Source organism: Polyodon spathula, chromosome 10, assembly GCF_017654505.1.
Source record: "Polyodon spathula isolate WHYD16114869_AA chromosome 10, ASM1765450v1, whole genome shotgun sequence".
NCBI lineage: Eukaryota > Metazoa > Chordata > Actinopteri > Acipenseriformes > Polyodontidae > Polyodon > Polyodon spathula.
The window spans coordinates 11,690,920-11,763,008 of NC_054543.1; the positions used below are offsets into that span (position 1 = coordinate 11,690,920).

The 72,089-nt window shown below is 36.7% G+C and overlaps 3 protein-coding genes across 6 annotated transcripts; 1 reads left to right on the forward strand and 2 right to left on the reverse strand.

Moving 5' to 3' along the window:
- Positions 1–15,954: 15,954 nt before the first annotated feature.
- On the reverse strand, positions 15,955–20,668 carry rps24 (ribosomal protein S24). Of its 3 annotated transcripts, XM_041261088.1 has the most exons (7): positions 20,623–20,668; positions 19,716–19,781; positions 19,303–19,512; positions 18,949–19,059; positions 18,562–18,564; positions 17,830–17,849; positions 15,955–16,037 (listed from the first exon to the last, which is right to left on the reverse strand). In XM_041261088.1, the coding sequence occupies exons 1-6, from the start codon at positions 20,623–20,625 to the stop codon at positions 17,844–17,846; spliced, it is 399 nt and encodes a 132-aa protein (XP_041117022.1). In that variant the 5' UTR covers positions 20,626–20,668; the 3' UTR covers positions 15,955–16,037; positions 17,830–17,843. The 3 variants fall into 3 exon arrangements, with proteins under 3 accessions (XP_041117022.1, XP_041117023.1, XP_041117024.1); XM_041261089.1 differs by lacking the exon at positions 18,562–18,564; XM_041261090.1 differs by lacking the exons at positions 17,830–17,849; positions 18,562–18,564.
- Positions 20,669–21,756: 1,088 nt separating this feature from the next.
- Positions 21,757–40,379, forward strand: polr3a (polymerase (RNA) III (DNA directed) polypeptide A). Of its 2 annotated transcripts, XM_041261448.1 has the most exons (31): positions 21,757–21,947; positions 22,265–22,400; positions 22,575–22,712; positions 22,836–23,007; positions 23,406–23,560; positions 25,010–25,249; positions 25,564–25,726; positions 26,128–26,264; positions 26,381–26,484; positions 26,604–26,745; positions 26,996–27,136; positions 27,259–27,328; positions 27,731–27,858; positions 28,207–28,345; positions 28,461–28,625; positions 28,953–29,125; positions 29,361–29,472; positions 29,581–29,699; positions 30,943–31,080; positions 31,169–31,339; positions 31,539–31,669; positions 32,587–32,632; positions 32,753–32,835; positions 33,277–33,447; positions 33,819–33,912; positions 34,531–34,623; positions 35,361–35,525; positions 36,371–36,535; positions 36,642–36,773; positions 38,760–38,892; positions 39,263–40,379. In XM_041261448.1, exons 1-31 carry the CDS (start codon positions 21,904–21,906, stop codon positions 39,409–39,411), a joined length of 4,149 nt encoding a protein of 1,382 aa, XP_041117382.1. In that variant the 5' UTR covers positions 21,757–21,903; the 3' UTR covers positions 39,412–40,379. The 2 variants fall into 2 exon arrangements, with proteins under 2 accessions (XP_041117382.1, XP_041117381.1); XM_041261447.1 differs by lacking the exon at positions 32,587–32,632 and having other exon boundaries at positions 31,539–31,652.
- A 5,042-nt stretch (positions 40,380–45,421) lies between these two features.
- On the reverse strand, positions 45,422–58,761 carry LOC121322205 (pyroglutamylated RF-amide peptide receptor-like). The gene is made up of 6 exons (XM_041261808.1): positions 58,125–58,761; positions 51,761–51,919; positions 50,511–50,572; positions 49,696–49,931; positions 49,027–49,124; positions 45,422–46,048 (listed from the first exon to the last, which is right to left on the reverse strand). The coding sequence occupies exons 1-6, from the start codon at positions 58,480–58,482 to the stop codon at positions 45,699–45,701; spliced, it is 1,263 nt and encodes a 420-aa protein (XP_041117742.1). The 5' UTR covers positions 58,483–58,761; the 3' UTR covers positions 45,422–45,698.
- Between the last annotated feature and the right edge of the window lie 13,328 nt (positions 58,762–72,089).

Sequence of the window (72,089 nt, forward strand, 5' to 3'; positions counted from 1 at the left end):
TGTATACATTGATGCAGGCTATGCACAAGACTTGAAACTGGAGTTCATCTTATTAACTTGAACCATGAATTTGGAGTTATGTGGAAGGAATAATGAATGCATGGCAAGTCTCATGTCTGTATTTGCTGTATGAGCAAAGCAAGTTAAAAGACTAGGGCACCTACATACTGTATATCAAATGAGAAAATAAATAGAATTCAAGCAAAGACTGTTTTCATTAAATCTTACACAAGTGTTCTCAGAATGTATTACTGCTGAAACCATGCAAGACGTGCACAAATTTAAAATTCAAGGAAGTGAGCCAGCCAGATAAATCTAATCGCATATCAAGTCCTCAGAGGCACTGAGTAAATGTATTTTACATAGCTGCACCTACCAACCAGTAAATATAAACAGGAATGACAACAGTGATTACAAAGGTATCACCAGATTCATTATTTTGACATGTTCTATAGTTGGGCATCATCAGAAGAAAAAGAAACAGCGCACACAGTTTCTAAGGTAAAGGTAAATTGTGTGTGAAAACCGGTTGCTACATTTCCTTTGAATTTGAATGCCTTTCTGAAGTATCATTTGGGCTATGTCCCTGAATGTATATTAACCTCCATATGAGTGTTATATGTTTTACAATACATTTTACAGACAAAGTTAAAATTATTTAACAAGTATATCGTACAAACTATTTTAGCACAACCCGTTTTAAGATTACAGATCCTAACGCAGGCCAGACAAAAAAACAAACAAACAAACAAAAAAAGACCCTAGGTCTTAATATGAGGCAAATGCAAAGTTCTGACAAATAATTTAGTTCCTGCCCCATTCAAGAAATCTTTATCAATGTTATTTGTGCTTTCTGAGTTAGACAATGCATGTTTGGTTGCTGCTTGTTCAAATTACAGATGTTTCACCAAAAATACCTCCTCCAAATATAACTTAACCTTTTTTTCTTATCATGGCAGTAGTTACACAATAACACATCCAGGCTAGGGGATGGCTAGGGGAGCTAACCAACATTTCTTTGGCTCTCTGAGTCAGTGTAGTATCTATACTGTAATGCAAGTGTCCAATACCCTCTAATATTATTATTCAACATAGGAATAAAAGAAGCCAATATATTTGTATTTGTAATATATATATATATATAACATTATATATATATTATATATATATATATATATATATATAATATATATATATATATATATATATCGTTATCATCGTTAAAACCCCAATTTTTTTGGGTAAAACAAAGGGTATGTGCATCCATTCTTTTTTTCAAATATTTGACAGATGACCAAATAAAGCACTTTATATCATTCTTAATGTGAACTTAAAGCATTGTTATATATTCTAGAAACAGCTGGTCTTGTTTACTGCATGCTGGAATTGGAAGCAGAAATTAATTCAGATGAATTTTTAACATGCTGGAATTGGAAGCAGAAATTAATTCAGATGAATTTTTAATAGTCAAAGGGTTAGAAAAATGAGTAGACATATGCTTGAATCCACTGCATTGGCGTTTTGGGCAATGATCCAAAGGTCACAAAATGTATTTAAATCAGCATGAGGTAAAGATAATCACTCCATGCCACTTGTTCTGTAAGAGCAAGTTATAACAAAGCTAGGCCAAAAATAAAAATCATTTAAAAAACAGAATTCTCTTTCTGAACTACATAAACATGTTTTTTTTTTTTTCTAATGTTTACTACCTACCTTTAAACAGAAAAAAAACAATCCCTTCATTTAAGTATTCCTGACGACTTCATGTTACTGTCTTTGCCCCAGGAGTTTGCCAAGCATGAACCATCTGTTATTTTTGTTTCAGAAATACTGACTCCCTGCTGCTGAAGCACTGATAGTGCCCAGGTGATGGCAACTGCCGCAGTTCAAAGCCACCCGCCAGCCCTCCTTATCTACAGCTCCCTGGTCCTGCATATTAAAATATGGTTGCTATGCAGCTGAGCTTCAGTGCTTAATATATGACTTGCCCAATGAGCTTATTGCCTCCAAATTACTGCAAATGAAAGTAAGTGAGGAAAGGAGAGAGAGACTCCTGGGAGATAATCTTGATGCTGCTGAGAAGAGCCTCATTTTCTCTCACCATCTGTTACCAGCCCCACTGCTGAAAGCTTCATTTATGTCAAACCTCCCACCACCTTCACCAAAAGAAAGTCTCAAAAGGCAAGCAACAGTTTGCGTTTTTTTTTTATTATTATTATTATTATTATTATTATTATTATTATTATTACTCAGGTTTATAGTGTTTTTTTTTTCTTCTTCACTTCAAAACTGTCTATTCCAAAGGACTACTTGGCCTAGGCAGTGATCAACATCATTGGTTTAAGGAGTTTTCAGAGGCAGGGTGGCCAGCCATACAAAACAAAATTTCTTGCTCTTTAACATCAGTGGTCATACATATTATTGATACTGCAAGTTGGACCAGAGTTTCCAGTAGGCTTTTAGTCTCATTAGCCTTGCTGATAAGGGAATGGGTGACAGTGCTAACGGGTGCATAGCTCCATATATATATATATATATATATATATATATATATATATATATATATATGTTCATTTATTTATAATTTAGGGGTGGGGGTTGGGGTGTTGAGTGGTGCTGATTGGGGAGTACTAAGCAAATGTACCTTGGGGTTCATTGCTTTTTTTAATTTGCCTCTAGTTTTAAAGCGGTTTACATATTATTATACAGTAATGAAATAGATGAATGATTCCCATGGCTACTGTTTATTTAGCTATATGTATGTGTATTCCTATTACAAGGATAATTAAAAGCAGCAGTGTCTCACACTAAAAACATTTTTTTAGCTTATCCTTCAATTGACAGTCCAGTTAGCTTCCATATTCAAGCTGTAGCTTCTTGCTGTATACATTCCTACCAAGGAAATGGCCCTCTAATTGCCTGAGTTCAAAAGAATCTACACAAATTCAATATACGATAAAAAAAAAAAAAAAATCTAACTTTTTAAAATGATGTCATCTGCTAAAAGGTGTTTTGCAATCTTGAAAGCACTTGCCTGCCATTTTTTTTTTAAATTTTTTTTTTTTTTATGGTCTCTTGACAATGAAACCCATGTAATTCAGCTAGTGCAATGATAGTCAGCGTGAGGCATTGTATGGCTAGAATCTCTAGCATGGTGGTTTGCACATCATTTAGTTCATTCAAATACCTGGTACACTGCTTCCCTGTGAATATTTTCCAACATTACAAAGTAGCATACTATACATATTTTAAATTAATATAATTGGAAAATATAAAACAACACTTAAATTGTGGTTTGTTTGTAAAGTTTTTAAGTTCAAATGTTCAGGTTTTAAAAAAGCACTTTTGTTCATCTAAGACAAAAATAAACTGTACACATTTGAACAGTGGTACAATCAAATTGATGCTGGCTTTTCAAAATTGTGAAAGATTCATATATATATATATATATATATATATATATATATATATATATATATATATATATATATATAGACACACACACACACACACACACACACACACACACACACAGTCGACACAGTCTATATATATATATATATATATATATATATATATATATATATATATATATATATATATATATATATAAAATTGGGGGCACGTGTTATAAAGAAAAACATTGGGCACATGCTGCCAATGTTATGCTGCAAGCTGTTTTTCCTTTAAAGTGAGCAGATTTTTAAATTTGTGGGAAGGTGTCGGAGTTGTGCTTCGATAGATAAAAGGACACTTTGCTGTGACCCTGAAGTCCCTGGTGTGAAAAGCCTGCTGCCGTAGACATGTGTCTGAACCACACAGTGTCTTTTCTATGTCAGAGATACCATATGTAATATTTAACCAGACGGTAGGGTCAGAACCCCTGAGTTGCTAATTGCTGGTCTGTACCTCGAGTCAAGTCAATGGCAGATTAAGGAATTACAAATCATTTTACTGGTACATCTCTACTGTGAACCTTTTGTGAACACTTGCAAACTAAGTAACAGAGCTACAGTATTTTAGAAACTGATACTGCAAGAACACATTTTAACAAAATCTATCAAGCTCCCAATTGAAATGCAATGATTTAATCTGGTCTAATTGGTTGAATACTATCTTATTGTTTGACTCAAGTTCTGTACACTGGATGTTGAATAGCTACCGGCGCCTGGACATCTAGCACAGTGAAGCCTGCTGTAACACGGTGAGGAGAAAGTCCCTGATGATTTTGTCTTCTTAACCCTTTGCCACCCCAAAACCAATTCAGCGCTGTCTTTAGAATCCCCACCAAAGGTCAGCAACTTTATAACTCACTGCGCACCACGAGGTGAGCCATTCAGGGACCCTTGGCTCAGGTTCTCTATCTGTGCTTAGTTGCTTCTTTTTAGAATTCAGTAAAAGTTTTGAAACTTATCTTCTGTCTCAGTGCACTACAAAAATAAAACCAGCTAAGTTTCAGAGATGCTTCCCCCTCAGGTCCCTGAGAGTTAGGGTTTGTCAGTAAGAAAGAAAGTCATTACATCCACTGAGTACATAAAACTAAGATAATTCTTTACTTCAGAAACAAACTGGCAGTGAGTTCAGCAGTAGTATGCTTAAGCAGATGGTGCCTGAAGCAATTCTTGCTTTCCATGCTGCCTGATAAGCCTCGGAAGGCCGGAACTTTTTCAATGAGGTTCTTCTACTACTTTCAGTATAATTAGGTTCTGCTTTTTCTTTTCCAAAATAATAACATGCAAGTAGTAACAAGGATGAGGGGTCTACTTTTTAAATTCACAGTCGTTTAAAATTTGTTGCTCATTAAACATTTTGATAAGACATTTTGAAAGTGCCATGACTGTCACTCAAGGCTCAAAACGTAACAAGTTATTAATATTTGAGAGCTGTGTTCTTCACATAAAACATTTTATTTCCCATTTAATTAGTAGCACATCACAGTTCAACCCTAACAAAGGTCGAGATGTTATAAAGTCTCTAGGGCAAGCTTTTTAAATTATGCTCTTCGATAAAATTATACTGTTGTCTTGAGGGTTCCAAAGATAAAAACATCCATGAGCAAAAAATCTTTTGAGTTTGGAGCCCCATTGTTTTGGAACTACTTAGGTTTGCATCAGTGTTAACTTCTTGAAGGAAACTAGCATCTATCGATATTGTGTGGACTGCTCCAATTGTGAACAACGATTTGTGGTTAATGGTATAAAAGTGTGATGTTTATTTTTTGTTTTGAAACTGCTGTGTATGAATGATTTGTGGCCTTGTAAATAAGATTTTGATCTCATAGAGCTTTTCTGGTTACATAAAGGAAACTATATCTGAACTAAAATAGCAAAATTGTCCCTCTTGTCGATAACTATTTTACACTGACAATATTCAGTTTTGTTTTTCACTGCACAGTCAGACAGATGAAGATGTTAGACAAAGTAGGTCAAGCATAAATGTGTTATTGGGACTGAAGGTTGCTTGTTGTCAGTGAAGTACACAACATTTTTTTCAAGCAGCATGTCTCCAGGCAATAAGATACTCATTAAAGGGATTACATGAAATTGAAACCAATACTACGGAAGACATTATTAATTAATCTAAATAAAAGCACAATTGAATCAGGCATGTCAGCCAAAACAACTGAGCATACATTTTAAAGACTAATTTTTACGGGATTACACAGACACCTTTATACAACGATTACCTCAGTTTTTTGTTGAAGCCACATTAATGTTATATTGTTGTTACTAGACTATTTGTAACTCACAGTTATAGCAATGTCCACAGCTAAATTGCATTGAGAATAAACTAGATATACTCAAGAACATCTAAGACGCCACACAACATGTGAATGCACTGTGCTGTTTGTTTCAGATGATACATTAAATAAAAAATGCATCTGAAAAAATGACAGGCCCCACTCGTCAAAGAAGAGAATGGGCATTGGTCCTGGTACCCTGGCTCTTAATATCCCTATGAAGCTTTATTCTACACAGTTTCATTTACATGCTTTAAGGGATAAGAAATATGCTGTGAGCTGAAACCGGGGGATGTAAATATCCAATTCACACTCAGTCACTGGGGCAGTTTCCCTGGAAAAAGTAAAAATAAGTCTCATCTTTTTCATATCTATTTTAGTAGTAGCTTTCTTTTAGCCAGAGAAATTCCCATTCCAAATGCCAATAACCTAATTAATGTTAAAATACATGAGGGTATATTTCCATTTTTCTGTCTGAGTTGCAATGTGCCCTTGTGAGACTACTGATATCGTAGAGCTTTCTTAAAGTGGGTTTCTGCAAAGTTTTTAGTTTGTGTTGAAGCATCACAAATGCAGCCTGCCTCATTTGGCCAGCAACATTTTTTATACAAAAAGAAAAACTACAGGAAAGAAAATGTGATATTCTGGATATAAACATGGGTTTCAGCGATGTGACATTCATATTGAGGTAAAAAAAAAAAAAAAAAAAAAAAAAGGGGTACAATAAATTAAGTCATATTCTAAATTTAAAAGGAAAAAAAAAACAGATTAACACAGGTATTTACTTGTAAAATTAATTGTTTAGCATGATACAAATGGTTATCTCTGATAGACACGACCAGTTGCTGTTTTTGCTGTCTATTGGAAGAATTAATTGCAAAGACAAACCCTTAGTCCCTCTCCACTGTAGCACCACTGGAGCACTTCAAGTTTAATAGCTTTGGTACTTCTTTTGTGTGAACTGTACTCAAAGAATAGACTCAATTGCTGTCAGAGCAAAAAACCTTAAGCTTGCCACTAAATCTTTGTGGAAAAGTGTAAGAGTAAGTAATTCTGGACCGATCATACACCAGAAATCCCCTGGGCTATCATTAGGTTGAAAAATACAGACTTGTGCTTCCTAATAATAAATGTCTCAAATAAAAAGGGTACCACACAATTTAAAACTAGAGCTTCTGGCAAACATTAGCAACCAAAATTATGTATTATGGTGTGTTACAAAAGATTTTCTATGCCTGAGAAAACATTTGATTCTGACACACATATTTTATGGATATTTGCATACTATTGTGTGTCAGAGACAAGTGTGTAAATTCCAGTAATGAACTGCACTGGTGTATTCTGGTCAGACCTACTGGGGTGTTGGTTCAGGAGTCTTAGCACTGGTTGCTGGTTGACGAGTCGGTTAAGGTCTATTAAAATCCCTTTACAGTAAAGTTCTGAAGCCCACTGTAGAATCCGCTCTGTCTACAGTATATACAACTACAGTTCTATGTCTATAGGCATTTGAATCAATTTAATTATCTGCAGAATTTTAGCAGTGTATAGGATAGTCAGCTTTGAAATAACATTTATAAGAAGTGACTGTACACCTCACTTACATGTGTGTCACCCAAATGACCCAAATGAATTTAGCAGTTATACTGATTTGCACAATGATAAAGCCAGGTGGTTAAAAAATCTTTGGATTAGATGGTTGTGAATTTAGTTGCTCAATAATGTTGGCCTACAAGACTAAACTAAGTACTCTGGGGAAGGCTGGCTACGTGATGTGGTAATGGGGAAGCTGTACAGAAAATAATCCCCATAAAGATCTAAGTAAGCTGATCAGTCTCAAAGCTCTTGTTGCACCTCTTAGCAGAACAGGAATGAAGGATGTTTCAGCTAACATGATCGAAATTACAGTGATCAAAAGTATGTCAATATATATATGACTGTCAGGGTAAAGGCCCTGAAAAACTGAAAAGATGTGAGAATGTGGCCAAGTTCAATTACTAAACTGATTAACCTGCCACCTGTACATAAGGGAAATGGCTAGTTCAACCTGGGCACTCAAGGTGAGCAGATGCATGTGCCATCTCCTTCGAGCCATGCCATACTGGCTGTTTGCTTGGGTGTGTGTTGCAACTGACCCAGACTCCTGTTACAGAAATTTTAATTGGTTGTTTTGTGCAAATTATTTTGATCCTGCATGTCTCCCTAATCACCTCCTGAGTAAAAGTTGAGAAATGCATGATGTGTGAATATAAATGCAAAAATATGTGTAAAAATATTTTGCTGTGACACAGACAGCAAGGTAAGGTACAAGTAATGCCTTTCTTGTAAACACTGGAGGGGTTCGGTGACACTTTAAAGCAGCTCACTTTTTAACTTAGTGTCTGGGGCTAAACTTTCACATTTTCACTAAAATTCACATTTAATCATTATGAATGCTGAGCAGTAAGCCATAATGCTCTGCATAAATGGGCTGTAGCTTAAGTAGTTAAAAGACTGCATTTTGCAGTCTTTACAAATGAAAATATGAAAATAGGTTTTATAAAACAGCAGGGAGACCTGATCAATATTAACGATGTACTTGTAAACAAGTTGGTGCCAAGAAGTAATGTATTGTTGTCAAGCACATCACTCCTTTATTAATTAGCTCCAACCTGGAACATAAATAGAAATAAAGGAGACAGGTCTTACCCAGAGACGAGCAGATGCATGTGCCATTTACTTTCAACACCTTGTTGAAAGGAAGGCAAGCATTTCTGAATAGCAGCAGGATGATTATTTGAAGCACTTACTTAAGGTAGCCTGAGAGAAAAAAGGAGACAATATCATTAGCATAATGTAACCTGAGAAGAATATAATAACTTAAGAAATGGTCTAACCAGCAAAATCATGAAAATAGCATTTACCTTTACACACAATTAAACAATTAACACTAGGGATATTAACTTTCTTACTCTGGCTTTTCATCTTAACTGAACCAGTTTACAGTAGGGGTGATGAGACGTTCAACTGTACTGAGAAGAAGGGAGAGTAGGCTATTTAGGGTCTGCAATACGCTTTCTAATCTGCCTAAGGATGAAATTATAGCTCGATACCGGCTATTTCATTAGCCTATGTACAACTGTTTCTATTCGTTGTATTTATTATTGAACCAAGTAATATAGGAAAAGTAATACATATAAACCAACATATGCAGCAAGTAGAAGAAGAAGAAGAAGAAGAAGAAGAAGAAGAAGAAGAAGAAGAAGAAGAAGAAGACGAAGAAGAAGAAGAAGAAGACCACGACGACATGGGTCATTGCCTCTCCAAATGACCTACCTATTGTTCAATTTAGGTAGCTCATTCAAGGGCAGGAGCTATTTTTCAGTTTAGTTTGTTAATCTGAGTTTACTGTTTCAATGAAATCATACTTCTGCTACTGCCATTGCACTGTTGCCTGGTTGCATTTGAAAAAGGTTATAAAGGCTCAAAATATGCAAATACATATTACAAAGGAATAAACAATAGCACAAGAATGTACTGAACTCATAAAACTGAAACCTATACAAAGCCTCTCTAAAAGCCATGGTCCTGGTTGCAATTAGTGTTAAAGGACAAGTAAGAATTTCCTATTTCTGCATTAAATGCTATTACATTTCCCATTTGAAGATACAATGTTGTAACAATGGTGAAACTAATAGGCTAGACAGCCTGCCATTGCATGCAGCATTTCAATATCATCTTTGTTTTGTTTTTAACAAATACTTTGTAAATACACAATTTCTGGATAACTTCAAAGCTTTTGAATTGTATATCAACCTCAGCAACTGAAGATGAAGTCTTGAACAGCATCACGCCGCACGCACACACAAACAACCAAACAATCAATCTGTCAAAAACATCTATAATCTATAATCAAAACAGTCACACAAGGGAAGGCATCCTCATTATATTCTTCTTTCCTTCGCTTCTGACTTTTTTCAAGTAATAAAATACACTAAATCCAAATTCAAGACAAGGAGCCTGGCTGTTGTGACAAGTTAAATGACTGCGGGCTACGTTAGGCTGCCAGTCTGCAGGCAGCACACGTAGCTTCTGTGTGCTGCTCTTTATTCTTGTAGCATCATCTAGCCTACCACATTCTCTTTAGAGGTTAAATTGAAACGGATTGTGTTGTTCAATATTTTATTGACAGCAGCTATAATGACACCAAGGATAATTATTTTACCAGATTTTTTTTTTTGTAGGTACGTCTACTCCTGTAGAGAATTAGTTTTGCATAAATTACACTGTAGAATATTTAATCAGTGCCCCCACAGGGAACCTGTGTGGCTGATTGCTAAGAAGAGCAGTGAGACAGAGAAACTGAGCCTCCAAGTGAACATTAGTATAACTACAGCATAAACTAGATACTCTATCTTCTGGATTCAGCTCTTAGACATATTACAGTAGCGCTATCATTTGTTAGAGAAATTGAGCAATGCCTTTTTGTTTTGTGTATTTTTTGTTTAAGTGTTACCTTATGTGGTTTATTAGAGCTCACTAAGGTGCAAAAAGGAAGACAGTGTTTGACAGATGGGAAAATAATGCTGTCAAAGTCAGGTACAGCAGCAACACTGAGCACCTTCCCTGAGATAGTAAGAATGGTCAGCTGTGTGATGGTTTTGCAATATGAGCAACACCTGTTCTGTTGGTACAACAACCTTATTTAGTCTGAGATGTAGCATTTTATTCTCAAGGTCATCAGTTGATTTTCTAGAAAGCAGTTATTGGGGGCAGTGGATATTTAGAGTAGTACAGTACTATGACACTGTTTTCTTCTGGACTTCTGGAAAATTTTAATCTGCTTATAATTTAAGCAGCAAAGGGATCACCATGGTCTGCAGAAAACCTCACAAAGATGACATGACCATGGTGTTAGGTGCTGCATGTCGATACCAACACAAACAAAACAAGGATCATACTAAGATCATGCAAGACCAAGAATTACGCAAGTATGAAACTTGAATTCGTTATTTTTTAAATCTCTAAGTTTAAATCTTGCAAATTCCTTGAGGGATCATGTTGCCCCTGTACCGGTAATGGAAATTAATAAAGAATTATACTGTGGAAAATAGCTGTGCACCAACTGTATCAAAGTGTGTGGTCAAATTTGAAGTTATTCATTTGGCACTGTGGTGGCAGCATCTTAGTAAAATTACTGACATGAAAAGGGTTCAAAATATGCAAATACATATTTTTTATCAACATAAAGCTGGAGAAGGATACAAGATGATTTCCAAAAATTTGAATAGCCCAAATTCAACTATTGATTCTATTATCAAGAAGTACAAGACTCACGGTACTGTCACAACGCTCCCTCGGCCTGGAAGAAAGAAGGTTCTTTCACCAAGAACAAGTAGAAGAATTGTGAGGAAGGTTAATAACAATCTGAGATTGATTGCCAAAGACATTCAAAGTGAATTGTTTGCAAGTGTCACTGGGGTTTCCATTTCAATCATAGGTCGAGTATTGCATGGTGAAGGTCAAAACGGTCACAGGCCAAGGAAAAAGCCACAAGGACAATTGCTTAAAATTTGTAAAACAGCATTTGAATGATGGACATGAATTCTGGTCAAAGGTTTTGTGGAGTGATGAAACAAAAACCGAGCTATTTGGTTATGCAGATAGTCGTTACGTTTGGAGAAAGTCTGGCGAGGTGTACAAAGAAAAAACACCATACCTGCTGTCAAGTATGGGGCTGTTTTTCCTCTAATGGCACAGGAAATTAGTTCCAATACATGGTAAAAAGGATTCCATAGCACACCAAAAGATATTGGTCAATCATCTGCTACAAACTCTCCGCTACAAAACTTGTTTTAAAGTAGGGCTGCAACAAAGGGTACATTTTGACCTTTGAAGGCCTGGAATACATGAAGGTTCAAACCTTCAATGGTACTAATTTGCATAATTTATTGGTGATGTCACCATAGGTACTTGTTTATATTTGATTGAAAATCCTACTTTACAGGATATCCATATAAATGGAATTAAATATTCACATGGTTTAAAAATATGTTATATAGAACAGTAATCATGTTTTTATAAATTTAAATAAAAATACAATTACATTTATTTACACGTAATTGAGCATGACTGTGATCTATACAGTAAGCTTGCATTGCAGCAACACCAATTGTAGCGGACAAAGCTTTATTTAACAATCACCGTTCCAAGCAGGTTGTGTGTCACATTTTACTTATAGTAAAAATATTAATAATACTAATAATAATATGACCTTATGCTTTTCACCACACCAAACCAGGACTGACTGTTGCGTTGTTCAAGCCAACCTGTGGTGGCAAAAGTGTGATAAAGTGGGGAGGAATCTCCTTTAACACAAGAATGCCTTTGGTGCAGATTGAGGTCAAGCTTACGGCTCAGCAATACATTGACAGCCCTTGAGGCAACAGTTTTCCTGTTCCTGAAAGCCAATCTGGAAGAATTGACTTTCCAGGACAATTCAAGACCACATAGTGCTAGGATTACAATTGCACAACTTCAGGAAAACAATGTCAAGGTCTTGCCGTGGCCAGCTTTCTCTCCTGACCTGAGTCCAACAGAACATGTGTGGGACCAGATCACCAGTGCCATCCACAAGATACAACCGCGACCAGCCAACCTTCGACAGCTGGCTGCAGCTGCACAGGAAGAGTGGCGGAACATCCCACAGAAGTCTATCCAGAGGCTGATCAGGTCTACGCGTCAACGCTGCCAGTATTGTGTTAATGCTCAGGGAGGTCATACCTGATACTAACTTTGTAATGTTTTCATTTTGCCAGTCACATTTCATACTGAAAACTTTTTTTTTGATCTGTATTTTTGTCCACATTTTCTGTGATCTTGTTCAATACCTGTTTAAAGTATTTGATTAAATCCATTAGGCCCGAGTCTTTTGTGCATCAGTAGATTAGCCCTGTGAATACCAATACCAGAACAGCTCATAGCATCTAGTTTATCTAGACTAGAGCCACCTGGGAATCTGCTTTCCTTTATAACCTGGAGCTATTAGAAGACTGCCCTCTATAACTGCTCCCAGCCAAAAAACATTGACTTAAAGGTGCTTTTTTTCAGGACAGAAGATGTCTATTTCTAATTTAAAATAAATGTATTATGCATTTATAATATTTAAATATGGTTAGCCTATGCCACTGTTAATGAAGAAAATATTATTGGGTATATTTACCTACAAGAGTGACCATCAAGACAGTTACTGAATTATCAGAATCAAATACAACTTAATTTAGTCTGTGCTCACATTGGGTTCATTCCAAACGGACTAGTTCAGCTCCTTTCCTCTTTATACTCTACAGCTCAGTCAGCAACCTATACAAAAATGACCATGCTGGCCCTTGGCTTTAGGATTTGTTTTTCTCCATTTGAGGTATACAATAATTTTTTTTTTTTTTTAAACAAATTCGTTTTTTTTTACCCATTCACATCCTGCATTCTTATTTAGCAAAGTTTTACTGTAAAGAGCTACCCAAAGAAAAAACAAATTTCTCCTGTGGTTCTTTTTGAGCTCCTTCGTGGTTTGGTTTGATTTGATTCACCTCAAATAATTCACTCAGTTATTCAAATAATGTGACAATACACAATGCAGGACTTCAAGCATTGTTTTAATGTTGGCTGCTGTCAACCTGCACTAATTAGTACATTCTGAGCACATTCAGTCCTTATGTTCCTCTTTTAGGTCATCAAGTCACTGCATCCCTAGGAAAAGGAGTTTCACATGTAGGCTCTAAGAACATGCAGTAGTGACTTGATGGGACCTGTATGACCTATCAAACAGCCAGGTATTTTATTTTATTTTTTCCCTAATGGTACATTGCTTTTTTCCCCAAATTAAATTCAACTGTAATCTATAATACATTCATTAGAAAACTGCATGGCTGAAATTTATTGATCTAAATGTTTTTTAATCACCAAATGGCATGTTCTCTGGTATTTTGCATATTTAGACAAAAATAAACTACAAAAGGCTTAACTGTTAGATGTTTGATTTTTATACAGGTCTCAAATTTGAAATACCGTAACTGTTTAGATCAATTGAGTAGACAACTTCATACAGGGCCTTTTTCTTTTTGAACACAAAATACTGAAAGTACATGACTTAACCTTTAAACACTTGAGTTCGTCATTGCAACATCAGTGAACACAATACAGTACTTTTACTTTCTGAAGAAATCAAATGCTTCTTGACATTGTATCAATCATATCGAACACCCACTTTGCCTGACTTGTACCCTATTCACACAAATTACATTTGATCAACACATGGTTATGAATGACAACCGTGACCAACACAACAAACCTGCATTATTCAGGTACTGCAGTGTGAATCGGATACGAGTTACAGCAAGTCAGAAAAACACAATCTTGTGCTGCAGGATTCAGTTTTCTGTAACCAAGTTCAGTACCCCACATACTTGTAAAATTGTGCCAAGAAAGCACATTGTAACAGGGAAGAAAATTAAAAGTCCTGTATTGCTAAGGAATACTGAAGGCAGAAGTTTGACAGTCCAGGTGTTTGCAAGAACCACCTCAGGTTTGTATAAAACAAGTGGTACTCTAGAAGCGGAAGTAGGTATTAGGAGCATTCCAAAATTAACATTGAAAACAATAAGCCCTGATTATGTAGTAGTCCAAGTGACAACTGTGTGAAGTTCTAGAGGACTTCTCAGAATGGGAGAACTTTTCACTGTGAAGGACAATGTACTACAGTCAATATTAAATTTAATTAATTTCCTTAGCTTTGTCCAAACATGTACACATTACTTGGTATTCTTTCTCTGCTGCTAATAACTAATACACTTATTTGACAAAGTACACTAATGTGGACCACCTCTGACAAGCAACCAGATTGTATGATGTGACCTCTCAAACTCAAAACCATTATTTTTGTTATACCCAGTGGCTGAACAAACAATTTTGGCACAGGTACCATTTCAATTCCTCTGTAAGTTCGTTCTGAGGATAAATTGTACCAGTACTATGAAGTAAACTTGCTGATATGATTGTTTAGTTTAGATCCTGAGGTTTGAGCACTTGCAAAAGCAGGAAGGAGGCTGCAGATAACACCCAGTGGGACTAATTAGTGCTTACTGTAAAAAGCATGAAAATGTATTCCTTTCATTTGTTAAAAACGAATACTGGAAGATGGCTTTCTACATTAGATTTGTATACTTGAGTGTTTAAAGCTAAAACTTGTACTGTTTCTAGTTTTAAGTAGTTCCCTAATCCCTACTGTAGCACCAATTTAACAGGACAGCTCCTTGAATACATTTCTTTGCATGAGTGAAAACCAATAGGAAGACATCCTTTCCATAATATGGCTACACTGATATACCACCAGTGTGCAGTTAAATCCTTTGCAGTGCTTGACAGGTCTGCTAATACTTAATGAAGACAGCTATTGGTACATATTTTCTGGCTGTACGTAGACATCTAACCTGCCGAGTGTCATTTTGTACGATGCTTAACAGGCACATGGACTAGATGCATCACTCTTAAATCCTGTCCACATACATTAATGTTTTACCACACAACCACCTTCCCCAGGAAGCAGACAAACTGTACAATACTGCAGTTCCCTGAATTTTAGTCACCTCTTTTCACAGGCAGTGGAGTATCACAACAGATGCTGGAAAGATCTATAAACCCACAATGAATATGAAATGCTAGCTTCAGTTATAAAATGTGTACCTATAGACACCTAGTGGCTACACATAAGGAGGACAACCTAACAACTTTAAAATGTTACCAGTTTTTTAAACGGTGCAATAACCAAGGGTTGTATATTCATATTTACCTCATAACACTATCATCAAACTGAATCAAATGTCTGTCCCTGTTCATTTCCCGAGTCACTGGTCTGGAGTTTTTTTAATAAAAAAAACACTTGAGACAGAGACAGGAAACATATACATGTAGTCAGTTGGCCACTTTGCAATGATACTGTCAAAAACAACATTATAAGTGATGCACAAGAGGATTTCTGGGTGTGCAACCACCCCGCTGTGTCCTAATCTGGTATGAACATTGAAGTAAAATGAATTTTAACTGGACATCGATAACTAAATTTCATCATCACTCACACATTCAGCAGTGTTGAGAGAACCTTGCATGATCTCTGAGTAACGAGGCGGGTAGTGTCCCCACCCAAATACACACCCAAAAAAGTATAACAGTATACAGACAAGTATTTTCCAATTGTTTTTTTTCAGTTTATTCGATAAACAAAAACATCTTCAGAGATAAGGCATTCCCAGAATATCCGGTCTCACTGCAAAATAAAAAAAAATAATTATAAAATTAGTCTCCTCAGTCATTGACTCCATTATATTTTTTAAATACATTCATGAGCTTCAATACAAATTGTGAAATAATGATTTCATTGAAACTTAACAGGCTCAGAATCTACCTAAGCTGAAACACTACGCAATAACATTGACATGTTTCTTTAAGTATTAACACAGTAAGATTGTCAATACTACGTCAGTCCCGAAGCACATTTCAAACATGAAAACTAAAATCCAAGCAACTTCAGCCAATTACATTAAACAGGAGGCAAGAGAATGTGGGTAGTATTTTAAAATATTAAAAGCAGATTTCATAGTTTAGTTAAGATTGACAGTTTTCTGCAATACAATCTTAGTCAAAGTGGGAGTTAATATAACATGTACATTAAAGCTTTATCAATTTATCATGCAGGTAATTCAATATAGTACAGTACATGAAATCAAACAATTAACATATACAGTACAATGCTAAAGAACAGTTGTGCATCACCTAGTGCTGAGACAAACACGTGATTTTCATGTTCGGACATTCGCTCAATTTACATATTTGTTTTTCAAAAACTAATAAAAGCCATTATATTGCTTTGAACGCAGGTAGAGAGTACGCAGCAGATGCAGGGGGTGTGGCCAAGGATGCCAAATAGCAGTTCAAGTTAAGTGTTTTGTTTATTTCCCAAATAAACAGTACATAAAGTTGACAATGCATTTAATTTATTTTTTCATTCCTTGCCATTTCTTCATAGTAAACAGTGGCCATCGACAGGTTTTCATGAAGTAATAACAGGAGGTTTACTTGTGCCTTTTTGTAGCTGAACAAGCAAACAAACCGAAATGTAACTTTAAACTCTCACAATAAAACAAACACAATAAAACAAATGTGGAAATGGTGTTGTAAAGTAAAGGGGAAAAAAACCTCACCGTTTTGTTCTCATTTATTACATTCCATATAACAAAGTCACAACAAAATATAACAGTCTACGTAAAAATCACTGCACAACATTTTTAGGAAGTTGGTTATTGTTTGAGAGAGGCATTTCAGAATGACATGCTTGATTTTTTTCTGGCTCGTTCTAAAGCAGCACAAAGCATTTTTGTCCCAGATGGCTTTCCATAGAGAACTATGTGTCCATGCACAATCTGGTTTGTTTACTTTTTGCTGTCTAAATCTTTTGAATAGAGGCTCAAGAGCTGCTGTGTGTGTGTGTGTGTGTGTGTATATATATATATATATATATATATATATATATATATATATATATACACACACACACACACACAGTACATTACATCTCACATGGAGCTCTTTCATTTGCCATTCTTTGAAACCGTTACACAAATTCTGGAGACAGTAAATAAGTGAAAAGTATTTTTTGTCATTTGTAGTGAGTACGAACATCACATTTTTGTATCCGAATACACGTCAAAAATAGTTTGAACATTTGTTCCAGCACTAGAATCAGTACACAGGCCATAAAAGGTGAAAGTTAACGTTAAGTTTCTGGCCACCAAACTAAAATGTCAAATTGAGTAATTATGGAGTTAAAGGTTTAATTTTTTTTTTTTTTTAAATTGGCATAGATTGTAGAAAACCAGCTTCCACATTTTCCCCCCTAACATAACTTTGCTAAGTAAATCGTAACAGAAATAAAAGCGTAGTAAAGAACATAAGTCGGTAGGTGGATCATGCAAAGCATTAAGCAGTTGGTATGTAAAACGGCTTGGATTTCAAAATACAGGTGAACTTATAAATGGCACACCATGCTAATTTTTCAATACCTGTTTAAGAAACTTCACTTCTGAAAATCCATGAAAAGCAAAAACAAAAAAGCAAAATAAATATTGATGTGTGAAAACAAAATGGGGCCTAAGTACTATTTGGAGGGTCTTCGTGCTAGGGTCACATCTTAAAGACTATGTTTTTATCTGTCATATTAAAAGTACACAAAGCAGTAGAATCAACACCTCATACCCAATGTACACAGGTAAGTTGGTAAATAAGGAAGGCACCCGCCATTCATCAAACTAGTTGTTATATAGGAAAATAGGGGAAATTTAAATACTTAAAGGCACCAGATTACAAAAGCATTAGGTAAGTGGTCCTAATATTACAACCCTCAGGCCACATGGGGTCCTTCCTTGCTTATTGGTTGCAAATCCCTCCAGTTTGCCAGAGCACCAGCATATCTAACCAGCTTGCAAATCAGAAGCACTACACTGAAGGTAGTTTCAGTGGCATTTGTAAAAGGTAAGTAAGAAACAAATTTCTTACTGGTGATTACAATATCATCTTGTGGCCACGGCAATTCTGCAATTGCCAATTTGACCCAGCAAATATTTTTAATGAGGACCACTTGCAGTAGAGACTAATTCAGACTAGTAAAGTGTAACAGGAAGTTAGAAATTGCCAAGTAAGCACAAACTATTACCATCATTAGGGGGTTATTAAATCCACACCCTAGGCTATGTGCCCAAAGAGCTACAGGACTCCTACATGGAAATTACATTTACCTTCTATGGTCCAGAAGAAAATGGAAAAAGAAAAAAATAGGAAAGATGAAAGCTGATTAAAGCAATTGCAGAATTATGGAAAAATAAGTGAATGAAGAAAGACACCCTTACAATACAAATGTACTTTACTCTAGCACTGCCCATCTGACCTAAACTGACTTCCCCAGGGAATGTGGAGAAAGCCAAAGAGCATTGAATTTAGGAGGAAAACAAGCATTATCAAACTCACATATTAAAAAAGTAACTTTTTAATTCGCCAATTATAAATTTAGCAGTATATTGCAAAAGCAAAACCTTACATCAACCTTAACACTGCCTTTTCCAGAAGTGTTAAAACTGGGTATAAGTAGTCATGACAAGCTAAACCGTTAAAAATAATCACATTACCTTTTTCCCAGCACCAACATTGGCCTTAGCTGTACCCCGAACTTTCTTCATTCTGTTCTTTCGTTCCTTGCGCTGCTTTCTTGAACTCTTCTTCTTCTCATACAGACCATGCTGTTAAAGAAAGGAAAAGGTCAATAAATGCAAAAACACAAACAGAATCTGCAGACCTGAATACATATCTATTTCTACTTACTAACATTTGCCAGTTACAGCCAACTTACTTTACTACCAAAGAACATATTCTGGCAATATAACTACAGTCAATTACCAAAAGCATAACTGCAACATATAGGGAACAGATTAGTGCAAGTATTTCTGCAGCACACAAAACACAGTAAAAGAAAAATAACTTACTCTAGCCAGTCTGTGTTTGGGTTCATTCTTCTTTGCATAGTCTAAGGAATCGTAAACCATAGCAAAGCCTGTTGTCTTGCCACCACCAAACTGAGTTCTGAAGCCAAACACAAAAACTACATCTGGGGTGGTTTTGTACATTTTCGCCAGCTTCTCCCTGATTTCTGTCTTGGGAACAGTTGCCTTACCGGGATGCAGAACATCGACAACCTGGGTAAAACAAATATAAAAAACATTATTTACTTACCATATGTTCAAATTCAAAATATTACACCCAACAAAACCAACTGCCTTCCATTGGCACCTAACTCAACGTTTTTTTCCCAATAGTTGCGACTCCATTTCCCTAGTTCTCAGTTTAAAGCCTACAGTTTAACAGACAAAATACTCAAAGTTTAAAGAGGGAAACTTACCATTTGCTTTCTCTGAAGCAAACGGTTTGTCATAAACTTCCTGGTTCTGACAGTTACTGTGTCGTTCTGAAAAGCAAAATAAACATTATTCAAACAAAATAGAAATGCTTTTAATGTATGTTTTTTTGTGTTTGTTTGTTTTGCAATCCATCAATTGCATAACACTCTGACCAGGTAACTGCCATGGCATTGCGATCTTGATGTGGTCATGTTAGGGATAAAGTTACAATGAGGGTTAATGATTTTGTACTAGTCGAATTAACAATCCAGAAATACGTTTACATTACTAATTGGTCAGGCACACCTAAACGAATAGGTTTTTGTAACAGCCATAAGGAAAACAATATTGACTTTTTACATTTAAATTACTTAATATACAAACTGATGCACATAGTTTGCTGAAAATGACCCTAAGCAAAATATAATATGCAAGCAGAAGACACTTTTCTGACTTTACACATGCCATTTTAAAATACCGGTATTGTTGGTTAATGGCAATTGGACCTTACATATGATACAAAACTAACAACACACCTTACAGTGCAGTTGTGTCTCCCATTTTCAGAGCTTAGTGGCAAAACCAACATTTACGCTGATGTATTAAAGTTTTTGTAAGGGCGTGACCACAACATACACCGACATGTAAAACAGACTTAAGGAACACTTTCTCCACCTTCTTGCGATTAATACAACTAACCCCAAATGTTACATGAGACATAGGCCAAAGGCTTCGATTAGGGGACTCGGGAATAAATACGTGTTTTATGTATTACATATATGCAATTTTATTAAATACACTGGTATCCAGTTAAATAATAATGTGTATAAAATAAAAATACTATAATTTGTGCACGATGTTGTAGATAAACGATGGATTTTCATCAGATTTCAATGGTGCTTAACTCACCATCCTGACAGTAGCCTCCCCTTAGCGATTTAGAAAAGAAAGAAGGACCCTAAAGCGGTCCAACCATATGCCTGTACGAAGACCGAGTGGGTAGTCTAAACAAATTGCCTGATTGAAATTGACTTGGAAAATGCTGTAACAAACAATCAACACATTATTATTATTATTATTATTATTATTATTATTATTATTATTATTATTATTATTATTGCCTGCATTTGTGTAGTCCTTAGTGTAATTTTAAATGCTAGATTTTCATTAAATTTACAAAATACATTTCATAATAGAGGCACAACGTATTGCTTGATGTTGACTGCTTAATTATTTTCTTCGTTGGTATGCAATGTTTGGAGTAATAAGCACGTATCGTTTGCAAATATATACAAACAAGGTCCGTCTTGTAAAGATGTAATACTTTACAAGGCAAACATAGCACTAACTTTGTATTTTTGTTAGTTCTGACTACAATAAAACTAAAAGTAGGGATACCATTATATGGCCGTGAAATGTTTTTTTGAACTGATACTATTTACGAGTTGTCTATATGTTCTATGTCACTCTGTAAACCTAACTAGCAAAATCGTTCTATTACATCAAGCAGTAGGGTGTGATACATATATTTCCAGGCTTTGCATCGTCCAGGGACCAAGCAGTCAATAACTTCTAAAGATAACATTTTAAAGGCAAACTTTTTTAAAGTTCAGAGATCCAGTGATGTTTACCAAAAACACCTGACTTTGTTTATTTGTATGTTAAAACATCAAAATGCACATGCCATATTGAAAAAGTTAAAATACTATAATTAGATTATAGAACCATAATATCACCTTACTGTTTTTTGGACAATTGCTGAGATGCTACATCGTCGTACTTTGAGTATGTCATAATTATGAAAAGAAACCAATATCAGCAATACAAGTAAATAGATTTGATAATTATAATGCACCGCGTCTAACAATCAAGAGAAATCTTGTACTGGACACACACAGCGCTGTTCATTTTATTCCAGTTACCACCAGATGGCAGCGTTCAAAATTAGAACGTTTATTTCGGTACCACTTTGCGTGCGGATGCCTCTTGTTCTACACGTATCCCTTTCGAAGGTTAAAGGTTAAAAGCTCAGCCACTGCAGTTGCTTGCAACATGGAGATATGCAGTGGGGGTTCTGCATGTGGTTCATAGTAATGCAAGAACAGCAATAGAAACGAATGAACGAATAATAAAAATAGTGGTGGCCTGTATGTTTTTTTGAAAAACAGCGAGCTTGACAGAACACTAATCATGGTGAAGGAACAATTTCGAGAAACGGATGTGGCTAAGAAAATGTAATGTCATTAACTTCTTATGAAGTGTATGTATATATATATATATATATATATATATATATATATATATATATATATATATATATATATATATATATATATCATGTACATGTACATGTCAAGGGTTAAGATGAGCTAGAATAGGCTTGAAACGGAAACATTGTACATATATCAATAACAAACGTGTAGGATTATTTGTTCCATGAGTAGAAACTCGTCAAGGTAGTCTAGCAAATTAATACAATTGTATTTTCATTCAGGATGTAATGTCTTACATTTCGGTTTGGTTGAAGTTTTTGTTTTTCTCTGGTATTTAGAAGCCACATCTGTTTTGGAATGAAATCTGCTGAACAGATGCGGCAGCAGGCGCACCTCCAGGTTGTCAGTAAGAACCTGTACAGTCAGGACAGCAGCCACACTCCTTTGCCCTATGGCGTGCTGGATCATCGCATGGTAAGGGACGACTTGCTAAATGTGCAGTAGTGTGCTTTGTTTACTTTGTAGCAACTTAATGTATGTACTGCTGGTCCTGTGTGTTGATTGCACAAGCAACAAGCAACCAGTAGCTTTGTCTTCTATTTTTAAAATGCCCAGGACACATACAGATTTTGTGTTATGTTATTGTAGGGTACAAGTGAAAAGGATCGTCCATGTGAGACTTGTGGAAAGAATCTTTCAGACTGCCTCGGTCACTATGGATACATTGATCTAGAGCTTCCTTGTTTCCACATTGGATACTTTAAAGCTATTATAGGTGTCTTGCAGGTAAGATAAATTTGGGGGGTGGTTACTTTTGTAGTTAAACAGTTTTTAAAATTAAGTTTATAGAACAACCTTTTAAACAACCTAATAATAAAGGTATAACAAGTGTTTGTTTCTTTTTTTTAGATGATTTGCAAAACATGCTCCCACATAATGCTTTCTAAGGATGAAAGAAAACAGTTCTGGGATTTTTTGAAGAAACCAGGGCTGACTTATCTACAAAAACGGGGTTTAAAAAAGAAAATATCGGACAAATGCAGGAAAAAAAACATCTGTTTTAATTGTGGAGCTTTTAATGGTAAGCATATAACCAAATTAATATACATAGTTTTGTTTGTGGCTTTACTGGTACAGTGTCTGTAAACCCTCATGTGGGCTGCACATTTTATAACAGCGGCAGTCTTCAAATTCCACGAGAAGGCGTCTGGCAGGGTTGTCAAGTTTATACAATTCAATTGCAATAGTACAAATACAACAGCACAGTTAATTTAGGTTAGTAGGATGCTCTGTGTTACAGCAGCAACCAGTGACCTAGTGCTGTATTCACTCGCTTTGTGCTTGGAAAATCAATAAAAGTTAGATGTTCTGATTTTTATCATCTGTTTCATTGCGTGTGTCATTTTGAATTGCACTCTCCCCTGTTGAAGTGTCTTCACCCATTTAAATGCATTACTGAAATGTAATTATTGTTTTTAGGTCCAGTTAAAAAGTGTGGCTTGTTGAAGATAATCCATGAAAAGTATAAGACGACTAAAAAAGTGGTTGATACGGTTGTGACTGATTTTCTTCAGTCATTTGATATAGCAATAGAGCACAACAAAGAAGTGGAATCATTGCTGGGGAGAGCTCAGGTAGGCCGAGCAATAAAACACATCATTTGAAATGGGGTTTTAGAAGGTAAAATTCACTAAGGCAGCATTTAGACCTGTGACCCAAAGATGAGCTTGCTGTCTACATGTATTGAACTCCAAACAACATGTTATTAAAGCTCAGGACTTACACAACATATTACGTTATTTCAGTTCGCTGCTTTATCCACTCTTCATACTCTTCTTAAAGAGGATTGCAGAGTTACATTGCTTAAAGGTGGCCTACAGGGTCGTTGAGGTCGGCCCACCACGCACCAGCGACCCTTGTAGTCTGACTGGGCGCCTGCGGGCTTGCCTGTAAGCTGCCCGGAGCTGCGTTGTCCTCCGACGCTGTAGCTCCTGGATGGCTGCATGGTGAATCCGCGGTGTGTAAAGAAGCGGTCGGCTGACTGCACATGCTTCGGAGGACAGCGTGCGTTCGTCTGCACCACTCCTGAGTCAGTGCAGGGGTGGTAGCAGTGAGCTTAGCCTAAATAATAACTGGGCATTTCAAATTGGGAATAAATAACAAAAAATAATTGGTCACAAGGTTACTTACAGACTGCGTTTTGGGTTTAACACAAACTTATTACTACTGGTAATTATTTCAACCTGTAAAGAACTTCTTTTCAAATAGAATTTCATTTTGAATGGTAGGTCTTTAGAAAATGTCTCCTATGCTTCTGTGGCAAAGTGGCTTGCTGTGCACAAGTAACGACAAACAAGTGGTTTCAATGTCCAACAGTGTTTTATTTGGAGTGGAGGTTTTGTGATTCCAGGTCTTTTGTGACCGCAAATAATACTCAGGCAATACACAGCAAGACAAGACACACACACGATCACAAGTCCACAGTGAGTGCCTACGTGCAAGTGGTGAATGTACAATGAATCCATGAACAATGGATCAGTATTGTCTGGGTTGGTGCTGGCCTTAAGTGACAGCTCTGGATCGTGTTGGCCATCTAATAAATAACAAACCATACAATTAGACATGACAAAACAAACACTAATGCTCACGGTTATATTTTGCTCGTCCTTTAGCGTTCTGTTAACATTAAGCAAACGAACGGATCACCTAGCCACGTCCCTTATTTGTACCTTCAGTCACGCCCCCTTGGTTAGCAAGTGCAACCGTTTCTCCTCATGGTTGCGACATCACTTTCCCTCTCGAATGATGACTTAATGTACCGCAGCTGCGCCCCCTTTCTAGATGGCCGACTTCTACCTAACCCTGGGAATGAATTGTCAGGCCACCCAGTCCAGGCAAACTCTGTTTACTTTATACTGCAGCCTTGCAGGTCGGGAGTGGGATTTATCACCAATAATCTCTGTCGCACTTCACATACAGATTATTTTAATTTCTTTACCTTTTTAAGTTTATATTGGTATTGTGGTTTGTCTATACTGTTTTGACTTGTCAAGACCCCAAAACAAATGTATTTTTGTTTCCAGGAAAATCTTAATCCATTGGTGGTACTGAACATGTTTAGAAGGATCCCCTCTGAAGATGTTCCTTTGCTTTTGATGAACTTGGAGTCAGGGAAGCCTGCAGATCTAATTCTGACACGATTGCTGGTCCCACCTTTGTGCATCAGGCCATCCGTGGTCAGTGATCTGAAGTCCGGAACCAATGAGGATGATCTAACTATGAAACTGACTGAAATCATCTTTCTCAATGATGTCATCAAAAAGGTTTGAGAAAAGAACAAAACATAAAGCTTCTACACGAATATAAGCACATGCACTTATGTGCAGTGAATTGAAGCACAAGACCGATAAAACCAAAAGCATATAAAACAATAATGCATAAAAATGGCATAAGCAAATGTGCTTATATTCAGGATAATACAATAAGTCTATGTTATGAAATGGGAATGCTTTTTTGAACTTGCAGTCATTGCTGATTTTTGCAGATCATCCAAGAATCTAGGTTCCGAAGTCCTATTCTGAAACCGTGCATTAGTATTAATTTGTGGAACTTAATTGCATTTTCTATCCCTAAACAGCACCGAATGTCTGGAGCAAAAACCCAAATGATAATGGAGGATTGGGATTTTCTGCAGTTGCAATGTGCGCTCTATGTCAACAGTGAGCTATCAGGAATCCCACTCAATATGGCTCCCAAGAAATGGACCAGAGGCTTTGTGCAGAGGCTCAAGGGAAAACAAGGTCAGTGAATTTGAATTGTTTATCCATGAAGATGGTCTGTTCTTGGTGTTCGACTCACTAACATTTCATTAGTTCACTTTCTTGGCATGTGCTGCAGGGAACAAACAAAATATTGAATTGAGTGCTGCTTTCAAAGAACCTTCTTAAGAAACTATTCGGCATTAATTTTAAGGGCCCTGTCCTTATGCCAAGAGGAGAGTGTAAACAAGCAGCTTCTATAATGTCATTTGGCTTCTACTGTAACTTGGCAAGATTTCAACAGCACAGTGACTCTTCAGGTCAAGATAGGGAGTTTGGTGTATCTCCCCCCCCCCCCCACACACACACACATATTCTGTCCCCTTACCACCAATACATAACTGTAACAATTTGCTTACAATGTATTTATGTTCCAATATCAGGACGGTTCAGAGGAAACCTGTCTGGAAAAAGAGTTGATTTCTCTGGCAGAACAGTTATTTCTCCAGATCCAAATCTGCGAATCGATGAAGTTGCTGTGCCTGTTCATGTGGCCAAAATACTGACCTATCCTGAAAAGGTGACCACTTTTTCACTTTCATTTAAGTTGTGTGTGTGTGTGTTTTAACTTACTGAATGGAGAGAGTGAGAGTGTGGTGGTGTTTCTTTAATAAGTGGCTTCCGCATTTCTAACAGGTGAACAAAGCAAACATAGACTTTATGCGAAAACTTGTTCGAAGTGGACCTGAGGTCCATCCTGGAGCAAACTTTATCGAGCAGCGACATACGAACATGAAAAGGTAAATAGACAGGGAGAGTGACATAATGTCTCTCGGTTTTGCCTGTTCTGTCAGAAAAATAGAGACTACTATTGTGAAAGACTTTTGCTAAACATTAATACAGATTTTGTATTTTTCAGATTTCTGAAGTATGGCAACCGTGAGAAAATGGCTCAGGAACTGAAGTTTGGGGACACTGTGGAGAGGCATATGATAGATGGGGATATTGTGCTATTCAACAGACAGCCATCTCTGCACAAACTCAGCATTATGGCTCACATAGTATGTTTCCAGACAGCATTTATCATCTACTCGTGCTGTTCACTTTCAATAATTGATTTATATGCAGCCAAAACTGTGATAATTAATGCTACACTTTCCATTTCTCTAAAAACCTATGCTTTATTTTTCTAGTCAGTCATGTTAATTTCCTTTAGTTTTGTTGTCTTTAAGTCCATAATCTACTGTTGATATTAAAGCCTTGCTTTTTTTTTTTTTTTTTTTTTTTTTTTTTTTTTTTTTTTTTTTGTAGGCCAAAGTAAAACCACACAGAACGTTCAGATTTAATGAATGTGTCTGCACACCGTATAATGCTGATTTTGATGGTGATGAAATGAACCTTCATCTGCCTCAGACAGAGGAGGCCAAAGCCGAGGCTCTTGTTCTCATGGGGGTAAATATGAATGGAGCATGTCTGTCAAGATATAGTGTGTAGTTTGCTGGTTTAGTCTCCCAGACACAGTAAAACATTAAAGATATTTTGATGTGTTATAAAATTAATACATTCTGTTGCAGACAAAAGCCAACATGGTAACTCCAAGAAATGGAGAACCACTAATTGCTGCTATCCAGGACTTTCTGACAGGTGACTGTTCTTTTAACCTAAACAGTGCATGTGATGTTTATGCTCACATACTGTAAGGATATACTATATGTTTATAGTCTTAATTTAGAAATATGTGTTTTAGGTAATTTTTAGTTTTCGGGCACATTTTAATTATAATCTTTGTTTGAAAAAAAAGTTGTTGCTCCATAAATTCCTTTCTTTGTCAGATGCCAATCAAGTTAACCAAAAGTAATCAACATATGTTTATATATTTATATATATATATATATATATATATATATATATATATATATATATGATGATAGTACAACATCACAGTACAGTAAATGGATGTCACACTTCAGCAGTATGTGTTCCCTTTATCTGTAACAGGCATTCTAGAACTACAGTAAATCATTACCATTATTTCTCATTTTTAAGGTGCTTATCTCCTTACATTGAAAGACACTTTCTTTGACCGATCAAAGGTTTGTCAGATAGTTGCGTCCATTCTTGTAGGGAAAGACGAAAAGATAAAGGTTCACCTTCCACCTCCTGCAATCTTAAAGGTACAGTGAACTGTATGATAAAATATCGCACATTTTGTAGCATGTTTGTAATAATCAAGGTAATTCATAATTGTATATGGTAGCCTTTTTTTTTTTTTTTTTTTTTTTTTACTGGTTATTGGATTTGCTGTGATATACTAATACAATATCTAAAGTTGTGTAAGTTGAAATGTAAAGAAATGGATGTTATTTTTTGCATTACATACATGCATTTTGTAGCAATAATATAATTTCTGAGTAAAGGGTAATACTCGTATTTTAGTATTTGTGAGCATTAAACTCTGGTTTTAAAAAGAAAATGTAATTGATATACATTTTTGTTTTTCTGTTTATTTTTTATAACCACAGCCCATAACCCTTTGGACTGGTAAACAGATCTTTGGCCTTATTCTAAAACCCAGTAAGACATGTCCTGTGAAAGCCAATCTTCGCACTAAAGGCAAGCAGTATTGTGGCAGTGGAGAGGACCTCTGTCGGAATGACTCTTGTAAGTGCAGTCTGTATCATTAATGATAGTGTAAATGTTTTTGTAAAACAAAAACAAGATAAACAAACAAACAAAAAAACGTCCAAACTAACCGCTAGTTGTTTTTTACTGCTAGTTGTTGTGATTCAGAACAGCGAGCTGGTGTGTGGCAGCATGGACAAGGGAACGCTGGGTTCTGGATCCAAAAATAACATCTTCTACATCCTGCTGAGAGACTGGGGCCAAATGGAGGCTGCAAACGCCATGTCCCGTCTGGCCAGACTTGCTCCAGTTTATCTGTGTATGTCAATACTTTACGGTTTTAATGAACATTTGCATTAGCTCTTTGCTCCTTTTTATATGACAAATTCTCAGTTTATTCACAGTATAAGTTTTTAAAAACAGTTTTTGAAGAATTACATTGTTTGGCAGAATATGTTAAATAGATACATACTTTAACTACATTATTCTAAAGTTAATTTACTTGGATATATATTTTTTATAATTTTATTTATTTTTGTTTGAAACACAGTTTTTGTAACAAATTTTAAAACCTTCCTTAGCCAGAAGCTAAGTCTTGGTAGCACCAGAAGATATTTGCTAAAAAAACATTTTTAATTTATTTAAGCAAACCGTGGCTTTTCAATTGGGATTGGTGATGTGACCCCTGGTCAGGGGCTGCTGAAAGCCAAACATGACCTGCTGGAAGCTGGATATAAGAAATGTAATGAATACATTGAGGCTCTCAACACTGGCAAATTGCAGCAACAGCCTGGGTGCACAGCGGAGGAAACACTGGAGGTGACAAGGCAGTTCATTTCATTTGTAGCAGCAGTATTTGTCTAAATTTTGCTCCACTGACTCAAATGGTCAGTGACTAAAATATTTTATTGCATTCAAAGCCGCTCCGAATTCCAGTTGGATTGCTTCCTAATCGCACATACTAGCAAATTATTTGGTGTGACCTCTGCACTGCTCTAATTGCAATCATTTTGGCCAAAGCATTTAGAAACTAACCTTGCCCATTTGGTTCTAGGCACTTATTTTGAAGGAGCTGTCTGTTATCAGAGACCATGCTGGTAGTGCCTGTCTTAGGGAACTGGACAAGAGTAACAGCCCCCTGATCATGGCACTCTGTGGTTCAAAAGGTAGGTAATTAAATGCCTTGTTGGAAATGTGCAAGTCCTTGTTGTCCGCAGTGTAGATGTGTATTCTATGTAATTCTTTGATTTCATTTATTTACTTTTCTGTTAAAGGGTCATTCATTAACATCTCACAGATGATTGCCTGTGTAGGACAGCAAGCCATCAGTGGGTCTCGAGTCCCTGATGGCTTTGAGAACAGATCCTTGCCACATTTTGAAAAACACTCAAAGGTTGGTGATCGTAGATTTACAAGGGTCTGCTTGCTGCCATTTTAAAACCTACAATTGCAGGGTATGTCTTGAGTCTGCTCATTTAATGGCGAACATTGTTGTAAGCTTGAACACTGTAACAATAATAAGTGTATGACTTTGGTCAATATTGACCAGTTTTAGAATTTTATTCTTTATATTTATATGTTTCTTTATATTTTGTGACTGTAACAATCAAATAAACTCCCATTTCAGTTAGCAGCCACTTGGTGTCACTATTGTTTCTTTGTTTACATTTGTTTTTTCTAGTTTTCTTGTATAGTTCCCTCTCTCTAGAACACCCTTCATTATAACAAACCTTCAGCTCTAACGAACCTGGACCACAAATAAATAAAATGATAATATTGTAACATGCAAGGTCTGTGAGGTGCAGAAATGCTTGTAGTAGGAGTGTCTGTGTTTCACATCTGTTGAACAGCCTTTAGGCGACAGGCACAGACCACAGGCTGGTGATTGGTTGTGGAGTGGGACAAGGCGGGACTAACTGAGCCTAAAGACCAGTGACTTCGAGTGGCGTTGTTGTTGTTAAGCAGAGAGAGAAGCGAATAAGCAGAGACAGAATAGTTCCACCCTGAGATTCCTTTTAAAAATGAATTTGTATTTGTGGCGTAGGTCGTGTCCCACAGTGACCTGTGAACTGCTAGTTAACAATTGGCAGATTGTCTTTAATTTATTAGTGTAATAAATATTGAGTTTGGCTCTGAATCGACTGAAGGCTCATTCTTATGGCATTAAGGATTTTTGTTACAATATACACTGTCAACATCCCGGTCTGTACGCACAGGATGCCACCTCTCATGGAAGTCAACTCTTTTGTCTTAATGAGAAGCATGTGCTGTGTAAGTGCCACCCAAATAAATCATTTTATGTTGCAACAAAGCTGGAAACTGTATTGATCATTTGATAAAAGCAGTAATGCAGGCATATCTCTATCGTGAATATAAGTTGTAAAAAGCACTTATTCAGCAACCATGCGGCAAAGCAAAATTGATTTAAAGGAAAAAAAAAATTCGTATCTGATTTGATTTTTAATAAAAGTTCAGAATTGTTCTAGAGACATATAGGGTAGTTTATGCCATTGAATTTGTTTAGAAAATGTTGATTGTTGAGATTATACATGGGTAAAGTTCTAATATACACAGTATATTTTATATCGAAAATGTGTATGATTTGATTTGTGTGTGAATTATTTTGCCCTTCACAGCTCCCAGCAGCAAAAGGCTTTGTTGCAGACAGTTTCTATTCTGGTTTGACTCCCACTGAGTTTTTTTTCCACACTATGGCTGGCCGTGAGGGTCTTGTGGATACTGCTGTCAAAACAGCTGAAACAGGATATATGCAGGTATGCCAAGTGTGGAAAGCTATTGGATTTAGTAATCAAGATAAATGAGTGATGTGTTTATTTCAATAACACTATTTTTTATTTATAGAGGCGACTTGTGAAGTCACTTGAAGACCTGTGCTCTCAGTATGACCTCACGGTCCGGAGCGCCACTGGTGACATCATACAGTTCATCTATGGAGGTGATGGATTAGATCCTGCAGCGATGGAAGGGAAAGATGAGCCTTTGGAATTCAAGAGAGTGCTGGATAATATCAGAGTAAGCCTCAAAAATGCATTGAAGTAGGGGGAGGACTGGACCCACACAAGGATCGTCATAATAATCCCTTCCAGTTTACCCATTTAATGGACCCTCCCCCCCATGTTTATGTGCTGTAGTGATGATTATTAATCCTTTTTTTTGCTCACTCATTTTAATTTAATTGTAACCTACTACCATTTTGTATTGATGTATTTAGGCTGTTTATTCCTGCCACGATCAACCAGCCCTCAGCAAGAATGAACTGGTTTTGACTTCAGAATCTATCTTGAAGAGGAGTGAATTCTTGTGCTGCCAAGATAGCTACCTCCAGGTAAGTCTTGTGCACATGTTTGATTATGATACCTTTTTAATTTGGTTTAATACACCACAGGCAATGCTGTTTACTGTTTACCCCTTTAACAAGACCCTGTTGAAATGGGTTTTTTTGTACACATCTTGCCCCTTGAATCTTTGATTTTTTTTTTTTTTTCCCCCCCCATTTACCTTTTGAAGGCCTTAACTGAAACAGGTTATGAGAAATATTTTGAGGTACAGTAAATGTAGCATGTTTGAGAAGTGTGAGCTTGCTATGTTTTGTTTTTATGCTCATCTTTGTATATACAACACTAACTGGCTGGTGTACTCTGTAAACCAATTAGTAATGGCGTATTACTCATGGAATGATATTTGAAAAATATTTTAATAACTGAGTGTTTGATCTTATGTCCTGTAGTTAATCCCAGACTCTACCGGTTTTTTTTTATTTTTTTTAAAGTGTTATTGAACAGGTCTTCTGGTTTACAGAAGAACACGTTTGTTACTGTTGCTGTCTGTTTGGTGGAAACCCAGCAGCCTGTTCTCTATAACTGACCTTATTACAAAAGTTGTTCTGCTAGTGATAATGACTGTGTGAAACCCCCCCCCCCCCCCCCCCCCCCCCCCCCCACCCCCCCCCCCCCCCCCCCCCCCCCCCACCCCCCCCCCCCCCCCCCCCCCCACCCAACCCCCCTCCCCCCCCCCCCCCCCCCCCCCCCCCCCCCCCCCCCCCCCCCCCCCCCCCCCCCCCCCCCCCCCCCCCCCCCCCCCCCCCCCCCAACCCCCCCCCCCCCCCCCCCACCCCCCCCCCCCCCCCCCCACCCCCCCCCCCCCCCCCCCCCCCCCCCCCCCACCCCCCCCCCCCCCCCCCCCCCCCCCCCCCCCCCCCCCCCCCCCCCCCCCAACCACCCCCAAAACCCCCCCCCCCCCCCCCCCCCCCCCCCCCCCAGGAAGACCAGAGACAAATACGGCATTAATGACAATGGAACGACAGAGGTAATGTTACTAAAATGTTGGAGTTTGCTTGCCTTAATCTGAATACTTTTCAAAGAGATTTGATTTCCAGAGATATTAATACACTTTCATATTAACAAATTATTTTATTAATTTTTGTAGCCAAAAGTTCTGTATCAGCTGGACAGGATCACACCAACCCAGCTGGAGAAGTTCTTGGACACTTGCAGAGACAAGTACATGAGGTAATAAAATACTGTCTTGTACACTTTTATTCCCCCAACCTATCCCTGGCAACAGGGATGGCAGACGTACAAACTTATTTATGTGTCGCACTGCATCTATAATTTCATGTATATCTTGCTAAAGACATTATTTAGCACAAATTTTAGATTTTACTGAATCCAAATCTGGGCATATATGGATAATATATACTGCCTGTATGTCCTTGACATTTTTACATTAATCCATAGGGCCACTTGTCCAATTATGCTGACACTTGCGAAGGATTTTTTTCTATGATTTATTCTTTTTTTTTTTTTTTTTTTTTTTTTAATATAATAGTTTCTATCCAGGAGTATGTAGCTAAACAAAACATACTGTTATAGGAATCTGTATTAGGTTTATTTAAATTGACAAATCTTTCTGTTTGTGTTTTTGCTGATGTGTTGTCTGTCCTTGTGCAGAGCCCAGATGGAGCCTGGGTCTGCTGTTGGTGCTTTGTGTGCACAGAGTATTGGAGAACCTGGCACGCAAATGACCCTAAAGACCTTCCACTTTGCCGGTGTAGCTTCTATGAACATCACTCTTGGTGTACCCAGAATCAAGGAAATCATTAATGCATCCAAAAATATCAGGTAAATTTATTAATGTAGCAAATTAAGTACATTTGGTTGTGAGCTAAGTGCTAATCTCACAGCTGCTAATTTTGAAACCTTTAAAAAAAAAAAAAAAATAATAATAAAAACAACTTTTAAGCCCAATTTCAAGTTTGCAAATTTCAGGACTAGAACTTGAAAGAAACGTTAGCAGCTATTTGATTCCATTACCGGTTGTCTGTTTTATTTAATTAGTTGTTAAAATCAATGTTGAAATACTATTTAATTATAATAACATCTATTATATAACTGGCAACCTTTCAAAGATGCATGAACACTTTTGTAAAGTTGTTTTAGAAAAATAGGAGAAAAAATAATAACTATTCTATATTTTCTGTACTTGTATATAGTACCCCAATTATCACAGCGCACCTGGATGTGGATGATGATGCTGACTTTGCTCGCCTTGTAAAAGGAAGAATTGAGAAAACCCTTCTAGGAGAGGTATGTGTATGAATTGGTTAATGTAATATGTGTGTTTGTTTGTAGATACCAGTGTCAAAACATTTTTAAAGAAAAAACGATTAGTTTCCATTCTGAAACGTAATTTCATATGAACACTCGTGCTTGACATGTCAAGTTTAATCAATAGCAGCGGTTTATTGAATACAGAAATACGAAAGAACAGAAATCTCAAAAGTCCGAATTCCTAAGGACGTGCTATGCATCAAATAATCCATAGCATTGCATCTTTAATGTATCTAGGTACTGTATACTTGCTATGAAATCATCTCTGTGATGATTCTTTAATCCCCAACAGTCAACACAGTATTTGTGTCGTCCTCTTTGATTATGTAGCCACAAATGTGTTTGTAGTGCAGTAGATTTAGACTTGTTCGTCCGAACAGTCCTTTTTTAATATATGGCAGGTATATTTCTCACCCTGCAGTGGTCTGTCTTTCTTTCTTTCTTTTAAAACTATTAGTTTTGATTAACTTACTTCTTGGTTAAAATCTAAGCAGCATGAAAAGTCCAAGTTTTTGAATTCTTACTGTTTTATCGGTAAGATTGTTTGGAGTATGCAAAATACAGTGTGATTTTGTCATCTCCCTGTATTCTCAGATTTCAGAATACATTGAAGAAGTCTTCCTTCCAGACGACTGTTTTATTCTGGTGAAATTATCTTTGGAAAGAATAAGACTTCTGAGGTTGGAGGTATGGTAAAACTTGGTGTCACTTTCAATATTAGCATACAGCCCAGTACCTTTGCACATAATTGGACACCTTGGTTCAAATTGATCAAAATACCTGGATGGAACAAGGGAACAATGCTCTGAATTGCTATAGTGTATAATTCAGCATATGGTTTGAATATGAATCCGAACTGCAAGCATCTGTCGGGGACCGGCGAGTGGGTCAACATGCTAATCTAGCTTAACCCTTTGTGGTCCTATGTCAGACTAGGTCAGACATCATCAAAAAGACAAAGCACAGGTTGTTTTTTCTTCGGAAAAAGCAGAGCAAACCTTTCAATGGCTGAGTGAGTGAAGCTAAAATAAAAGGCATATTTGATAGCCCCATGCACCACGGAGATAACACAGACATAAACAAAGGAGATGGCTGTCTGTGTCCATCGCTCAAAAAATATCACAGACATTTGCAGAGCTTTTTGAGATGTTGTAGTAATAAAATAATGACTTGGATCGCATTATTGAGTTTGGTGATAAAACGAGTGATCAGGAGAGGATTTATCATTTATTTATAGGATTTATTTATAGGATTTATCAACATGTTTAAACAGCGCGTGTGAAAATAAATTGGATCTGACGCGCCTGACAAGCGCTGAATAAATGGACCGCTAAGGGTTTGTATGCCCCATGTGCCATCTTAATGAAGATAAGATATGTTTTCATCGTGAAACTGCCTAACAATTGGTTGATATGTTTACACAGGTTAATGCAGAAACGGTCAGATACTCTATCTGCATGTCAAAGCTACGGGTAAAGCCTGGAGACATTGCAGTCCACGGAGAGGCCGTTGTCTGTGTCTCGCCTCGGGAAAACAGCAAGAGTTCCATGTATTATGTTTTGCAGACCTTGAAAGAATTACTGCCAAAGGTAATGCTGAATTGGTTTTAATAACAAAGGATATCAAAACCTGAAGTCTTTGTATTCAAACTAATAGCGTCCTGTGAAGATATGTGAGCACACAAGCACGTAGAAACCAGTAGACTTGTCTGTGTGACTAAGTCTTTTCATCTTTAAGTGTTCCAGTCTCTCAATACATTATTTCCTGCAGGCATGTGTGTGCATATCTGGAAGTAAAGCTTATCAAGAGCCAGTATGGCTGATTCGAATGAAAACATGAGCCAAGAGTTTAATTAGGAACAAACAAAAAAAAAAAAAGCCACTGAAAATATTGGAAAAGCCATTCAAATTAACCCTTTAGTGCCCAGGGCTACATTACCAAACTTATTTAATGCCTGTTTTCTCTGTGTTGAATATATTGGACACTGGGCACTAAAGGGTTAATTTTTCTTCCCAATTTGAAATTCAAATGTCACCTCACGGTTGCAAACTACTTTCCAATCGCAGAGACTGAAGATAAATCTCCAGACTCCCTATCAATTTAACCACCTCTATTCACTTTTCAAACTTTACCAAGCTACTAAACCCCAGACCCAAATCGAACATCTGACTAGTAGGGGTTACTTACGATGTTCCTCCTTAACTCTGCAGGAGCGCAAAAGACCAGTGTCGCTCTCCTTGTGGGTTCAAAATCAAAATCCACGACATGGTGCTTACAGCATTTGATCCACTCTCAGGATGCGTCCTGCACTCCTAAGTGTTTCTTTGTAAATGGTAGTATGAGTGGAAAAGACATGGAAAACTGCCATGTAAGTTCACATATCCTAAATATTCTTTAAACACACCCTTTACAAAAGCAAATCTCTCCTTTTCAGATTGTGGTGCAAGGTATTCCAGAAGTTTCAAGGGCAGTCATTCACATTGATGAAAAGAGTGGAAAGGAGAGGTATAAGCTTTTGGTAGAGGGAGATAACCTACGAAGTGTCATGGCAACACATGGAGTCAATGGGTCAAGAACGACTTCCAACAATACATTTGAGGTAATGTGTTGTGGTGTGTGTTTGTTTTTTTTGCAGTAAGACAGGTATTTGGATTCCATTTATTTATTAACTTGTATATAAAATATTATGTATTTGTTCTCCGCAGGTGGAGAAAACTCTGGGTATTGAAGCTGCCAGGTCAACTATCATCAATGAGATTCAGTACACCATGGTAAACCATGGAATGAGTATTGATAGAAGACATGTTATGCTGCTTGCAGACCTCATGTCCTATAAGGTTTGTTAGTTTTGAGACATGGTTTAGAATATTCATAGCATATGAATAGAATATACTGCTTTAAGTCAACACTCTTTAATTTATTTGATTGCCTCCACCCCAATCTGTTGAATTTATTTTGGATTTTGTTGATAGTTGTGTTACTAATATATATATATATATATATATATATATATATATATATATATATATATATATATATATATATATATATATATATATATATATTATATATAATATATATATATAATTGCCTTAACAGGCTCACAAACATGAGGCATTCGGTTAACAAGTTTCAGTAGGAAATCACCCGACATGTCTTCCCAGCTCTTATGCAGCAATTTCCAGAGATGTAGGGCACTTGTGGGTAGCTTTGCTTTGACTCTTCTGTCCAGTTCTTCCCATACAAGTTCTATGGGATTGAGGTCTGGAGACTGGGCAGGCCAGGTCATTAGATTGAGTTTTCTTCACTTCCCTTCTTCGCCAGATAGTTTGTGCACAACTTTGAGGTGTGTTTCGGGTCATTATCTTGCTGAACAATGAAGGACTGCCCAACTAGCTATAATCCTGATGGAATGGCATGCCTCTGAAGTATGCTATGATAGCCATGCTGGTTGAGCTTGCCATGGACTTTGTAAAGATCACCAACTCTGTAACCAGCAAAGCAACCCCAGACCATGACACTGCCTCCTCCATGCTTGACAGTGGGAACCACACATGCAGAACTCATGCGCTCACCCTCTCTGTGTCTTACAACTACTCTGCGGTTGGACCCAAATATTTCAAATTGACTCGTCGGTCCATAAGACCGACTTCCACTCCTTAAACGTCCAGTTTCTTTGTTTTTTGGCCCAGGCAAGTCTCTTCCTCTTATTCTGCACTCTTAACAGTGGTTTCTTTGCAGCATTTCTTCCAGTTAGGCCAGCTTCACGCAATCTTCTCTGAACAGTTGCTCTTGAAACATCTGTACTTCTGGTAGCATTTAGCTGAGCTTGTATTTCAGGGGCAGTTAATTGCCGGTTTCGCAGACTTGTGACTCGAATGAACCTGATTCTGAGGTCACCCTTGGCCTGTCTGGCCTTGTTCGTTTCTCATAAGTGCCAGTTTCTTCAAATTGTTTGATGGTTTTGGCCACAGCAGTTACTGTTACAACTTGCAAAGTTCTTGCTATTTGTCTTAAAGATTGACCTTCATTTCTTAAAGTAATTACAGTCTTTTTCTTTGCTCAACTGAGCATATTTTGCCATTTTCTGCTCCCTTACATTCAGGAATGACAAACTTGTGCCTATGCTACCTATATTTATAGTAATCATGGACCCTCACCTGTTAACAATAATTGGTGACAAAAGGTTAATTAGGTAACTTGCTAGTTAACTCAGAGAACATCTAACAAAGACACTTTTATATTTAGGCTAGTGTTCTAACTGATTTGGGCTTCAGACTGAAATCCCCTTGCTTTGGGTGACCATTTCATTGAAACTGACAAGATTTATATTTTTATTTAAAAATAAAATTTTTGAAAGCAATTCACTTATGATTATCGTCTTATATAAGTACACGTATCATATAATGAAATATTAAGTGTTTTTTGACAAGTTTATACAGTTAAAAGCATAGATAATCATGAAAAACCTGGATTCAAGCAGGTGTACTCAAACTTTTGACTGGTACTGTGTGTGTGTGTGTGTGTGTGTGTGTATATATATATATATATATATATATATATATATATATATATATATATATATATATATATATATATATATATATTCACATTCACAAGTTCAGGTAGTTCTATCTAGAATACATTGCCTGTAGAAGTGGCTGGGAGTTTGTTTGTTTTGTTTGGTTTTCTTCTCCCAGACATCTGATATGTATGTGTCATTGTATCAGTGTGATTCAAGAGCAGTTCTTTGAACATTTCTTACTTGTTACTTATTATTTTATAGATCACTCAAAAGAAAAATTTTGTCTCCAACAATCCAGGGTGAAATTTTAGGAATCACAAGATTTGGTCTGGCAAAAATGAAGGAGAGTGTTTTGATGCTGGCTTCTTTTGAGAAAACTGCTGATCATCTCTTTGATGCTGCATATTTTGGACAAAAGGACTCTGTTTGTGGTGAGTATTAACTTGTACTAAAATTAAAATAACTTGCAGCTTTCTTGCACAATTGATAAAGTAAAAGGAATAGCAAGGAATTGATTTTAAGCAGTTCTGTAACATCTGTATGTTGGAGGCAAAGCAGTGTAGTGTTGGTGATATGATAGATTAAACAGAAAACCTACCAGCTTCAATAAGATCATTTTTATTCAAATGTACCTGTTGAAAGAAAATTCTAGTAAGAGTATTTTATTAATGTGAATCCAGTTATTTTTAGGTGTTAGTCTATTTGACTAACCTTGATATCATTTATTGATCTCCTGTATTTCTGTCAATGGTGTCTCTTCAATAATCAATTGCATTTCAGTCTGTTTATTTTTTCCCCCAGGTGTTTCAGAGTGCATTATAATGGGGATCCCAATGAACATTGGGACAGGGCTTTTCAAACTTTTACACAAAACTGACAAGGATCCAAACCCTCCAAGGAGACCTCTGCTTTTTGATAACAGTGATTTCCACATTCCTATCGCTATGTAGCCATACCGGAAAAGACAATCGTGAATTGTTTTGTTTGCTTGTTTTATTTAGCTTATTAATTAACTAAAGCAGATAGAGTGTCATCTATAAAAATGGATGGTTGAAAGAATGACTTTCCAGAAGACTTTTTTTTTTTTTTTTGCCCAATTCATGTTATTTGAAAGGTAGCAGAAGTCCATATCCATATGTACATGGATCATATATAACTAAGTGACTGCACATCAAAAAGTATATTTCAGCTCTTGTAACTACTGTATAGTAACTCTGCTTAAGTATATTTTGATAATATTGGTTTGTGAAACCATGGGATCTTCAGTAACAAAAACTAATTGTTAACACATTTTTGGTTGGGGGGGGGCATAATAAATCTGTTACATAAAGTTATTTTTTATAATTAAAAAATTAATATACTTGCTGAGGTGATGAACAGATCCTTCTTGTTCTCGTTTGATAAGGCACTTATATATTTGAGCAAACTTTGCTCATGCACTTCCACTGTAACTTTTTATCCAACCACTAGAAAGAACTTCATTGTATCTTGGCAAACCTTAACTGAAAAGACTATCACTCTGTAACCTGCTGTGAATTGCCAGCATGTAGACTGTTTTTATAATTAAACTAGATTCACTTCAATTAAGACAACCTTTGCATCAATGTTGCATGGTACATGAAAATATTCCCCCCCCATTCAGCAGAAAGCTAGGTCATGCTGTGCTTCTCAGTGCTCCTGTCCTGAGTAACTTGCATTTTTTTTTTATTTTTTTTTTTTATAAATATTCTTAAAGTTGCAGTTGCCTTAATTAGTTGAACTGCATTTAGCAAATTGTTCTATTTGTTGTGCAGTCAAAAAATATGAAAGAGGAACAGACATAGATTTAAATTGTTTTCCTTTTGATGGAAGAGAGGAATGGAATCACTTGTAAAAGTGTGTTTTGTGTTTTGTTTTTTGATAAATAAAAGCATTCATTTATTTTGTTGTTGTTGTTTAAACTAACACATTAAACTAAAATATTGCTTTAAAAGAAGAGTGAAGAAAAGGGGGTACCGAAAGGAAATCAGCTTAAGCATTTACCACTGTTTTCATACATTGCCTACAATTATTGATAGTGATAATTGCATAGAACCATAAAACAAATCAACCATTTACTATTGTTGATACATGTACTGACAAAGTTGGGTATGAGGAATCCATACAAGAGTGGCCCCTCCAGAGTAAATGAGGTTCTACATGCAAATGAGTGCTGATGCTGAAGAACTTGAGGTACAGTGTTTGTTACCTCTGTTCAATGGGGTGCCTTGTCTCACCCTGTCAATCTCTCCCAAGGTCTACCAGAAACCTTGCTGCCATTGTGTAATTTTAGAAAATGAAGAAATGCATATTAATCCATTTAAGTACATACATGACTCATATAATTCTCTATTAAAGGTGGTGCTCTTGTCCAAAAAAAGACAAAGTTGCCATCTAAACTGTCACATGGTCATTTCATATGGGAATACATCAACAATTTAATAATTTTTTTTAAACGCTGTGGTAGAGTTGGAGCTGTTTTTAAAATTGATGGAATTCCTGCTTTCAGTTGAAACAAAATATGCTTTGCTCTCATAATACTGTACGGGACTACCAAAGAAAGGTTACGTCTGATCTCGTTAACAGTAGAGTGTGAAACAATAAGAATTGGATAGTAAGGCAGGCTTGGGTCATCTGCAGTGCTGGGTGGGTTGGTCCTTGGATGAGAGAAGATGATGTCTGTACTTGGTAGAGTCTGCATTGGATTCTGCTTCAAACTGGTCCCTATAATGTGGAATGTATGACTGGATAAAGTATTAATTAATGTCAAGTTTTATCACTAGTCAATAGTGAATAAGGCACCACTCTTGAGAAAACTAAGACCTTCACATATGCGGTATTAGTAGTCTTGGTTTGATCCATGTGAACTACCATTTAAATCATAAGGGAGGCCAATTTAATAATATAAGCAGTGGAGGATCCAAGTAACACTACTCTTTACCGCTATATTAATTCAGCTGTGGTTTAATGACCCAATTATTAACGTTACTCTACATAACAAAAACATAGTGAAATGAGTTTTGTGAAAAATATGGTTTGTTCATTTTAGGACAAGATATTATGATCTACTCTTTATATTATAGTTTCAGTTCAGTCGTGGGTATCGTACAAGAAAAATTAAACCTTTTGTTGCAGTAATTTTGCAAATAAACAACTGCCCATTGCAATTAGAAACTACCAATTACCTTACATTAGGACCCCAGTCTCCTAATTTTAAACAGCCTATCTTTCAATAAAATGTTAGTGGCAGCCAATTTGTTCACCCGTAACTCTTAAAGATGGTGCTGCCAAAGGGTTCATCAAGTAACAGCCAGCATTGCTTAAAATAAGTATAGTAGATAGTAATTCAAACAGGAAATTGTTTGCAAAGCTTTAAGAACAGAAAATGCCAGCATATATAATTTAAACATTTGCTGGGCCATTTACAATTCTAATCAAAGCATTAAGTGCACATTTTATATTAGTTTGTTATTTCCTCTCTTTAAATCTAGCTAGGGATGCTTTCATGTGATTCTTGCAGTATCTCAGCACTTACTAATACAGCAGACTGGAATGCATTGATATTATGTTACCTACTAGCTTCCATTATATCTACTATAATTAAACAGCCCTATGAAAAGAGGGCTTATGTTGTTTGTTAGTGTTTTATCAAGGCTGGTTAGTTACAAACTATGGAACAAAATTATCTGTCTAATTATCCTTAGTCCCTTTGAAGAAGTAGCCACAGTTAATTAAGAGAGGGTTGTGCTCTTAATTGTCCAAATCCTTCCTATAAACTAATTATTTAAAGAATGATTACCATTTAATCCTTTTTCATAAACCCAGCAAAATGTGCTTACTGTTTTCAAATGTGTGTACATTTCTCTTTGACAGTGGCTCCTTCAACTCTGCAATAAGGAATATCTAACAGGGGTCTGCTCAACATATCTGGTTTAACCAGGGATCAGGGTAGCAAGTCCAAAGGTTTGTTCTTCAGGACAAAATGTAAAGCACATGTCTTGAGGTACTGTTAGAGTTTATTTCTCATGGATAGAGTTGGATATTCTCTCTCTTTTTTGTCTACATATATATATATATATATATATATATATAGAGAGAGAGAGAGAGAGAGAGAGAGAGAGAGAGGTAAAGTGGTGGGTGGTCATGGCTGGTAATCCAACAGAAATATCAAGTAGAGATACCATGGTACCTTCTAACTCTCACTGTTCTCTCTACACTATTTGACCATGCCTAATAACACAATCAATTATGCAATCATTAATTTATTCAGGATATAGTGGAATTTGGATATTTATATTATACAAATTGTACTATAACTTGATTATGAAAGCTGTTGATTGTTATGTACTTTTAATAGGTAATTTATGATTTTAATGTTGTATGTATTTTTAATCAAATATTCAACAGGAGGTTATTGCTATAGTTTTGAGTTGACGCAATTATGGAGATTTATTACAGTTGTCATCAATGTTTGCCCAGGGACTGTCAATGGAAATTAGCCTACTGGCCAAATTGAAAATGCAAATCTTGTGCCATGCAAGTGACACATGTTATAATTGTATGTGTCCTTGATAAATAAACACAATAAACAAATAACATTAAAAAAAAAAAAAAAAAAAAAAAAAAAAACATTCCTCTGTCACTTTCATATATTTAAACAATTAACCAATTTACATTCTGTGACTGTGCAAAGGCGGCCATCTTGGCCCCAGGCTGTTCCTGTACACCTGACAGCCACAAAACACACCCACGTGCAGAGCCTGTGCTTTGCAACAATATAAGGGTTTTGTGTTAAGTCTGAAGGAGTTTACTGGTCGAGCACCAGACTTGATTTTACAGTCTGCATATTAAGTCTTTTCTTCAGTACAAAATGAGAACAAAATGTTACAAAGGTCATACGCATATGCTCGCTTCAGTTTAAGGAAAGCACTTGACTAAACCCACGGATGTGTCATCACAGAATAATAAGCATGATAATAAACAACTTAGAAATCATTAAGCACACCTTCCCTAGTCAGCTCAGAATGAATACATACATGCTTCTTGTTTCCTTGTATATATTTCAAGTTATTAAAGCTAATGTGATAAAAAGTGTACAATACACTGAAGAGGTGAGAACACAACATACACTGGATGAGAAATTATGTTTTATACTGCTTCACATATAACATTAGTAACACAAGGTTAGTACCATTAACATACGCCAAGAATATTTCACTGAGTGCTTATGAGATTGAGAGTAAAGAAAGGTGTGAGGGGCAGCGAGCTTGAAGCATGTGAGTGCTTGAGTGACAATAGTGTTAGACATAGGACAGGCTGGACAGATCCTTGTAGTCAAAGGACCTGGTCAGGCAGCATCCTCTGGCTGCTTGGCGACAAGGAGAATGAGACATAGAGGACAAAAGGACAGATCCCATCACTACTTAGGCAACATTCTCAGGCAGCATCGGCTAGGAAAAAGTGTCTCGGGTCTGCATAGGAGAGACGAAGGAAGAGAACCCCTCCCCCCTTTGTGGGGCCCAACTCGACAGGTGGGGGACTCGGCCTGCCTCACAGGGCAAGAAAGGTGCTCAGACCTAGAAAAGAAACTAGGGGGAGTGATAGCAGGTTCTGGCCTTATGAGGCTAGCACATAAGCTGCAAAAGTATAGATGTGGCCCAGAGTCCCCTCCGAGGAATCGCTGGGGACGGCAGTGACTTGTGCAGGAGGCCAACTCGGTCGGTCAGAGGAGTGAGACTCACTTCCCCCCCAGAGGAATCCCTGTGCAGACGGTACGGTATTAGAAAGGAGCAGAGGACAAAAAACAACACAAGACAAAGTGAGGAAGTAGTGCTATGTTAATATAGGAAAAAGGGGGAGATTGACAGGCTGAGCTGCCCTGGTCATGCCCCTTGACTGATGTGGCGAGCACTACGCCAGGCTATTTAGAGATGACTAGAAAATGAGCCCCCCCCCCCCCCCCCCCCCCACCCCACCCCACCCCACCCCACCCCACCTGGATGTGTGTGAGCCGGCTGATCATTTCCCCCAGACAGAGCACGGCTGAGGAAAGCTAGAGTAATGGCGTATTAAAATGAGGTAAACAGGGAAAAAACGCAGTATGAATCACTTAATAAAACGAAGAATATGCTCTTATATCTTCTGATATGGAACATTTTGATTGTCTGTGAAGGATTTAATTAGATACTGTAGGAAAACACATTGATTTAAGGTCCAGTATTTGAATACAAAAGATTTATTTATATAAGACTAATTATGTGTTGCTTCTGCTCTGAGTCTGTTATTTGGTGACAGCTGTGTAATGCTGTCAATAGGAGGATTTGTGATGTTTATGGAAACTGTACAGAATAACAGGATCTGAAGAATTAAAGATTTAGAGGAAATGCTTTGTACCAGGGGCTGTATTAATGATATATAATAATAATAATAATAATAATAATAATAATAATAATAATAATAATAATAATAATAATAATAATAATAATAAATAATAATAATAATAATAATATATCTCTTAAAAAAATGTTTTAAAAACATACAAACAGGTTAATGATATTTGGCTTACCTGAAAGGTGATGTTTTTAATAATACCAATTATTCTACTTAATTATAAATGGCTTTGAATCTGCAGTTAAGGAATGGAGAGAATCTATGCATTAATGAATACTGCCACAAGCAATTATAAACTATTAAGATAACTATCAAAATAAACCACACATTTACGGGATCAATTTGTCAGCTTATAATTTCCCCTTAGGGTAAACTGTGAACAAGCCAAAGACAATTTGTTGTTTTAACCCAAATTATTTTATTATTATTGTATCACAATTATACACCTTGAACAGCAAATTATTTTAGATTAAATAGCATATATTACAATATTTATCCAAAAGAAATTTTGTTTTAATGAATTAATGCAATCCTTTAAAAAATGCCCTCTTATGAACATGCACATGGGTAGACTAAGGTATACAAGATGTGTCGATAGGACCTTATTCCACAATGAAATAGTAACTGACAATACTGTAGATAAGATGTCCATAAAGATTCAACAAGGCTAGCACTTCATGCCCAAACAAAATACTTACTGAAACACACCATAGCACAATATTGTTCAAGATGTTATGTTATAAGGTGATGTGCAATATAATTGTTTTTAATCCTTGGGTTTCAAGAATAAAAACACAGTTCTGTCCTGAAGAGACATAAATCATTTCATTCATTCTGCTTGTACAGATAATTTTTCTTCATTGGATGGTATCAATGCAACATTCTCAGAAAGTTTGAACTCAATTCTCTGTGTCTGGCTATCTGTTTGGAAGGCCTCCCGTCTCACAGGATTATAAGCAGGCATATTCAGTATTGGCCTCTCCATACTGATTTCCTGCTGTAAATTCTGGTTTGGCCTCCGGATGCAATGGGAAAGGGTAGTCATGAAGTTTTTCTTGAAGTTCTCATTCATGAAGGCGTAGACAATAGGGTTATTGAAGGAATTGGAGAATCCTATTGCCTGCACAATGGCAAGAATCATGCTGACTGTGATCTCATCGTACTCATTTTCAAAGTCATCTATAAGAAAGTCATAATAATGGTAACACTGATGTTAGTTGAATTGTCCTCACCCAACTGTAAAGTATTATTAAACTAATATACAGTAAATGAGTGTCAATGGGGCCTATACATTGTTTTGTCAATTGATTTTTTACTATGTGCATTGTACTTGAAGACTGCATACATTTGGACTGAGATTTGATGATTGGTTTGAAAGTTTGTCCTATTTTAATATTACACAAGAACATCTTTATGCTTGGTAAGACTGTGATATGAAAAACATTACAACATTGAACTTTTTTTTTGACTACTGGGTTTAAAAATATATATTAAAACAAACCTTTTCTTAAACTTTATTTCCACAAATTTAGGTGCCTTAAAATATATGCTTTTCACAAGCAACAGATTCATTACACTGTGTAACAATTTTTTTTTTTTTTTTTTGTTCCTGGGTAGTAAGTGTTATTTCCTAATTGCTTATGCCTCAAAAGTATAGAAAATGGCTATTATTCCCCACAAACTTTGCTTTTGTGACCAGGACAGTGATATTTTGAAATTTACCTATTTTCCAGAACATTCCAGATAGATTCAGTGCTGAGTAAACTTGGAGTAACTTCTAGAACTTTCTAGAACTTTCCAGTAATATAAATAGAAGTATAAATACAGGGGCCTTAAGCCCACCAGTTCAGTTTAGTTCTAGCTACCTAAGTGGATATATATATCTGCATTTTTCTGAGATGGCATCAAGAGGCCGCAAGCATCCGGCAGACGCATTTTGCTATGTCTGCGGCCAATTTATCAAGACAAGATTGAAAAAGTACTCCTTGGAAGCATCTGCTAAGATGTGTGAGGCCTACAAGGCATATTTCGGCATGCCTGTCGGGGATCAAGACAAACCCTGGGCACCTCATTTCACCTGCGAGCACTGCAAAAAAAACTCTGGAAGGTAAGATGGACAATTGTTGCTTGGAATTTTATGTTATAAAATTTGTTAAAATTTTATAACATATAAAATTGTAAAAGTTTTTAATTTTAAAATGTTTTACAATTTTCAATGTTATTGAAAAAATATATCATTTGAAAAACGTTACGAGAATCTCTAACACATTAGTCATGGGTGAAATAAATGTATTTTTGTAGGATGGTACAGAGGGGAAAGGAGAGCCATAAAGTTCGCTATCCCAATAATTTGGCGGGAACCCACTGACCACTCAAGCAACTGCTACTTCTGCATGGTGGACCCTTCCAAACGTCAGACTGGCAAGAATGCACCTGCTATCACGTATCCGGACCTTCCTTCATCCATCGCCCCGGTGCCACACTGCCATGAGCTCCCCATACCCACTCCTCCAGAGAGAGAGCAGCCATCTTTAGAAGAGAGCAGCAAGTCAGAGAGCGAGGAAGACGTTGTAGATCCAGATGGCAATTTCAGAGGTGGAGCTGAGGAGAGAAACCCATACTACCCCAACCAAAAAGACCTCAACGACTTGTTTAGAGATCTTGGTCTCACCAAGTCCAATGCCGAGCTTTTGACGTCTAGGCTCAAGCAGTGGAACTTGTTGGATGAAAGTGTGCAAGTCGCAGAGCAGAGGAAGTGTCACCAACCTTTTTCCAGCTTCTTCACCCGTCAAGATGGGCTCTGCTTCTGCCACAATGTGACCAGTCTGTTCGAGGCAATCGGAATCGCCTGTAACCAGAATGGGTGGCGCCTCTTCATTGACAGCTCATCCAGGAGCCTCAAAGCCGTGCTGCTCCATAATGGTAACAAGTACCCGTCTCTTCCCCTGGCTCACTCGGTGCACCTCAAAGAGGATTACAACAGCATCAAGACCTTGCTGGATGCCTTGAAGTATGATGAGTACGGCTGGGAGGTCATAGGAGACTTCAAAATGGTGGCATTCCTGATGGGTCTCCAAGGCGGTTTTACCAAGTTTCCCTGCTATCTTTGCCTTTGGGACAGCAGGGACACCAAGGCGCACTACCACAGGCGGGACTGGCCACAGCGGACCGAGTTCTCTGTGGGGAGGAACAACGTCAAGTGGGAGCCACTGGTGGACCCCCGGAAGGTGCTGATGCCACCACTGCACATCAAATTGGGCCTTATGAAACAATTTGTCAGAGCTCTAGATAAGGATTCGGCAGCCTTCAAGTACCTTCAAGACTTCTTCCCTAAGCTGTCTGAGGCAAAGGTCAAAGCCGGTGTCTTCGTCGGACCACAGATAAAGAAGATCCTGGAGTGCAATGAATTCCCCAAGAAGCTCACTAGTAAGGAGAAAGCAGCTTGGAACAGCTTTGTCGCAGTGGTTCGGGGCTTCCTGGGCAATCACAAGGCCGAAAACTATGTGGAGCTGGTTGAGACTCTGGTGAAGAACTATGGCACAATGGGCTGTAGGATGTCCCTCAAAGTCCATATCCTTGATGCTCATCTTGATAAATTCAAGAAGAACATGGGAGTGTACTCGGAGGAGCAAGGTGAGCGCTTCCACCAGGATATACTGGACTTTGAACGCCGCTACCAAGGACAGTATAACGAGAACATGATGGGAGACTACATTTGGGGGCTGATTCGTGAAAGTGATTTACAGTATAATCGTAAATCTCGAAAAACTACTAAATCTTTTGTAGTCATTTTTGTATTACTTTAGTATAAATACATGTTAATTTGGATTCATATGTTGTTGTTTTTTTACTTTATGTGAATGAAAAGACACAAATTTCCCCGTTTTCTCATTGGAAATAGGTAAATTTCAAAATATCATTGTCCTGGTCACAAAAGCAAAGTTTGTGGGGAATAATAGCCATTTTCTATACTTTTGAGGCATAAGCAATTAGGAAATAACACTTACTACCCAGGAACAAAAATTGTGTTACATAGTGTTATCAGCATTCAAAACATGAACTGCTTACTGTACTTAATGTGCGATTATGGGAAAAGGTTAAAAAAAACAATCTTGCTACACCATGTCATATACAGGGTAATAAGCAAAGTAACTCACTATATTCAAAGAGCATGTGCACAATGTGAAATGGAGCCCAGCATATAGTAAAAAGCAAAACAACTGTAATCATCATCTTAACAGCACGCTTCTTCTTCCTGTAAAAATGTAAGAAACAAAAAAATGAACAAGTAAACAGCTGCATGGTTTTTGATGAATTACTAATGTTGCACCTTAAAGAGCTATTCTTGAGTTTTAGTTGCCTGCAATATTATTATTTGTATTGTAACCTAGATCAGAAAAAGTGTCTTTATATTACATAAGAACATAAGAATATTTACGAACAACAGGAGGCCATTTTGCCCATCTAAGCTTGTCCGGTTCTTAGCAGCTGATTGCTCTCAAAAGTTGGATAAAGGATCCAAGTGATTCTGCCTCAACAGCATTGCTAGGTAACCCATTCTGTAAACTCACCACCCTGTATGAGTATCTCCTTCTCTCTGTCCCAAGTATATATCCACTTAATTTCCAACTACTGCACACAAGTGTAACACCAGTAAAAAGAAAACATCTACTGTATACAGAATTTGGGTGAAAGCACCTTAACACAGACTTCTCAAAAGATAAATAAACACTGCATTTGAGTAAGTGCACTAGAACAACTCAGAAGGTTCATATACAATTACATTAACAATGCTTGTTGAAGGGTACCATTGTGTGTATTTGTACCTTGTAATCTTGTTGACTTCCCTGTGGTTCATTGTGTTGAATACAGAGGAGTCCCCAACACGCTTCCGGATCCAAAGCTCAAAGGATATTCTGGTGTACAGAATCAGCATGGCGGTCAGTGGAAGGAGAAACAGAGCCACAAGGATGAAGGTGGCATAAACCTGGCGGTGGGCAGGGGAGCGCCAACGTTCCTGACAGCACACATGGTGGTGGTCATACAGGAAATCATATTTCACCTACAGTAAGAAAATATTTCAAAATTGGTGCAAGTATGCACAGTGACCTAAGAAATTTGACCTAAGAGACATATTTGTTTTGGTAAAGGTGATTTTGGATTTCCAACTATTTTAATTGAAAAAAATAAATAAATAAAATGTAATCAGATACAGTGTACTCTCGCTAATCCAAACTCTTTAATCTGAATTGATTTATAATCCGAACACAGGCTCTCATAATGAAAAGCATGGGCCTCAGGATCTCGTCACGGTATCTCTGTGCATTCAAATTGCCATCCATGAAGAGCACACTTCTCCAGCGTGCCAGTGGCCATCGAAGGTGAGCATTTCCCTTCCCTGAGATGGTTTCTGATAACCAAAACAGAGCATAGGATGCCACAAATAGCTTTATTGATATCAAGCAATTGTGTAGGGCTATAGTTTTAGTGATTTGTTAGCCCGTAATCCAGACCAGGGTGTACAATTGCAGTAAAACAGATACAGAACTAAGCACCCTGTGAAATTGAATCTGCAAGATAAAGTAATTTAGTGTACTGCCCATGACAAGATTTATGCAGTCCTATTCTGGAAGTATCTTACCTCAAGCTGCTGTACATACAACATTGGGGACCCTAATATTACAGCAACAGTCCAAACCACTCCTGAGAATAGAAGGAATATAGAAGTAGGTCATGATTAAATCACAAAAAATAGATTACATAGATACAGGTATACAGACAAATTGTGAATTTTCCATTCAAATTATTGGGTTTTAACAAATGTGGTTGTGTCTAACAGATGAAATCATTTCATAAGAAAATTAGTTTTGCTCCACATTTGATTGCCGTTTTAAAACTGATCGACTACTGAGACCCATTATTTATTCAGTTTATACACCAGGCTGATGTATTTGTTTATGGGCTGATGTATGGAAAAAAAAAGCTTATTTAAGCAAACTGACTTTTCGGAAAGACTTTGTCTAAAACAATTGCACACAGGCAACAAAAATGCCCATTATGAATACCATATGGGAGATACTGAAATTGAAGAAGGAATCGATGAAAAAGATCTAGGAGTTTATGTTGACTCAGAAATGTCTTCATCTAGACAATGTGGGGAAGCTATAAAAAAAAAAAAAAAGTCTAACAAAATGCTTAGATATACAGTGAAAAGTGTTGAATTTAAATCAAGGTAAGTAATATTAAAACTGTGTTTACAATGCATTAGTGAGACCTTGTCTAGAATATTGTGTTCAGTTCTGGTCACCTCGCTACAAAAAGGATATTGCTGCTCTAGAAAGAGTGCAAAGAAGAGCAACCAGACTTATTTCTGGTTTAAAAGGCATAGTCAGACAGGCTAAAATAATTGAATCTATTCAGTCTTGAACAAAGAAGACTATGCAACGATCTGATTCAAGCATTCAAAATTCTAAAAGGTATTGACAATGTCGATTCAGGGGACTTTTTTTTTACTTGAAAAAAGAAACAAGGACCAGGGGTCACAACTGAAGATTAGATAAATGGGCATTCAGAACAGAAAATAGGAGGCACTTTTTTACACAGAGAATTGTGGGAGTATGGAACCAACTCCCCAGTAATGTTGTTGAAGCTGACACACTGGGATCCTTCAAGAAGCTGCTTGATAAGATTTCTGGGATTATAAGATACTAATTATAAGATGGGCCGAATTGGCCTCCTCTCGTTTGTAACCTTTCTTATGTTCTTATGTTCTGAGCTACTCATTTGCCAAGAAAAGCAGCATAACAGTGTGATTTTCCTGAATATTCTGTCATTGAATTTGAGTGAATGTGATTCAGTAAAAAAAAAAAAAAAAACACACTTAAAACATACCTAGAATTTTGTACACTCTTTTTGATGTGTACTGCCTTTTCATTTTCAGTGGGTATACTATGCCTTGGTATCGCTCCACAGCAATGCAAGTCATGGTAAGGATACCAGTCACTATGGCTGTGCTCTGCACAAAAGGGACCGTCTTGCATACATAGACACCTGAAAACAAAACAGCAATTCAAAGTTAGTGTACAAAGTAATTTGTGTTGTGGAACTATATTCTTTTTTTATTTATTTTTTTGACCTCTTGCACATATTCCTCATATAAGTAAGCTGCATTTGATAGGTGGCTGTGGCAAAGTGCCCGCCCCTGTGTGTATTTTGTGTTGTGTGTTAATGTTGGTGTATTGTCATTGGTGCGCGGGATATAAACGGGTCTGTGTAACACGAGTGTTTAAAATGTATATTTGTATTTAGGCACAAGGATTGCACAGCACTTCACATGCAAGTAAAACGTAATAATATGTGAGCACAGGGAATTGCACTTTCTTAATTCACGTGCAGTTGTACCGCAACTCCAATTGAATGATTGATTAGCAATCGAGTCTCGGTACAGCTACATAAAAGCTGCATGTTTTCACCCACTCGGGGTTGTGTGTTCGGTGAGTGGAGAATGGGTGAGGAGAGAATTAAGAAAAAAACAAACAAATATATATATATATATATATATATATATATATATATATATATATATATATATATATATATTATATATATATATATATATATATATATAACCGTATTTGTTTTCACTCACCTTGTTTGTCTGTTAATCCACTGTTTGTTTAAGTGTTAGTCCGTTTTGTTTGTCTGTTTATTTTGGCCTCACATGTCGTGTGCTGTTTTTGTTACAACCTTTTTACTTACTGATCTGTTCATTCATTAAATGTTGATCAAAACCATTCGCTCAGCTCCTCCAAACTCCACCCCTCTTTTGTTTATTCCTGATTCTTGTTTCTGGTCTGACGTCCCACACTCTGGCCGTCTTTGTCACAGTGGCATATGCTACTTAGTCGTCGATTTGATCAAGCTGTATCCTGCCAGGATAAGCCATGGTAGGAATTGTTTGCAACATTCTACAGCACTAGGGAATCACCCTCATGAAAAACTCTTCAGCAGCTACTGTTTCTACACCTGAGTTTTCTCTTAGATTTTAAAACAAAGATTGTATTTAGAACAATGCCACTTTTACCATGTTACAGCATTCTATTTAGTCTAAAGGCGGCTGACTGGGACAGACACGGACCTGGAGTAGGAGGAGCCTGAGCGTCCAATGCCTGAGTGGGAGGAGCCTGAGCCTCCAGCGCCTGAATGAGAGGAGCCCAAGCGCCCACTGCCCAAAATGTTTGTCCAAATTTATTGTGCTTCTGATAGTAAAACAACATAAGGGAACATAGGGTTTAGCAAGGGTAAGAGATAGCCAACCATGAACATTACTGGAGTATCTGATTGGAGACAAGCTACTGCCAATCTTACCTATATGTTTAACTGTAAACAACAGGCGGGTACATCTCTGACAAGCTATAGTCCCATCTATACATTTATTTTATTCTTACTTTAGCAAATCCTTCCTTGTCCTATAGCTGGTGTGTACCAAACTCTTAGTCTAGTTTAGATTCTCAAGATAAAGACAATTCAATTTCGAGCTTGTCATTTAGCTAGAGCACACTCAAACTGCCAAAAGATTGGTTAATGTTAGAATTTCAAGATAGATCCCAAATGACATTTTACTGATTTAGATATTCCCAAGTTAACACTATAACTTTTTCATGTCCTAATATGTGCATCACTGTTTGATTTTTCTTTACAGGTGTCTCAAATGTATCCTCAAAGGCAGGGCAGTAACAGATCAATTAATGTTCCACTGCTGTTATAAAAACATTACAAACTATATTACACTATAATACTGGATTGTGGCAAAGTGGCTGGTGACGGGGGAACAGGTGTAGCGGTGATGCAGTGCAGGAGTGACAGGCAGACAATTGTAATCTGGTGAAAAGTGCTATTATTGTATTCCAGGTCTGGTGACCGTAAAATAATAAATCCCCGACAATACACAACAATGTGTAAGGCACGGGGATAACAAAACAGGGCACAGTCCTGAACAAAAACGAACATGCGGTCACCAGTCCTGGGTGAGTGCAGTCATGCTGGTGGTGACTGCAAACATAGGTATTTTTCGTGACGGTAGTGCAGTGGTGATCCAGATAGTGCTGACCCTCGGTGACAGCTCCGGATGTGTGCTTTACCTGTCTGGTGGTGCAAAAACACTGACAATTATAATACAGACAAACACAACACAAAACACGCAACACGTCTTCCTTTTGTTATGAGAGCTCCTCTCTCAGTCCTTCTCTCCACCAAGCTTTACCCAAATGAAGGAAAAGATCAGCATTACCCTGGCCCCTATATGTAATCCCGCATGACAATTCGGTAAACGGTTGCAACTGCCTTATTGCTTGCAGCTGCCTCTCGTTTACCTTTCAGGTCAGTATGGTCTTACAACAGAGTCTCGCTTCTTTCCAGGCTGACCGACTTTCCGGTCAGGCCAGCCCTTCCAGACACTTTTCCTCCCATTCTTTAGCGCCCTCACAGGTCGGGAGGGAGATTTACCACCGAACTCATTATCTTTCTGTCACATGGATTTAAAAAATAAATCACATATATGCAATATACCTATTTTTTTCCCCTTACCCATAGCATTCTAAGGTCATCATTAATTTCTGTAAGGAGACATTTGCAATAAAATTGAACATTTAATCAAAGTAGGTTTTTTTCAGTATTCAGTATTATTAGCATTACAGAAATTGGGATTTTTAACATAACTTCTTTCAGCTTTTACATCACAAAATAACATTGGCGGTGTTTACATGGACAAGTCATGACAGTTTCTCTCACAGTGTTTTGGCCATACTTTTCAGGAATTGCATTTCCGTGTAGTTATGCTTTAGGACGACAAATCGGGTAGTGACAATGCAAAGTACAGTCATAGTGATTTAGGAGAGGGGATATTTAAATGTCCCTGTATGCACACTAAGTAGGTAAAGAACGGTTTTTAATATCTTGAGGAGAGCTTGCATGCGTTGCCATGAAGATGAAGATTTAACAAGATAGATGAATTCACGTGTTGCTGCACACATTCTGAATTCCGCGCAGCATTAGCTACTTATTTGTCTGGTTACCTTTCCAACACACACACACACACACACACACAATTATTTGTGTGTGTCTGTGTGTTTGTGGAACATCTAAAAGTTACATTTCATTAACACTAGGACCGCCTTATACAATACATGTTTCTATTTTGAACATAACCTACAATATTCTATTTTTTTAAAGCCTGTTGTTAGCTCTACTGGACCTAGAAGCCATCAATTCCTTCGTTTTGTACAAAATAGGAGAGATTTAATCTTGAAGCTAGCCACAGTGCTTCAGCAGAAACATTTTGATCAGAAAACTGCAAAGCTGCAGGCTGCAGCAGCTCAACCTGGATTCTGTGCTGCCAGTGACACAAATGCAAGATAAATATGTTACTTCTATTTTAGATCAAAAACTACTTTAGTTTTTACAGTTTTCTATGTGTATATACCTGTTTACAGTACATTAGTTTATTTTGAAATGTTTATTTCATTATAGTTTTTCTTTTTTTAAGTAGTGCTTTATATGTGGTAAGTTAGAAAATAAATCTATTCATGTTTAATTGTCCATTTTGGCTGTGCAGATGTTTGATATGATGTACTTGAATAAAACTGCATCCGACAGTTTGACTTTCATTTTAATATTTATGGTGTTTAAAACGTACCTGCATTTGTAGGTGGCTAGTGTTGAAGTAGTCCATAAATGTACTGCATGCATGTGTGTGTGTGTGTTGGGGGGTGTCTATGTTTTGTACTGACTTTCTGCTGGAGATTGCGTGATATTAAGACAGAAAAACTGGACTGCTGAAACCTTGTGATCCACAAGCACGATTCCTGCTCCGGTTTGCATGGGTTTTACTGCTATTTTACCATGAGAACGCGATTGACCCTGCCTTTAAAGCCTCTTTAAAGACCTCTTGCATTAAAACATAGCACCGATACTGCTGTACAAAGGAGCCGGCTCCTGTGTGTGGATTGCCTCGCCCTGTGTGATGAGCAAGCTTGCGTTAGCCAAGATTGCTATATATATATATATATATATATATATATATATATATATATATATATATATATATATATATATTTTTTTTTTTTTTTTTTTTTGTTTAATTATTTTTTTTTGAAAAGTTGAGGCTCTGCCTCTCTTGCCTCCCGTAAGTTGGAGACTAGCCACAATCTGCCCATTACATAGAACATAAGAAAAGTTTAGGAACAAGCTTTTAACCCACCGAGGCGTATCCCTTGTATCCATTCATAGCACACCATTTACTCCTATTAAGGGAATTTAAAGAGTAAGTAACGGGGTTCCAGAAAATATAGTGATATGTAATATGTCCCCACATGTAGCTACAACTGCTGCCATTTTGAAAAGAGCTTTCAAACAGACGTTAAAGTTATAAGTGTAAAAAAGTTGTCAGGATGTTAACAATGAAATGAAAAATTACAAGTACATTATTTTTCTAGATTTTAGGTCCTACCACATCACCTGATAGGCTATCCTGTGCACAGATAACTCTCTGTGTAAACAAATAGAGTTTCCTACCTTCCAATCTAAACTTTTTTTTTACTCAGCTTTCATTTATACCCCCCCCCCCTTCTTTATACTCGCTGTGCTAAATTTGAATGAATGGATTCATTGTTTAAACTTCAATCAAGTGCCCTGTTCCTTTCTTTTTTCTGGGCTGAAGAGATATCATTATTTTAACCTGTTCTAACAGCTCTAAAATCCTGGGATCAGCCTCGTCACCCTTCTCTTTACTTTTTAAAGTGCAATAAAGTATTTTTTGCAGTGAGGTGTTCAAAACTGGACACTGTATTCTAACTAGAGCAAGATATAGTCTTTACAGAACTTTCCTAAACTTATATTCAACACTTACATACACAATATAACACTATAAAGTCTAATCATTCTACAATATAAAGTCTAATCAATCAAACTACTGTACCACATACACACATTTCTTCTATTCTTGCTTTAGTTGACCTTTCCTGTACCAAAATGATTTCTGGTGTACTTTAAATTCTTTGAGATCCAAAAATCCAATTATCCAGCTTGTTGGGTAGTTGGAGCACATTTAGAAATTGTCACAAGTTTGGATCATGTTAGAATTTCTAGATTGATGTGGGAAATGACTTTATTGATTTAGTCGTTGCCTTCAGGTTAACTCGATTACTTTTTCAAGCTCTATTTGTGCATCACTGTTTGGATTTCACCAGTGGTGTCCAAAATGCATCCTCATAGGCAGAGCAGTAACAATAGGCCAATTCATATTTTATTGCAGAAATTAGAATGTTACAAAATAAGTTTGGCCAAAAATGGAAAACATATATAAAGGAGATTTTGTTTATTTTATTTGCTAAGGATTGATTTAAGTGCTCAGTCCAAACTAATAATAAGTTCACAGAGAAGGGGGCAAGATTCATTTTCAAACCACTGGATTCTAATTGCACATAATATTTAAAAAAAAAAAAAAAAAAAAGATTTGCTATTGTAATACACATAGCACGAATGGTGCATTTTGAATATAAATTAGGAATTCATTTCTAGCAGTTCGTTTTGAAATATTATTAGAGCTGAACCGGTTGTGTTTCATAATGAATCTTGCATTAATTAAATTTATTTTTGGATTAGATTTTCATTTTCCAGTTACCCTCTGGTCAACTAGTCATATGTTTGTTGTATGCACAGCAACCCTAAGTATGAACAATACTGAAAAAAATAAATAGAGAGCAAAGTGTTATTAAAATGATAGGTTAAATTCACAGCATAATTACATTTTTTGAAATATATGTAATGGCAACATATTATATTTGGGAAAGTTTTTTTTTTTTTTTTTTTTTTTTTTTCTGGTGCACTATTAATGATATTATCCTATTAGTTGCAATTCTCGTTGTTTGTTTGTTTGTTTGTTTATTTATTTGTTTTTGCCTTAACCTATACTAAAAGGCTAATTTATTTTAATTACATTTTATTGGTGGAAACAGACTTTTCCCAAATTTTAGAAAAGTTGAAATTATGGATAGAGACCTTCTTGTACGCTTCTTGTATTTCACATTAAATGCAGGTTTTGTTTAAATCAAAAGGTTACATTACCAACATACTTAATGGGTACACAAGCTTGTCAATTCCCAATTTCACCTGCCGTCCTTATATCATTAAATATGTCAACCAATACGGTTTTCAACCTTGAATCGTTTCAAACTACATAAAAATAGCGACCACTTACCTCCCAGCCACTGTGAAGAGATGTTTTGTAGTAAAGTAAAAGGTATACAAAAGAAAGTAATCAGAAGATCGCTCACAGCCAGGGAACAGATGAATATGTTGGTAGCTGTCCGCACTGTCCTCTTTCTGACTACAACGTAGACCACCAGGCTGTTTCCGACAAGAGCTAGGACAAATATTATTACATAAATAACAACAAAAAATGTCTTAGCACTAGGGGGCAATTCAGGGATGTAGACCAGAGGATGCAAATTATAAGTGTCAATAAAGTCCTGACGCGAGAGGTTAAAAAACTCCAGAAGCTGTTTCAGGGACTCTGGAGTAATTTTCAAAGATCCTATTTCATCAGAGGCGTTCATTTTCACGGACTGTCTTGATGGATAACAGAAAAAAAGAAAGAAAATGTTTTTTCCTAGAAAACGTGTTTTGGGAACATTATTAAGCTGTGTAAGCGTTACGCGATTTGTGCCAAATCAAATCTAAACGGTAAAACCGATGTTGCAAGTTCGCTGGAAATAACACAGGTGTAAAACCTAACAGGTAATGCTGTGCGACTGTGTTGTAGTGCAAATGCTTTAAAATGTAAAAATGTAACCGACTGAAATAAGGTGTTGTAAAATTGTCATTGTTTTAACAAACTTATTTAATACAATTGTAAAAACAATGTTTATAAACGTATTTCTTAAAAACCTCTTAACTATAAAACGTGAATTCACTACTAGGTAAAAGACTGGTTTAATATCCAAGTATCTCTTGCTTCCCAAATCCATTTGCAGTTCACAGAAAGCGTACCGTATAAAACATGTTGTTATGTTGCAGGTTTCAGATTGTTTTAACCCCCATACTTCCTTTACATTATATCAACTGTCCTAGTTTGCCGTTGAGACCCCTCTCGATGATAACAGACAAATACTAGTCACATAAGCTGCCATATAGGGGAGGGACAGTGTGAGATGCGCAGCAACCTGGCACAAGAGAATTTACTGAACATAGCCAACTCCACAGTTATAAAAAATATTTACAGCATCTAAAACCAAGTACCTTGGACGAGGTTAGTGAAAGCATGTTTTTGAAATGGGCAAAATATGCCTTTGATTGCATTCTACTTCCAAGATTCATTACAATTAAAGATACTCTTTATTGGGACACATTTTAAATATTATACTTTGTGGTTTACTGAATGGCCCAAATGGTTGCCCACTTTGGGTCTTTTCCCCCGTTACTTGATGGAGATCCTATCCGGCCTACTACATTATACCTCACACAACGTATCATATATATATAATATATATTATATATTATATAGATATATATATATATATATATATAATATATATATAGATATAATATGTGTGTATCATAATCCGTCTATCAATTTGATTTAACACTAAATTGTTATTTCTGTTGTCCACTATAACTATATCGGTTATATAGACTACCGATACGTATCTAAACATACTAATGCACTAGCATTTAAAATTCGTAGCGACATCGTAAAAGTTATACTATGCTGTAGAAAAACGATGATATGGAAATTAGCTTTACCCTTTAATAATAGGATTTCCGCACCTAAAGACGATGGTATGATCAGATGATACTATATATATATATATATATATATATATATATATATATATATATATATATATATATATATATAGAGAGAGAGAGAGAGAGAGAGAGAGAGAGAGAGAGAGAGAGAGAGAGAGAGAGAGAGAGAGAGAGAGAGAGAGATAGCTAATCAGGGTATGTGAAACTAGCCCTCAATTATAAATGTTTAGGTAAAACTTAAATTGTTTTGATATAAATACATAAATAAATAAATTAAAGTAGCCCACTAGTCGTCTGCACTGCACAGGAGCTCCTAATTCAATGTGTGTTATTGCAGAGCACTTCAAACAAACTGCACTGGCTTGCTCCACACGTGTGTGAGATAAATTTGATAACAAGGGGTAGTTGCTTATTGGCTGAAAAGAAGAAGGTACGATACATAAGCAGTTTAGAGGGACATGCTGCTATATCTATGCATACTTACTGGAGTGAAGGTTAAAGGTACTGGTTTCATTTTGACTAGGTTATTGGTTCTCTGTAGCCAGCCAAATGACGATCATGTAATCCATACCTTAGTACACATCGTCCTGTTAATTGTTTCTACTATCCATCATTATACTAATCCTTAATGCAACTTTTATTTTTATTGAATAGAATTTTAAAGTTCGCCCACCAAGAGGAAAAATGACTTGTGTTCTTGGGGTACTCGCATTCCTTTCAGGTGGGTGTTTCAATTTATTTCGTAGCATGCTTTTGTTTGTGAAGTTATAGCAAATTTGTTTCTATGAACCTATAGTGCATATCTATCCGTCTGTTCTAAAAGCTGAGGCCTTTAATTACCGCGTGAGATGTCGGTTTGAGTACGGTGCCGCAAACCAATTAAAAGTACACTACGGCAGTTCTGATTTAAGTTAAATCTACGGTGTTAAAATTAAGTGTTCATTTTAACTGAATTCATGTGTTAAATATTGAAGCGTATGCGAGATGTTATATATTGGACATGGCTTGCGCTTCTCTGAAATAAACTGACATGCTAAAAGCCAGATGACCGTGAAGAAACACCATAATTTTGAAAAATAAAAGCTCTGGTGTTCATCCTCCCGAGCTCTGGGTGGCTACTGAGCCAAGAGAAATTGAATTAATATTCGCTGTGTAACTTGCCCATCTATCATGTGCTCTGAGCCAAGTAATACTTCATGACTAAGTCCCGTGACAGCTGCTGAGGGTGTTTTTTCTTTTTTTACTTGCCACTAACGTTGTTCCATAAATTACATTTTTTGCCAATTTTTCAGTAGAATGTTAAATTTTATTTCAACAGGTGTTGCATTATCTTTTAGCCACATAACGCATTCTGCCAATGGTAAGTACTCACCAAGGGTAAAGTGAGTCTTCATGTATGCCACATGTTTTATCTAGTTTGAGAGAGTAACTTTTTTTTCTCTCCCTCTAGTGTCTGTGAATACAGCTACATCTATGGACAAGTTTGCAGACTGTCCAAGTTCATATGCTGGGTACTGTCATCATGGGACATGTAGATTTATAGTTTTGGAGGCTACTGCGTCTTGTATGTAAGTGTTTTGGGGTTTTCCTACTGTTTCCTACACTGCAATGTCATTCTAAATGAAAGTAATAACTTCAAATTTTATTCATAACTTATCCATTAAGTTGAATGTTCAAATATAAATGGTTTAAGAATTGGGACAAGACCATTTTTGGAATTGTTTATTGTGGTGTGTGGCTGCACAAGTGTTTGCTTGTCTTGTGCCCCCGCCTGCTTCCTTGTGTCATCACCTTGTGGTGTGTATAGACACCAGAGTTCAGTGGTCAGTCTGCAGATGTAACCTCCCTTCTCCCTCTCTGCATCTACCTGGTTCCAGCACTGTAAATGCTGCTATAAGCGTATTAGCAGAAGTGCTGCACTGGCAAGCTAATAAAACAGCTTGGTAATCTAACTAATGGATTAAGTTGCATGAATATGGATGTTCTGAGTTTAATCCACCCCAGAGAAAGTTATAGTAAACTGAGTAGCTAAATTAAGGCAGTGAGTTTACTCAATTTGAGTGAACTAGACTTAAGTGGTTTACATTGAGCGGTTTGTGAAACTCCCCTATCCCATTTTAAATTAAGTTTTGAAGTTTGTCTTAATTTCTTTTTCTTCTTTCTATAGTTGTCCAAGTGGCTTCATTGGAAGCCAGTGCCAGTATGTGAATTTACTGTCTGTTTTTTCTGAGGATCCTGACACACTGACAAGCATGAGGTTGGCAGTGATAACTGTGGTTGCCATAGCTTTGATCTTTGCAACCTGTGTCTAGTAAGTCTTGATCTTGACACTTTGATGGCAGTGCTATTCTAGTATCCTATTGGGGTGGCTTTATAATCGGATGTGTAAACTGCTGGTCAGTTTGAAGATTGATTATCCAATAGTGTAGACCGAGTGTTCTACTTGAATGTACAACTAGCCAAAATGTTTGACTACATGTAAGAATATAAAAGGTAATTTTCCCACTTTTGGGAAAAAGCATGTTCAACATAGCCTATCCATGTCCTGTGTGCTTAACACTTAGCTGTCCTAGCAATTGACCTTGAGCCTCTTGCATTGTCTAACTATGTGCTTTATTATTAAAACATGTTAAATTTAATGTAATTCCTTGCCAACAGTGCTTGCAAAAAAGAAATTATGCATAAAATTTTGAAAGATGCACACCGAACTCCAGAACATGAACGTCTTCAAGGTAAACCACCTTTTTTTTTGTTTTTTTTAAGCTTTTGAATCTTGGCCATAGATCCAGGAAAACCTGAAATTGCATACGGTACCCAGCCTAAAATGGCCAGACAATCTCCCTCAAGCATCTTGTATTTCTTGTTGTATTCAAACACTAACTCTTTCTCTCTCTCTTTCCCCCCCCCCCCCCCCCACAGTATGAGTCGACCTTCATCCTATAAATTGGATGTTCCAATGAATATTTTTAGTATTTCTTTGCCAGGTACAACAGCCCTGCTCCATATATTAACGAATGTTCACAGCTTTTTCAGAGCATGTAAATTTTAGAAATGGGTTACTTTTTTACAAGTCTTAACTTTACCAGCTGTTGTACAAATGTTTGTCCAGCTAATAATGAACTGGGACTGAAGCATTTCTTAATGAATGTTCCATGAGTGGGTTACAAGCTTCCAATGTGTTACTGTTGTCTAGACTGAACCTTTTAATGTAAGTGTTTTAAATAAAATTTTATATTTTTTTAAAATGCAGTCTTCAGTGTTTGCCTTGTATTAAAATATTCTAGATCTGTTTAATTTCATTCTTCTCTCGCCTCTGGTTTAAGGGCTTGTGAATTTTTGCTCATCTTAAACACTTCCATTTTGACCACATACAAATTTGTGGCTAAGAACTATAGCAACACCTGCTGGGATTAAATCCTAAATTGGACAAATACTTCTGAAGGTAATTATTTCAAGACTGGCCAATGTTTAAGGTTGGTCCTGCTCACAGTGGAGTGTGGAAATAGACAATTTCTCTGTCTGATACCCAGGTAATCTCTCGCTCCTTTCTCTTCTATCCTTTAATCTATTTGCAAAATAAACTCATCTGCTTGATGGTCTGAATATTGGTAGTCCCTCCTACCCACTCCTGTTCCCACAGATAATCTTTGGTTTGGTTATCTGCCCAGTTATGCTAGTTTCCTCAGGATACAAATTACAGCCCCTGCTGTGGTACTTGTAGAAATGAATTTGCCTTGCCTCTTTGAAGTTTGTTTTGTGTCTTCTGACAAATATCTATTCAGTATAGTAGAAGCTGTTTTTTAAACTACTTGTGTGCCTGAAGTCACTATAAACTAATTACCATCACCTTAGGTGTGATACTGTAAGCCTTTGTACAATTTAGGGGCTCCTAAAAAGGGGGGTGACTTGTACACTTAAGTTAGTGTTTCTGGCCTAAAACTTTGCAGCTATGACAGATTATCAAATTATTATACTGTAGGCCGATTGGCTTGCACTGCAAAGAAACCAGTTTGGCGATAGTTTCTAGAATGTTTGTTAAAGTGCAGTTTAAGTTCATGTGTTTTGATTTCTCTGAAAACAGGGAAGGAATTGATCAATTTCTGGTTTTAACATTAAGATTTAAATTCAAGTTTTAGCTAGATAATAAAAAAAATGGGCGGGGGGGAATGGGGAGGGGTGAGTACCATTAATGGAGAAGGAACATATAGAGAAGGGGGAAATCAACAGATTACGTGTTCAAAAGAAAGTGTCCCACTTTCATCTTGACCATGAACATTTTTGTTAATTGTTCACTGCTTCTGGAGTTGATGATTAAACTGCTGAGAGCTAACTTGTCATTGCTGCACTGCTACTATTAAACCCACTCATCACCCCTCAAATGACCCTAGAACCACTTGAACTGGTTTCTAGTTGCACAGGAATACATCCGCCTATAAAACACTGAATTATTGAATCCCCTTTTCAAATTATACTGGTGTATCCAATATCAGACGTCAGGTTTTTGCTGATGAAGAAACAATAAGTTTCTGTTCTGTGCTGCAAAACATGCCCTTTTCATATTCCTTTGATAATTGAGATACGCAGTCGCAGATTTACGATTTTATTGATTGAGAATGGCTGTGTTTAAGGAAACAAATGTAGTGCACTATATCCACTTACTACCATAACTACTAATTCATTAGATTTTTTTTTAAAACTACATGTTACTAACAGGTGCTTTGTCTTTCAAGGTAAAACAAAATGCGTCTGGTGAAAGATGTATGATTCTTAACTCCAAATCCTTTCATTTTTGCAGAAAGGCTATTATAAGTATGTGGAGTTGGATGTGATCTGAAGAGGTGCAAGATAAGAATTTATTGGGTAAACTGTATGGAGAGACGTGTTTTTTAATGTGTTCGATTTACCCTTTTATTTGTTCAGGAGTTATTGTATGCAATAGAATAAACATTTTGAACACAAGACTTGATATGGGAGGAGGAGTGTATTTCAGTTTTGGTAAGATGGTGATTCTTCGGTTTGCAATATGTTGCATTTTGACCCATTAAACAATGTTAATTGTACCAAATTGGAACTGGTCTATTCCCTCCCTTCATGGGGGGTAAAAATCATTGTAAATGTAACCTTTGTTAGCCAGCTATCATTTTATCATCAAGTGTTAAAGGCTTAGAGTCTCACCGTGTATGTCTGCAAAGTAAATTGACTTATTCAATTATTGCTAGCTACTGTAGCAAACATATGCTGATTGAAACAATCATACCTTTTTTTGAATATGGCACTTATTGAAATCTGTAATAAATACAGCTGATCACTGTATCCATATTAAGTGCTGTGTTCTGCTTGGTTTTATGTTTTAACTGCTATTGTATTACCAGAATGGAATCGACTTTGATGTATAGCTATGACACTGTGCAATATATCATACAGTCATTTTGATTTCCCCGGATAATGCGATTCTGGACGTTTTACGGTCACTGCATTGGAGCTTGTTAAGCGTCTCTCTGACCGCTAGACCTAGGTAGAAACTACTTTGACTGTAGATTAATAGTAGGATCGAGGTCACGTGCTAAAACTAACGAATGACAAAAGGGCAAAGCTAACTCCTAGTAAACTTTTGTGTAAGGCAGTGGTGTACAACTGTGATCATAGAGGGCAGGTGTCTCTCCTGGTTTTTGTTCTAACAATAACCTATATTAGTTAGTTAGACCAATTAAGTACTTTAGGGTGCAGTTGGAATAAAAACCTGCAAGGACACCAGTCCCCCCAGGACCGAGTTGTGCACCACTGGTGTAAAGCAATAGCTGAAAATAAACTGTACATATTCTCTGGCAGAAAGGTAGGCCAATCCTTATGCAGCAGTATTTTGTTTATGATGCAGTAGCAATATTATGACCTTGGCCAAGCCGAACGTGCAACGCAATTGTTTTGTTTTTACACATTGCAGACAAACGCAAAATAATAGTCATTTGGATATAATTTTGGAATCTTGCGCCGTTTACAGTTTGCTTTTATCATGTGTACATCCAAAGTTATTAAGCTTTTAAAGTTTTCAGTTGAGCTTTTATTTGGAATACAAATGCTTGGCGATTACTCGATCAATACGTTAAATACCGTAGACTAAGTGTTGGTGTTTTTAAACACATTTTCTTACGCGTTATATGTTACATTATGACTCATAATTGGCTAATCTTTTATCGTTGAGACTGTAAAGAGATATTTATGGTAAAAACAAAAACACGATTAAATATCAAAAGAAAATATAACTTAGTCTTTCTTCTCACGCTATGGTGATAAGTTTTCCCTTGTGTCCTACACTGGATATGAACCGAGCAAGACTGACATCATCTTGACTAAAGATATTGTTGGGACATTGAAACAGGACAGCAACGTGGTTCTCCAATAGAAGGGAAAAGAGAAGGAAACTTTTCTAATGAAAATTATGAAGCTTGGTGGTAAGGTTTTTTTTTTCCTTGCTAATTATATTTTATTACTGAATACTGGAAAGCTCATTTTTTGTAATGTACTGATGCAATTCATTAATCTATCTTGTGCTTTTTATTTTACCAGATGCCGGTAAACTCGTTAACTTAGCCTTTAAAATTGAAATGGGTGACTGCTTAATACTTTTACCCTTTCACCCCTATACCATAGAATAAAATATGCCCAAAACTGTAATATTAGTGATTGTAGTTAAAATGATCAGTATATTGGGTGTTATCATCGCTTAATTTATTATATATATATATATATATATATATATATATATATATATATATAATATATAGGATATATATATATATATATATCACGCTTAATTGTGTACACTAAAATGAGGGTCTCCTTTATGCTCCTATTGTTCCCATTATTTTGACAGCTTTTAACTTGCACTTAAGTCTTGTTACCTTTATAACATCCTTCTCATCCACATAAAAAGAGGGTAAACTTTAAATAAGCAAACAAACTAAATTGATCCTGATAAGCTCTCATAGAATATGGATGGTAACCAATCACTCGTTAATTGAGAGAGAATTCTGAAAGGGTTTGAGCCAGTCGGTCAATAAGCAGCTTCACTCCACAAACATCCTTTTGTGCTAAGATTGCTAAAAATAAACTACCAGGTAGTGATGTGTTCTCAGAAAAAGCAGAGGATACCCGTAAACTGTGATAGCACTGTCACACTTAGTAACAAAGGAAAAAGGATGTGATAAAATAATATAAATGTGAAGAATATGGCTATGCATTTAATAAGCATACCTTTCCCACAGCATGACTTTCTAAGTGTCCCCACTGGCAGTGTCAGGGCTGTAGCAGCTGCAAGGTTACTCCAGGCTTCAATGCAGGTTAAATACAATGTCATCTGTTAAACCTATTGAACTGTAGTATTAGTAAATAGACTTTCCTTAACTTCAGATAATAAAGCTTTAGATTGTGTAGAAGTCCTCTTTTCTCAGTGGGTGGTACAGTACATTATTCATTTGCCTCCCACAGGACTTGATTATACCACTCCCATCAAAGGGAAGCTTTTAAAATCAAAACACACCAATGAAGCGTATGACAATTAGTTGGCTGGGAAGTGTTTTGCCCCGCATGCATTTTCCTTTTCTCACTTATTTCAAATTCTACCTTCAGATCTTAGCGGGACACTTTCTGAATATGCACACTGAAACTCTCTTTTTAGATGAAAGAGCTCTGAAATTTAGAATGCAGAGCAAGGGAACTGCACTGTTACAAGGGTGGTAGTGCTTTTGATGCTAAAGTTTTGATAGTCCTTGTATTTTGGACTAGACAGCCTCTTGCACCACCCCTCAATGTTTTTCCTCTTATGCTGTCACAGTGCTGCAGGATTTTTATGCAGATTGTTCATAACATGTTGGCATGCTGAAAACAAAATGTAGAAATTATTAAATATGGATGATGACTATAGCCATGGAATAGCAACTACCACATTTAAAACGTGCAATGTAATGGGTGTATGGCTGGACTTTTTTTGATTTGCCCATACTCCCATCGCTTTCCTAAAGAAACAAACTGGATTTAGTCAAAACATGCTGCTGACTTTCTGAGATTTATGAAAATACTTACTTGACCCTTTCTCCTTTTCTTAAGGTCTTAATGGAAACCCTGTGGTAAATGACAACTGGTATGCTTCTACCCCTCTGTGTCTACACCCTTTAATTAGAAGCCAACTTCCCATGACTGTTTTGGGAGCTCCAGGATTGCAGTTTTCCTGTGGAGAGTTTTTTGGAAGTGCTACACAAAGACAGGGCACAGGTATGTTTTTTTTTTTTTTTTTTTTTTTTTTTCCCACCCAGTTTTGTTAACCATTTTCTGATGTCAATCTCCTCTTTTCATCCACCAAACAATCAATAGGAGACCAGGGCCCAGCCTGGGAAGTCTTAGTCTGGCATTGAAGGGGGTCACCTGACCAGTGGTAGGCTGAGCACAGTGAGGACATATCTATAGCCCCATTCCGTTTCTCCCCCCTACTCCCACGGAAGCACTGAGACCAATGCACTGCTCCATATGAGTCTCCAGTCAATATCAGCAACTTGGTGCAAATAGAATAAAAACCAATGGTTACTACTTTAAAGTTCAGCATTGTTGACAGTGCATTACAGATACTTTATTAAACCTGACTGTATCACTAAATCACTGTTCTCATTAAGTCCTGATTTTTGTGTGTGTTCATAATCTAGGTTATATGGGTCCTATTTGTGCAGCTTTAACACATGAGTTATTTAAAGAATGCATTTTATCAACAGTAAAATCCAGTTTGATATTTACAGAACTGTTCTAGATTGTTGCTAGCTTCTTCTACAGTGGTTTCATGAATATCATGAATGCAAACATACTTTAATAAATTAATACATGCATTCTTTAAATAAGTTGTGTATTTAGATCTGTGTGAACAGGGTCCAATGATAGAAGTATGCTGATGTAATCACTGATAGCATTTGATTTTACATTGTGGTCTATCCAATATATTTTTGGTATGGGAATCCTACGGATTATAAAACACTGCAAAGATTTACAAATATATGATGGCCATTTACAAAAACATTTGCAGGGCTTGGTAAATTTTTTTTAAAAATTCACTTAATCAGCAATTGAATTGCACATTCAAATTCTGAGTATTCCCTGTCATTTTGCATGCTTTTGTGTAATTAATTTACTTGTATCTAATAAATACTTGTATGACACATTTTATAATTCCAGTGTATTTTTAGGCTCGATTTAAGATGTATTCCATTTTTTTTTGTATGTGTTAAGATGTGTCTTCATGGAGATAGAAACACCAGATCAATTGTATAAACTGAGAAGAGAAGGGTTGTCTTGTTGATATCCAGAACTGCGGTGTTCAATTTTGATCTTCACAAATCATTTTTTTTTTTTGTTGCAGGTTTGCTGTCTGAGGCCTGGAGAGATGAGCTTAAAGATCTTGCAGCTAAAGTCTGCCTGGAAGGCCCTTTTGAAAAAGAGGAAAAGAAAGTAAGTGTACAGGGTTTTTGAATAAAATTGACAAATACATTATTTTTGTCGCTCCAGTAGAGTCTATTATTAACAACACTACTGAACTGCAGGGCTTATTCGGTTGTAATGAGTTTTTGACCCCCAGCTGAGGCTCGGTGGATGTTTGCCTTTGGTGGTCCTACTGTTATGGATGCCTGCCTGGTGTGAAAATCAGCCTTAAGGCTATCGGGGTTGACAGTAGCACATATATCACCCCAGAGTATCACCGTTAGACTGTAGGGTGGAGCAACACTTAGGCTTAGGAGTTTAAATGAAAAGTCAACTATATGACTGAATTATACAGTCTCAGTTGTCTGGGAAGGTTATTTGCTTGCTGAAATGTATGCCATTAAATTAACTATGTTAGATGCCCAACACATTTTTGGAGAGAATTCACTCTCTAAGGTCCACAATCTTGTGTTGCTAGGTTTTTTGGTCAGGGGGTTATCAAGGGTTTCCACATTGCCCAACAAGGGGATTAGTTGAAAACTAACATGTTTAAACCTGCTTGACACTATATTGCTCTGTGAGCCAAGTAAAGCATTCCCCTGCAACTGCTTACTAGCATAACAAAGTTAGAAATTACATCCAACCGTTAAATAAAAAAATGGGTTTTCCAAACAATTTTGTTGAACTGATAACACTTTACATGAAGAACCTGTGGGCTCATATTCTCAACATGGTATGGAATATGTGGGGTATTACACTTTAATAAAAAAAAAAAAACTTGGCATGAAAAGTAACTGGAAATAAACAATGAAAGAGGATGGTAGTCAATAGGGAATGCCATCCAATTAATGTGTCACAACATAATATAATCTCACGCATGAGTTGAGTTTTTTAATGGATCATTTTGTATTCATTTTTTTAAAAACATAAAGCATGGGAATTAGACCCAAAAAGTTATTTTATATGAATGCAACCCTAAAGCAGCAGTAAAATGCTTATTTTGGTATCGGTTGAAATCAGGTAACACTACAGGCGTATGTGTTGACAGGTAGAAGTACTGGTACGCAGAGCTACACAGTACTCCGCACACACTGGTCGAATAATCCTAAGTCGCCGTTCATACCAGGCTTCAAAAAGACATGCCCGAACCAAGGGTCAATTTCCATCTGCAGCTATTTACGATCAGGAACTTATGGTAAAATAGTTTTTTAGTACAACATACCAGATTTCGTTTATTCGGCATAAATGTATATTACAAATCTGACGAGCTATCACATAGGTACTGTACAATATTTATTTACCCCAGCAGAAATGTTGATACATAATAAATGGATTGAATAGAAGTGAGAATTAATTAACAATAGCGTTTGAACTCAACAGTACAGATACCAACTATTGATTTCTAAGGTTGCTTTATTGGCAGGTCAAGTGTGTGCTTTGCTATTCGTGTCACACTGAACCTTGTCACATTATTTGACCCATATCAGGTTCTGGAACTGCTCTGTCAAATTCTCCAAACTGATTCTTTATCTCAAGTCCAGCAATGGTTACTGTCAGTGGGGTAATGTGGTAAGAGGGATAATACATATGAAATATTCAGGCAATGCCATAAATAATTGCAGCTCTATATACAGCTTTATTTCTCAGTTATAAAAAACTGCCAGTGTTCCTTCTGCAATAAAAAGGGGTTGTCACATTTTGTCCTGCCAAATACAGAAACACTGCTTTTCAGTTTTATAAAAATGAACCAACATTTGCAACTGAACCACTTCAAATCACACACCTATTTGAGTGGCTGTTTTCACATATCTAAGCTGTTATTGTCTTGATAGGCATTTATAATCTCTTATTTTTATATAGCGCCTTTCATAGTGGTGCACCATCACAAAGCACTTTACAAGTTACAGGACTAGGGTGTGTGAACTATACATTGGCTGCAGAGTCACTTATAACAACATCTCACCCGAAAGACTGAGCACAAGGAGGTTAAGTGACTTCCTCAGGGTCACGCAATGAGTCAATGGCTGAGCTGGGATTTGAATCGGGGACCTCCTGGTTACAAGCCTGTTCTTTAACCACTGGACCAGAAAGTAAAGTAGACATTATATCTGGTTTAAGGTTTGATTAGGTAGACACACATATACATATATAGGAGGCTGTGTGGTTCAGTGGTTAAAGAAACAGGCTTATAATCAGGTCTCTGTTTAGTACCTTAGGGGGACTTACCCATTGACTCCAGTTTCAACTACAGTATAAAACATGAAATGTCCACCTAATCTCCTTCTCACCGATTATGTTCCCTAAGGTGTTTTGTAGCAAACAAAATTGATTTAGTTTTTTACAGAACCTAGTACTATTGAGTATTAATCATCAGCATAATTGTTTTTCTATATATAAACAGGTGTGCACTATAAGATGGACACCTCTGTTTGATAGTCGCAATACAAGACTGAAGTTGTGTTGTACCAATAGTGACTAAAGTGGAATATCTTTTGAAGTCCTTTGTCTGTTTCAAGAAAAATATTAATGTCTCACCAGAATGTAATGGGAGTCAGTGGGGAGACCCTGATGATATCACTTCACTTTTTAATATCTCACATTTATCAGTCATACACCTAATTTCACTGCACTTAGAGTAAGTAGCGGGTTTGTGAAATATATAGTATTACATGTCCCCATGTGTTGCTACAACTGTTTATATAATGTACCTGGAATTTCTTTTTTTATTGTTAACATTTTACACTTATACCTTTTAAAGTCTGTTAGTTTCAAAGCTCTTTTCAAAATGGTTGGTCTAGTGCACTGATTATTGCCCACATTGTCAAACGGGTAACACAGCAATAACGATCCTTGATGTGGCATGGAAGTGAAAAGCCACAGTACACGTAGTATGTAGCCACATAGTATGTTTTTCTTTTCAATTCGCTCTTCCTGCAGTGATTGAGAACAGATCTCAAAC

Excerpts from the sequence above, each read along its gene's own strand:
- rps24 (XM_041261088.1), bottom strand. Across the intron at positions 19,513-19,715 it reads TGCTTCAGAGAAAGCAAATG|GTTGTCGATGTTCTGCATCC; the intron begins GTAAGTTTCCCT and ends TGTTTTACCCAG. Across the intron at positions 19,060-19,302 it reads CCAAACACAGACTGGCTAGA|CATGGTCTGTATGAGAAGAA; the intron begins GTAAGTTATTTT and ends TTTCTTTAACAG.
- polr3a (XM_041261448.1), top strand. The coding sequence starts at position 21,904 with ATGGTGAAGGAACAATTTCGAGAAACGGATGTGGCTAAGAAAAT. Across the intron at positions 26,746-26,995 it reads TCAGCATTATGGCTCACATA|GCCAAAGTAAAACCACACAG; the intron begins GTATGTTTCCAG and ends TTTTTTTTGTAG. Across the intron at positions 27,329-27,730 it reads TATCCAGGACTTTCTGACAG|GTGCTTATCTCCTTACATTG; the intron begins GTGACTGTTCTT and ends CTCATTTTTAAG.
- LOC121322205 (XM_041261808.1), bottom strand. The coding sequence starts at position 58,482 with ATGAACGCCTCTGATGAAATAGGATCTTTGAAAATTACTCCAGAGTCC. Across the intron at positions 51,920-58,124 it reads CTCTTCACAGTGGCTGGGAG|GTGTCTATGTATGCAAGACG; the intron begins GTAAGTGGTCGC and ends TTTTGTTTTCAG. Across the intron at positions 50,573-51,760 it reads AAGAGTGTACAAAATTCTAG|GAGTGGTTTGGACTGTTGCT; the intron begins GTATGTTTTAAG and ends TTCTATTCTCAG.